Source organism: Eucalyptus grandis, chromosome 2 (genome assembly GCF_016545825.1).
Source record: "Eucalyptus grandis isolate ANBG69807.140 chromosome 2, ASM1654582v1, whole genome shotgun sequence".
Taxonomy (NCBI): Eukaryota; Viridiplantae; Streptophyta; class Magnoliopsida; order Myrtales; family Myrtaceae; genus Eucalyptus; species Eucalyptus grandis.
The window spans coordinates 25252593-25324681 of NC_052613.1; the positions used below are offsets into that span (position 1 = coordinate 25252593).

At 39.9% G+C, this 72089-nt stretch overlaps 4 protein-coding genes across 5 annotated transcripts; 3 read left to right on the forward strand and 1 right to left on the reverse strand.

The window, feature by feature from the left end:
- The first annotated feature begins 26006 nt into the window (after positions 1 to 26006).
- Positions 26007 to 30154, forward strand: LOC104427132 (putative metallophosphoesterase At3g03305). 2 transcript variants are annotated; one of them, XM_010040281.3, is made up of 5 exons: positions 26007 to 26400; positions 26497 to 26738; positions 27080 to 28648; positions 29347 to 29482; positions 29845 to 30154. In XM_010040281.3, the coding sequence occupies exons 1-4, from the start codon at positions 26133 to 26135 to the stop codon at positions 29476 to 29478; spliced, it is 2211 nt and encodes a 736-aa protein (XP_010038583.1). In that variant the 5' UTR covers positions 26007 to 26132; the 3' UTR covers positions 29479 to 29482; positions 29845 to 30154. The 2 variants fall into 2 exon arrangements, with proteins under 2 accessions (XP_010038583.1, XP_039163231.1); XM_039307297.1 differs by having other exon boundaries at positions 26012 to 26240.
- Positions 30155 to 40267: 10113 nt separating this feature from the next.
- Positions 40268 to 41763, forward strand: LOC104427117 (protein HEADING DATE 3A). The gene is made up of 4 exons (XM_039306462.1): positions 40268 to 40583; positions 40684 to 40745; positions 41180 to 41220; positions 41364 to 41763. The coding sequence occupies exons 1-4, from the start codon at positions 40380 to 40382 to the stop codon at positions 41585 to 41587; spliced, it is 531 nt and encodes a 176-aa protein (XP_039162396.1). The 5' UTR covers positions 40268 to 40379; the 3' UTR covers positions 41588 to 41763.
- Positions 41764 to 50862: 9099 nt separating this feature from the next.
- Positions 50863 to 57895, forward strand: LOC104427096 (chromatin assembly factor 1 subunit FAS1). The gene is made up of 12 exons (XM_010040239.3): positions 50863 to 51597; positions 52019 to 52118; positions 53146 to 53293; positions 53368 to 53491; positions 53740 to 54095; positions 54212 to 54541; positions 55545 to 55626; positions 55710 to 55844; positions 56528 to 56929; positions 57094 to 57231; positions 57336 to 57381; positions 57466 to 57895. The coding sequence occupies exons 1-12, from the start codon at positions 51121 to 51123 to the stop codon at positions 57561 to 57563; spliced, it is 2436 nt and encodes an 811-aa protein (XP_010038541.2). The 5' UTR covers positions 50863 to 51120; the 3' UTR covers positions 57564 to 57895.
- Positions 57896 to 58130: 235 nt separating this feature from the next.
- LOC104427107 lies at positions 58131 to 59032 on the reverse strand. Its single transcript, XM_010040249.3, has one exon. It carries the CDS (start codon positions 58905 to 58907, stop codon positions 58335 to 58337), a length of 573 nt encoding a protein of 190 aa, XP_010038551.2. The 5' UTR covers positions 58908 to 59032; the 3' UTR covers positions 58131 to 58334.
- Positions 59033 to 72089: the final 13057 nt, after the last annotated feature.

Sequence of the window (72089 nt, forward strand, 5' to 3'; positions counted from 1 at the left end):
AAAAATTTTGAATATTTTAAATTTAATTTAATTTAATTTTATATTATTATTTACACGTAGACACGAAACGGCGTCGTTTTTGCGTTTTCTCCGCCACGTCAGCGTGCAAAACGACGTTGTTTTGGACCAAGCTCGTCGGAAAGTCGCCACGTAAGCCATTTGGCCGGATCTTCGCTGGAGTGGCACTTAAGTGTCCCATTTAACTTCAAAACTGGCACTCAAGTGTACCATTTTAAAGTTATGGCACTTAAGTATCCATCGGTGCCAAGTTATGGCACTTGCGCTGTACTTCTGCCGGTTATTCTTCATGTAAATATTGCGTGTTAGTTGTTACCCTATAGTGTGGTCAATTTGTTGAACTTTGTTGGTCAAGTAGTGCTGGACACCTGGAGTGTCAAAACTTGGTACGAACAAATACTTAAGTGCAAAAAGTTTGGAAAATGACACTTAAGTACCAAAATCGAAACAAAATGGATCAGCTAAATGTCAACGGCGAGAAAATCTGACCAAATTGCATACGTAGCATTTTCCAGCGACACGCTTTACTAACGTGGCAAATATTTAAAAAAAAAAAAAAAACACACACACACACACACACGTGGATGAGGAAAACGACGTTGCCCCATCCACGTTGGCTTGGCCAAGCTAAACAACGTCGTTTTTCCTTAGTGTTAAATGACATCGTTTAGCTTATTTTGGGTTTAACCAGATTTGGCCGTCGCTCGCGTTCACACCAGATCTGACGTCTTCTCCATTGTCGTTCACAGGTCATCACTCGTCATCATCACTTGCCGTCATTGTTCACTGTCATTGCTCGCCGTCATCGCTCGCTCGGGTTTGTTCTCTTCTTCCTCTCCCCTTGGTGAAATTAGGGCTCTGACTCATCTATTAGGGTTTCAATTATTAGGGTTCCAACTTGAAATTTGGGGCTCGGCTGTGAAATGTAAGGCTTGGATGGTATTTTGATGTGAGATTTATGGCTCAGATGTGATGCTAGAACCCTATTGGGGGTTCGGATTGGCAATTTAGGACTCGGCCTCGTAATGTAGGGCTCGGTGGGGGGAAAATTATGGGTTCTATGCTACTCTGATGTGTGATTTAGGGCTTAGATGTGGTATTATGATGTGCGAGAGTAATTTTTAGAGGTCAGATGTGAAATGTGATGTGCAATGGTGATTATTAGGGTTCGGAGTAGTTGTCGTGGGGAACTCTGGGCATTTTTTTAAATTGAAGTGTTGAAATGGGTATCATGAAGACCCGTGCTTATCTTGGGGACCTTTTTTTGTTGGTCAATATATTAAGGGAATGCGACATAATCAAAGTAGCTATCGTATGGGACCTCTATCTGTCTTGAGTGCATTTTTCTAGTAAATCTTGTCTAACCTATACATCTCTTCCATTTTTCTTCTTTTATTTAATAAAGTCTATAAGAGTGTAGGGATATCCACATGCAATTGTCTGTTATCCTTTGTGGATGTGATCCCAAAAGTTAATTGTATTTTTTTTCTCCTTGGTTGCAGAAATGGCTTATGATAAGACTATATTGTTGTCATTGTTTGCTACAGTGGGGATTTTGTGATTAGGGAGGATGAGTGGGAGTATGAGGGGAGAAATAAGGATACTATCTTTGTAGATATAAAGAAGGCATCTTATATTGGATTTGTTAGAGATATAGTGACATATTTGCTTTATAAAGTACAAAAGTTAATATATTGTGTTCCTGAGAAAGGCTTGAGAGATGGTTTGAGAAATTTAAAAGATGATAATGATGATCTTCATAGCGAAAAGGCGAAAGTATACGTTGAATACAATAATGATAGTGAGGATGAAGATGATGACAAAGATAACACCCAAGTAGGAAAAGGAGGAGATGGTATTCAAGTTAGTACTGAGGTTAGGCAAAAGTATACGTTGAATACAATAGTGATGATGCGATTGGTTACCTTAGTTTGACTATCAGTTTGCGAATAACAAGTTGTACCAAATAAGAGTTTTGTGCCAATTGAAGAAAAATAATCTCCTCAGAGCACAACTCAACTACTGAGAAGTATCATCCGTCTAGTGACATAGTAGGAAATGTGCCATTTTCGAAAACCAATTAACAATAACCATGATGGCATCTTGGCCCCTTTAAGTTATGAGGAGTGCCATAATAAAATTCATGGTAGAAGAACAACGCAATTGTCAAAACTTAGCACAAGAGGACACTTAAATGCCAAAACTTTGAAAATGTACACTTAACTGTCACTTTCTTTGAAAAGTGGAACACTTAAGTGCCACCTCCGGTGAACCTTGCAAGAAATCCTACTTGGCAATATTTTATTATTTTTGCTTGCCTATGTGGCTCGCCGAAGAGCTGACTCGACTCAAACTCACCCGAAACGACGTCGTCTGCAAAATAAATATTAAATTACCAGCTAAAATATTCTAAAAAATAAAAATGTGTAAATAATTAATATAAAAATTAATTAAATTAAATTTAAACTTACATTTATTTAAAATATTCTAAAAAAATCAAAATTAAAAAAAAAAAAAAGAGGGGGCCGAAGGAGGCGGCGAGGGCTAAGCCCTCGCTGCCGCTGCCAGGAAAGGCCAGCGACGGAGGGAGGAGGGTCAGCCGGGGTGGCCGGCCTCGGGCGACCGGCGGCGGGGCCATGACCCTCGCCTCAAATCTAGGCAAGGGCCAAAGCCCTCACCGCCTCCCCACCGTCGCTAGGAAGGGCTGGCGACAGTGGGGGGAGCATCGGCCGGGGTTGCCCAGCCTTGGCCAGGGGCCAGTGACGCCGACCGACCGGCGGTGAGGCCCGCGAGCCCTCGCCGGATCCGGGGTGAGGGTCGTGGCCCTCGCCCAAATCGGCGAGGGCTTGCGAGCCCTCGCTGCCAATCTGCAAGGGCCGCAAGGGCTTGGCGGCCCTCACCGCCGATCGGCCGACATCGCCGACCCCTAGCCGGGGCCCGCGACCCCGGCCAATGCTCCCCACCGTCACCAGCCCTTCCCGGCGACAACGGGGGGCGGCGAGGGCTCGGGCCCTCGCCCAAATCTAAGGCAAGGTTCGCGGCCCTCGTCGCCGATCAGCTAGGGGCCGACCACCCCAGCCGACCCTTCCCCCTCCGTCACCAACCCTTCCCAGCGGCGGCAATAGCTCAACCCTCGGTCGCCTCCTTCATCCCCCCTTTCTTTTTGTTTTTATTTTTAGAATATTTAAATAAATTTAAGTTTAAATTTAATTAAATTAATTTTTATATTAATATTTACACATCGACACAAAACGACGTTGTTTTGCACTCACCTCGCCGGAAAATTGCCACGTTAGTAATTTGGCTAGATTTTGGCCGGAGTGGCACTTAAGGCTCTGTTTGTTTGTGTTTCTTTTTTTGTTTTTGAACACTTTTTCTATTTTTTTGTTCACCTGGGAACAAAAAGGAACAAAAATGCATTTGGGTGCGTTTGTTCCTTTTTGTTCTTTTGTTCCCAAGGAACAAAAAAGAAACATAAATAAGAAACAACAAATTTGTGTTTCTTATTTCCAAACACATTTGAGGAACACTTTTCTATTTTCTTCTTCTTTTTCTTCTTATTTTCTTTCTTCTTTCTTTCGCCGGTCGCCGGCCTCGACCATGGCCGGCGGCCGGCCGACGAGGCCGCCGGCCTCGCCCGGCTACGGCGAGGCTCGCCCGGCGAGGCGAGGCTCGGCCTCGCCGAGCCACCGCCTGGTTGGCGTCGCCAGCGGTGGCCCGGCGAGGCGAGCCTCGCCGGCCGCTTGGCGGCTCGGCGTCGTCGGATCTGGGCGAGCTCAAGCTCGCCCGCAGCCGGTGAGGCCGTGCTCGCCCAACCAAGGCGAGGCCGCGGCCAAAAGAAAAAAAGGAAAAAGAAAAAAGAAAAAAAAAGGAAAAAAAAAAAAAATAGAAAATAAATAAATAAAATAAAAAAAAAAAATAATACAAATTTACCAAACGTGTTTCTGTTTATTTTTATTCCCGAACAAGTTTACCAAACGCGTTTTTTTGTTCAAAAATTGTTCCCAGAACAGAAACATTTTTTCTATTTATGCTCTCTAGAACAATTTTTAAACAGAAACGCAAACAAACACACCCTAAGTGATCAATTTTACTCCAATTTTGGCACTTAAGTGTACCTTTTCAAAGTTTTGGCACTTAAGTGTCCCTTTGTGCCAAGTTTTGGCACTCCAGGTGTCCTTACCTCTAAAATTCATGCGTGTGTCTTCTTATGGCTATATTGGCACTAAAAGAGCAGTGTCGAGCCCTTGATGGAAATGACTCTTTGCCATTTGGCATGTCATGCATTTGGAAATGACAACATGCACATCTCCATACATCTTCAGCTAATAAAAGTGCTTTTGAAGGACTTCAAGAATTTCATTAATTTTGAAGTGGCTTGCTAATCCTCCGTCATGGGCTTCTTAAATTAACAACTCTTTGGCATATATAGTTAGTTTCCCTTAAAGAGAAATCCATCCTAGTTTAAATGCCTTGAACACTATGTTTACAGTTGCTGGTGATGGGAGAGAAATTGAGATCATCAACATTGTGTTCTTTTATAAAACGGAAACCAAGAATTCTCTATTTTCCAAACAACAAGCATTAAGCATCTTTTCAATAAGGCATTTGCTACAATATTAGTTTTGCCCGGTTTATACTTCCAAAAAAAAAATGAGGAAAAGACTTAAAGGAACTCTACCCATTTGGCGAGTCTCAAGTTAAATTTGTGATGGCCGCTTTCTTGTGATCATAATAAAGAATGAGTTATTTTGGCCACAAATATTGATTCCAACAATCAATGGCTCTTGTAATGGCATAAACTCTTTGTCATAAGTGGTATAATTCTTCTTTGACTTCGTCAACTTTTCACTAAAATACACCAAAGGTCTTTAGACTTGGATAAGAACGACATTGATGCTGACTCCACTCGCATTGCATTCTCCTTCAAATACTTTATCAAACTTTGGAAGAGCAAGGACACAAGACTCACAAAACTTTTGTTTGATGAGATTGAAGGCATTATGGGTAGTCTTGATCCATTAAAAGCATCTCTTCTTCATGCACTTAATAATGGGAGCTATTATGGTGATGAAGTTCTTCATAATCACTGATAGAAAGAAGTAACACCATGAAAGCTCCTTATCATCACTTCCACTTTGGATTGATATATAGAGATTCCATCTTTTGAAATCACATGCCCAAGGAATATAATGCTTGAGAGAAGCTAGTACTTTTCCATCTTAGTATAGAGTTTTTGCCTCCTTAAGACTTCGAACACTTTTTTTAAGTGAGGAATATGCTTTTATTTACTCCTACCATACATAAGAATATCATTAAGTATACAACGAGAAAGTTGCCAATATAAGGACAAAGGACTTTATTCATAAGCCTCGTAAAGGTGCTCGAAGCATTAGAAAGTCTGAATGGCATAACCAAGTCACTCATAAAGTGCCCTTTTTTTTCAAGGTCATCTTCCACTCATCCCCTTCTTTCATTCTAATCTAATGACAGCCAATTCTCAAATCTATCTTGGAAAATACATTAGCGTCATTTAATTCATCGAGTATGTCATCAAGTCTAGGTATGGGATATTTATACTTAATGGATATGTTGTTGATCACTCAACTATCCATGCACATTATGAAAGAACCATCATTCTTGGGCACGAGTAGGCTACAATTGAACATGGGTTCATGTTTTCTCTTACATATTGTTTGGCAATCAACTTTTCCACCTACTACCTTTGAAATTCTTTGGTTTCCTCCAAATTAACACAATATGTGCCTTTATTAGGGAGAGAAGCACCGAGAAGTAAGTCGATTTGATGCTCAATTCCACTTAAGAGAGGTAATCTAGGTTATAAATCCTCTAGAAATACATCTTCAAAGGCTTTCACCAAGGCATGCATTTTAGAGTATAGGGGTCTTTCTATCTCACCCTTTTTGTTCTTAACCATAAACAAGGCAAAAACAGTCTTGTACTTGCATATGGCCCTCATAACTCATGTTTCACTCAAGAAAATGCTTTTCTTACTTATATTTCCCATCCTAGGTTGATTATTATGGATCATGAAAGAGCTTAAAGATGCAAGGGTGGTGTATTTTTTATTATTTTAAAATGAGTAAGTGATTTTATGGCCATCAAGCACAACTATCCTATCAAGGGGCCAAGGCCTTCTCAACAGTAAATGACATGCATCCATAGAAATAACATCACATAAAACCCGGTCTTGGTAACTTTTACCAATTTAAATGAACATGAGAGATTGTTTAGTTACCTGAAGGTCACTCCCTTGTTAAGTCGTTGAAGCTTGTATGGTTCAAGATGCATAGAAATGGGTAGCTTCAGCTTCTCAATCTAAGTTGTGGACACCACATTGGTATAACTCCTTCCATCAGTAAACAACTTACACACTTTCCCATTAATGGTGTAACCGATTTGAAAGATATTCTCTCTCATCCACTTCTCAATCAACTGTTGTGTGTAGAGCCCTCCAAATAATCAACAACTCATCATTATCAACTTGTTCCACAAGCTCATCTTGCTTCTTTGATTTGAAATCAATTTAATTGGAATCTTGCTCAAGCTCTTAAAGTTCCAAGTCAATCTATTCAATTTCTTAATCGGCTTTAAAGTGTAACGACTCCGACTCTATCTCCAAGGTCACGAGCAATAAGGGATATAGTTTTCGCGACATCCCAGGCATGTCATCGTCCCATACTTCTTTCAATTTATAAATCTCTAAGTTAAACGCATGCAAAAGTGATTAACAACACCCGATCACCATAACATCAACAACATCAACAAGTAGTCAAAAATATACGTGCAACCATATATATATAAACACATGGCAAACTACATATGGTTACATATTTTCCCAATATTTACAAGCCCATCTACTTGGGCCAAGTTTCACCATAAAAGCAAATAGTCCCTCCAAAAAGAACACCAAACTTCAGGGTAACCTTATCTCCTCTAGTGAGACCCTAACAAAAAACGATACCCCTACAAAGACTAACTATCTAGTAGTCTTCTATGGCGCCATTGGGTGGAGCATCACTATCAGACCTTGGTAGTCCGTCAAAGCCGCAAAGTGGACTAAGAAAGTCCCCATTAAACCACTCGTACCATGCTTGGTACTTATGGAGAACGAGGTTATCCAACTCTTCATCAACCCAAATGGTCATAGTGACCATTCAATAGTGTTTATCTATACTAGCAAAGTAAAGCACCGTATCTATCACAGTCATCTCTGTGGGGACGCCGAATTTCATGGGCGACGTGGCCATCCTACAAGTCTGAAAAGGACAACGGATGAGTATAACTTAGTAATTAAAATCCACTAATTTCTGGGTAGGATGATGCTTTGCCTTTCAACCAGCATAAAACTTATCTAAAGCAATGGTCGATGGCAAATCAATTGCAAAACAAAAACCATGTCTTGGTTGGAATCATAAGCAACTCTCAAACAATAATATGCAAGCATAAGTCGAGATTCATCACATAACATGAGGAACTCACACCTGACTCCATCATGCATAAATATATACCAAGAATCCATATTATAATATGAGGAACTCATGCATACAAGATTCAATTATTAATAGCCAAAATCCATCAACCCTTTCGAAATCCACCAAGCATCCGAAATCCATCGGATATCATCACCAAAATCCATCGGTTCTTTTGAAATCCTTGGTGCATCATCACTAAAATCCATTGATTGATGGCTAGAATTTAGTCCATCATGTGTCCATGCATCAAACATCACAATCCGATTCTTATCTTCACTTTTAGTTCAAGGGCCCAGAAAGCATACCATGTATAAGTGTGTAAAATGTCTTACTGAATCTGAGTCACCGAACATGCTAGCGCAAATTAAGGATCGCGGCTTGATCCGACATTTGATACACCAATCGAGTACCAAACTTGGTTCAGAAAAGATATGCCTCAATACCACACTAAGACCAAGGAAGGATCGATCTGACATCATCTCATGTACGTTCAAGGCCGAAGAAACCCCTTTTTGAAGCTCAGGGCGTGAACTAGAACATGTGCTTGTAAAAATGGTTTGAAATGGTTTTGTAAAGAAATAACAAGCTTTTACCAAAAACACTTTTCAAATTGGTTTGAAACAAAGCAAAACCAAAGTATATCAAATAAGCACATGAACTAGACTTCTTTCAAAGTACTCAAACTCAAGCACTAGCCGAAGCCCAACATGCAAGGACCAAACACCATCAAGAACACAAAGTCACGACTGACCCAAATAAGCATAATCTGAACCTCAACTAAGCAAGAATAAGGTTCCAAACAATTCAAACACGGACTTGCTACACGCTTGGACTAGTGTATCACAATGCCCAAATCAAAGGTTAGTAGGTAAATTTACTACTTTTTAGACCAATAGCTTCAAATGGCCGTGGCGACAAGAACGATGGCAAGGATGGTAGCAACGACGCCTAGAGAAGGAGAGGGTCAAATGGAGGAGGAGAAAGGGAGGGCGGTCGGTTGAGGGAGAAGAGAAGAGGAGGAATGGTTTTGGATGAGTAAAACTTAGGAATAAAGGAACCTTTCTCTATTTATAGGGTTTACTCCAATAATTGTCTTAACAAGGCATTTAATGCCACAAGCTTAGGTGGAAAGTCTAAAGACAAGATAGCAAGCTTCTAATTGGTCCATTTAGACTTGTAATGATGACCCGCAATTAAAGAAGTGATTATCCTTATCTCCCCCTAAGTTGGCATCCAAAAGGCTCTTTGAAGGGCTCCATTATTGGCTTCTAATAATTCTAAGTCAATAAGCATTTAAGGAGGGCATCAAAGGCAAGATGACTTGGTCACCAAGTCTCAAAATAGGGTATGAATAATTCTAAGTGGCTAGGGACTCCTCATCTTAGCATTGAAGAGCTAGACTCCAAAGGAAATTAATGCACTTTTATCTTGAGCCAAGAAGGTTTGACTTGGCTTGCTCCTTTCTCAAATGGGTGTGTAGCCCTTTTATTGGGCTCCAAGATCTTCCTTTTCACACTAATTTTAGGGTTATGATTAGCCTAGGTCAATAGGGACACATGCCCTACTAGTCATTACTCTCATTTAATGCCTAGGTTCTTAATTTCCAAGACGATAGAATAGTCTAGGCTCAGTCATGATGCCTCTTAAGTAGGCTTGTGACTCACCTGTCATTTATGAGCAAAGATCCAAGCTTCATAATTATCTTCCAAGACAAGAGCTTATGGTGCCATGCGTACCCCTTAGTCAACAATGCATTAAATGGCTACCATCCAAAATCATTTAATGCATTAGGGAAAAATCTAAGTTTGAAGGCCTTATCATTGGGTAGGGATTAATCGAGCTTGACCGCAATCGACCATCTTATTTGGTCCGAGTTTCATGCCTAAACCATGATCAAACAAAGCCAAATGCAACCGAGCTTAATCAACAAAACCGAATTCAAAGTTCTCCTTTAACGTGTAAAGGGACTCGTGAATAGGTTCAAGGGCTAGTCCTTAGGCCAGTCAGCCGGTCCTATGGCTGATTCTCAAGCTAGTCCAAGGTCCTACACCACAACTTATGGCCAGTCCAAAACTGAGCCACGTTAAGTTTACTCGATCCATGGTCAATTCTCAATTATCATGTAACCATGTGGGATTGATCAATTCGCCTCAACTCACAGTCACATTGGATTGATTCACGATCATCCATGACCAGTTTAATGATTGAGCAGAATCAACCGTAACCAAAACAATGACCAAGCGAAATCAATCCATGATTGTCCATTGATCAATCTATGATAGTACGTGATCGTCTTACAATCGATGCTTATGATCAATTAACTAATCCATGGTCAAACACTCTATATGAGCATAACTAATTCTTTCGTCGCCTAATCCCAAACGGGCTAATCAACTCATAACCAACCATTGGGTCAACTCATGGCCTAGTCCCAATATCAGGATACTGGTCATTGGCCTACTAGTCAAAATCAAAATCAAAATCAAAATCAAAATCAAAATCAAAATCAAAATCAAAATCAAAATCGAGGATGTTACATAAAGTTGTCCATAACCATGGCACTTAAGGCACTTTTGAGCACAACCACCGTTGGTCTTTTTGGGGAGTTCCTTAACAAATTCCATGACTTTTTATTTACCCTATTAGAAGAAGTAATTTTAAAGAAAGATGTCCCCCTAGTCAATGATACAAATTCTTACCACACTTAATTGTTTCTCGACCTTCATGACCAATTTGCAAACATCTTCAATCAATATGGTTGAAGTTTAACTGAATCGATAATGTCTCTATTTAAGCCACCAAGGAAATGAGCAACAATCGCACCACATATCTTCAATGCTCGTTCCACGCTATTGGAGGAAATGCAATTTGACGAACAAGTCTTACTTGTAGTTGTTGAGTAAGAACTTATTCTTCATAAGTTTCTTGACCTTTTATGAAGATTTTTGATTTGATTCTTCCCTTCTCAAACTCTTTGTGTGACATCCTGATTTTATAGTTTTGTTTTCAATTTAATAAGTTGATCTTTTCATTGACACACCTATAGTTCTTTTCCCTGAGTTGGCCACTCACAGGATAACTAGTCTATCAGGTAAAACCGTTAAGAAATCTAAACACAATAGACTTGAGAATTCAACCAAGAATCGACTGCTCGACCATGCTAATCTACAAGAGTCATTACAGCACTGTCAAAATCGATTAAAGATCAGAGATAGATCATTTCGATAGAGGTATATGATTAATATGTTGGTGATTCCACCTAATTGCAAAAATTTTGTTGAACGGCACTAGACCGATTTTTCTGTCATTTCTGTACTTGTACTCGTATTTGAAATGTCGAGATTTTCACAACAACCGAGAGTCCTAATGTGTCAAAGATGCACAATGTGGCTCGAAAATAATCAATCACGGGTCAATTGCACCAAAAAATTCTTAAAAACTACCCGGTAGGTTATGTCACACTAAAATTACACCAAATTGAAATTAACCGCGAATTTGAAAGTTCTATCATGCCATGATTCATTTTAGGAACGTCAACTCACCTTCCGAAAAAAATTTAGCAAATCGAGATTTTTGACGAAAATTCAAAGTAGGGTCGTTTTGGATCGGAAAAATCATAGGACCGTTTTTTGTCATATTTTTGGGATTCAAGTTGAATAAATTGATGAGAAAAAATGTGAATTCAAGTGTGGGCATCTTGGTTGAATTTATAGGGACCGAATTGAGTTCAATGGGAGGAAAATTGAAGGGGAATTGAACCCAATTTGATGGCCAATGGTCCAAATTCGTTGGCCATGGGGGAGACAACATTTTGGACCCATTGGGAAGCTTGTTTGGGAAGCTTGAAAGCTGCAAATGGCTGAGGATGATAGCCAAGGGGTGGTAGGGCAAAAAAGTGTTTTGGATATTTGTGTGGTCCCCTCCATCTCCAGTAGCTTTTTCTTCCTTCAGCAGCCTGCTTTCGCCATTGTTACAGCATTTTGAAAGCTTAGAAAACTAGAGGAACTGAGCCAAGCCTCCCCCTTCACTATTGACTGCCTTCCGAGCCACCAGAACTACCGCACGCCCACCGGAGCCACTTGCCAGCGCCCGCGAGCCCACGCACGTTGTCCCACTCGCCCACGCCTCCTATCGCGCCTAGCCGCATCCTCCAAGCCTCCCTGGTCACCATCGTGGTCGCCTAAGCCGTCTCCACCACCGTCCAGCAGCCGTCGTCACCCGCCTAGCCCCGTAACAGCCTCCACCAACCATCTTGAGCCTTTCTAGCCGCTGTTGTCGCTCGGTTCAGCTTCTTTAGCCAACGAGTAGAGGCCGAAGCCAGCAAGGCCTGTGTGCCTTCTTGGGCTATTTCAGGCCTCTTCCAGATTTTTTTTGGTGTCGCCATGGGGTTGTTTATAGCCCTCTTTTGTGTCACCGTCGCCGTGAACTCATCGGAACGTTAAACTGATGAGTTTACTTGCTAAACTCTGCTTATGGAATTAATGATGCTTAAGGGATGATTAGTTTAGGCTAATTAGGGTTTAGGTGGTTAGTTATAATGGATTAGTGACTTAATTATTCGTTTATGCATGTTAGGTGATTAGAATAGATAGATTAGGGACTAAAGTAGTTGTACTATTTATCTAGATAGGTTTGGAAATTTTCTAGGCCCATTTCCGGCCTAAGTTGCTATTTATTGCATTTAAATTGAATTATTAATTAATTTTGGTATTTATTTAATTATTTAATATTTTTTAGAAATTATACCGGGATAGTCGATGACCGGAATTTCGTACTAATTGCAATGGTGTGCTTAGTTTCTGCAATTGAGTGTTAAATTGTGCACATTAAGTGGTGATTGTAATTTTGAGTATTTAATTCAAAATTTGAAATTTTGGTAATTATTTAGAAATTACTAAGTGTCGAGTTTTGACCTTGAAAATGGTTTTATATAATATATAAAATAGTGAGATTTTAAAATGAAAGATATCAATTTTTCCGGTTCGATTTAACCGTGTATCCACACACGATTATTTTTACCGTGTGTTTTTAATACGAAGAAAATGGACCAAGTACGTTATTTTAATTGGAACATTTGAGTGCAAAGCACGATTTCTTGGCCGAGAATTGAATGGGTGCATGAATGGTTATGAGAACCCGTCCCGAGCTGTTAAGTTAGACGTGCCCCTATATAGGATGCCCTACCAATGGATGTCGGTCGCAGTAGATTCTGGACCAATGCTCATTTATGGAATGCCGTCAACGTAGTGACATTGCTATGCTCGATGGGGCGAGACGACGCCTGGCTACACCAAAAGATCGCTAAACTTCGAGTAGGCCATGCCCATGTGTGGTCGTGATTAACAATTGGAACGCATTAGTGAAATTGACGAGCCAGATTATGGGACAAAATTGTGTGGCACAAAATGGGATGTGTCATAATGATTTTGCCCTATAATCGAGACCCATTGTGTTTGTGAAGATGAACGTGTTGGCGTTCCAATTGTTTGAGCATGAATACTGTTATGTCTGTGATATGAACTGTGTTGACATGCAGAAAGAATATGAGATGAGGTAAGTCTCTGTGATTGTGTGGCTGTGTGATTAGGATGCCCGTTGGCGTATTTTCTTTCTAGTCGGAGTTTAGGGGGTGAACTTGCTGAGACATTGTCTCACCCCGTCGTGGGCTCAATATTTTCAAGTCTTTAGATGGTAGTTAATCCGGAACGTTTTGGACAGCCGTGGGCTATTTCTGAGCGGGGATAGATGTTCGATTCCTTGGTAGTCATTGGGTTTATGAGTTGATCGTGACCACCATCTAGGTTGATGAGAGCCTACCTAAGAGGATACCTCATCAATTCAGGAAGTGGTTCCGCCATGGACTCAATGGATACAGGGTGGGTCCCCTCCAAGGTTTTGAGATCCCTGCAGTGGCTGTCGATGCTGCTTTTGGTGAGGGTGCAGCTAACCCTCTTGATAAAGCTGTAGAGGACCTGGTGCCCCCAAAGCCGGTGGAGTCCAAAGGATCGGTGAACGTGTCCGACTAGTAGATCATAGGACAGTTCTTTTTTGAAAACCGATCTTTTGTAGACCTTGTATATAAACTCGATTTGTTTATGAAGGTTTGGTTTGATATGATTGTCCTGCTCTCCTATCCCATGATGTTTGTTGTCAGGGGTGTTTAATTCACTTCCGCACGTGCATTAAAATGAATGGGTCGGCAATGCGTCCTAGGACATCGCAAATTTTATCAACCACCGAGAGATGGGCATGCGCTCGAGGATCGAGGCGTGACACTTTAAATCTTCAAGTTTTCCACATTCTTAAACTTGAAAACAACAACTCTACATTTCTTTTCATCTAAGTATGAGTGGTACTCAAAAACTCATCCGATGTCATAAAGCTAGTTAATAAACTCATCGAGATTAAGGTTTTCTTCAAATTCTAGTACTTCTACTTTGATTTCTTGTTCATACTCCACACACCTTCTTCTTCCCTTCAATTCTTGTTGCAATCCGATCTCTCTACCACCTAGCCCTCGAGAAAGCAAATTTAGAAAAGGTCGGATTTAAACGTACTTGATCACAAAAGCTCCCTCACGGTTCTCATTCACAAAGATGTCATCACTTTGCCTTCCGAGCGAACCTCTTAATTGTAGTCACGAGCTCTCCCAAACTCGTAACTTGCATGATAGCTAAAAGTATTGTGACCCTACCCTGACATCGTGGCACATCTTAATCAATGGTTTTCAGGTCGAAAAAAAACCGAACATAAATGTGAGTTTAAGGGTACTTTTATGATTATGATAGCTCACTCAAGATGTATATCCATCAAAGATAGCATCGCTTCATCTTTATTAGCTTCACCATCTTGAGTATACTAAATCACAACTATGAACCTACCCTTCATGACGAGTAAATTTATACGGTCTAATTCAACTTAGAAATAATATGGGAGTCGTCATTAACCTTGTTTTTGGGGGTCAGCTAGAGAACCCAATCAACAATTGAGAGTAGTATCTCAATTTCTATGCAAATAAATATCTAATTTCAAGGATTTAGATTACGCTAACATTTCTATTAGTGCATTTTCGGTACCTAACAGTATGTCGTGTTACCTAAAGTGTTCATGCATTTCTTTTTTACCTTTTCGAGATCATTTATCCTAAATTAGGTGATCATGCGTGAGTAATTATTTTTGTGTCATTCTTTTTTCTAAAAAAAATGAAAAGAAAGTAATCAATTAAATTGAGAGTACGAGATGATAAGTAAACAACCAAAGAAATCAATAAATCTATCATGCAATCCTAGGAAAGATAAAAAGGGAAATGAAATGAAAAGACAGTAAATGAAAGAACTTGCAACTCGTGAGGTTTTTATACAAATAAGGAAAACCTAAGACATATGTCAATGATGAATGGTATAAGATTATGGTCGGAATGGATATCGACCTTCCACCGTCTTCATGTCCTTTCTGTCTTCGAGATCCTATTCTAAACCTAGCCTAAGAACTATAACTAGGTCTATAAATAGTAAAAGACAATCACACACATCAAAACAACCAAAATCACAACATAAGACCAAATCAAACAATCCAACAAAACAAGGTTTAAAATCAACCAAATTTGAGCATCGGGGTTGGTTTTTGCAATTCATGTGTAGGTCCCTCTAACACCTACCCAATTCATTTTTCGTGACTTATAGCTATTATTGGCATTTTGTATTCTCATATGGCCAATAATGCTTGTAAGTCTCTAACAAAATGTTAGATATGATCCCCAAGATTTTCCCTTAGTATCATGCATCCCCCCTTATATACAGAATTCACATATGTTGTAGGAATTAAACACATGTGCAGGCCTTTTGGACCTTATTTCTCAATCAATCAACCAAGTGAATGAACCGTCAATGGGTCACTTATTAAAAAGTATGCATCAATCACGAGCACAAGCATTTCTAATGAATGACGTGCATATACATGAGGGGTACGTGTAATGTTTCAAAAATGGATTCAAAATCATTAGTAAGTTTTTTGAGACAAAATGATGTCTCGATTGTGGAACTCATTAAATTGCCAAGGCTAGCCCAAGGCTCACATAAATACATTCACAGGCGTCACAAACATTTTGAATACGGTCCAAACCATAACTCTCACAATGTCGAATCAAAATTTAAAATGATTTAAAGACATTTTAGATTAAGAAATATCTAGGCTATGGAATGTATTTAATTGTCAAGTTAGCATGGGCTCACGTAAATGTATCCACAGGCATCACAGACATTTTAAATACAATCCAAACCATGATTCTTCCTAAGTCAAATCAAATATTGAAAAAGAATTTCTAACGATTTGCTTTCGGAAACATCACATGTACTAAAGCAATTTCAAGATACAATTTAAAAAGTTCAATCATTGAGAACATTTGAAAACAAAGATTAAAATATTTGAAGCAATTTTCATGAAGATGGCATGTCCTAATATGACACACAAACTAGCCTAAAAATGTCTAACTAAGCAATCATAATCAAAGGCTTATAACAAGAATTTCCAAACCAAGCACAGCAATTCAGCAAAATTAGATGGTACCCATTGATGATCTAGCGATGAAAAAATTATCTAATATGTATAACATGATATGAAACAACCTTCATGAAGAAAAAATCTTAAAAGAGCTAAGAATGATTTTATAAAAATCAAATAATGAGCAACAATGCATCGGAAAATTACTAAATCAACAGGTCATCAACTAAATGCAACCAGAATTACCCTACCAAATGAAGTCTAAAACTCATGAAATTTTACCACAACACAGAAAAAAGGGTAACAAGAAAACTTCATTAAGGGTCCAACTCCAAAATCTCTACCGAAAAATTAATATAAAAATGGCAAAGGTCTATCTCAATAAGGGTAAAAACAAGATTCCGAATTTAATCCTAAGTCAGAATTATAATCTAATTTAGGAAAAATGGAAAATTGACCTAATGACAAGCAATTTGGATGAAATCAGCATTCGAAAGGTCTAAATGTGCTTTACGACTTTCTCGAAGGGCCCGAGTTAATCAAGGTCAACTTGGTGCTCTAAGATTGAGGTTTGTGAAAGTGTGCACGTCAACCATTAAAGATCATAATATAAACATGCATTTATAAGTCCTAAAATCATTTCATACAACGCTTAAATGACATAAAAATCACACATGACCTAGGATTGGATGTGATAAATGATTTGGGTAATCGTCAAATCATAAGTGGGGCATGCGAAAATATCATGCAATTCAATGTCAACAAGATGATGTAAGACTAGTACAATTGTGACATGACTTTCACATGTGAAATGGCATTCAATTATGATGAACAACATATGCACACGAAGCTTGCAATACGTAGTTCAAAAATCAAGAAGGCGCTAACATGAGGTTTAATCTCTAAGAGACCCAAACAAGCATGTGAAAGCATACACATGAAAAGCCTTCAATCTTATATCAAGATCTGAAAGCACACTTAATTTTACTCACTTAAGAATGTACACAAATCCAACCAAAATTTTGACATATAGAATGAATAATGACAACATTTTTTGCTAGAGCTCAAAACCTAATTGTGATCATACGAACGGTGACAAAAATGACAAGATAGACACACATTACTAACCATTCTAACTGCAGCAGCACCCATATGTGTTTGCACATGTAATTGACATATCGAATGGCGATGAAATCATACAAATCATGCATCGATGGAAAGCAGACATCATATATTTCATATTACATGAAGGTGCTGAGGTTAAACAAGCTCATTTATATGCTTAATTTTGCCTAAATATGCCTCGGATTAATGTAGGGCAAACAAACACATAACTCAAATTTAAGAGATTTTGACCTAACAAAACATGTCCAAAAAATCTATTAAAAAAATACATGATATTCTTAAGACAATGTGGAACAAGTTTCATGAAGACAACTTTATTAAAAAAATCATCACATAAGCCAAGACAAAATAGAAAAATACTAAGGCGGACGAAGAACAAAACCTAAAGAACACCAAGAATTTGCAGAAATCGAGCAAATAGTAACATGTTTTTCGATGGTCAAATGTTGGCCGTTCAGGCCATGCGACTTATCGATTCAAAGGTCTCAAAACGCACTTTCTAAGTTTAAAAGGTCTTGAGTTGAAATAAGTCATCTAAAGCCTCATTTTAGGCTAATTAGCAAACATGTCACAAAGATCCAAAAATTGCAAATCTAAATCCAAAACCACATAATCAACCACAAATCATCATCCACCTCCATTCAATCTCAGTAAATCAATTATCTAAATTATCGATCATATATCTAAGCATTTATGTAGTCCTTAAGTGTGAATCCTAACCCCAATTAGCTATTCTAACCTTGCCTCATCGAACTCGAGTCAAGGAGGTTTTACCTTTGTGCGATTTCGTCGATTTTGATGTACTTAAATGAAACGACCTCGCCAAAACACTATTGGAGCTCCAAGATCATGATCGAATTGCTATAAACACCACTAGACCAACTGGACTGCCGATTTGTAACCTACAGCAAAACCGATCCAAGACTGGATGAGTCTTTGACCGACAGTGAGAAAATGATCACTGAAGACTCTCTGGCAAAACCAATCCAAACCCTTACCATAGCGAGGTTGGGGTTATTCCAAAGGGCCAATTGATGGTGATTAAGGCATTGGAATCACATCGGATGGTGCTAGTCTAGGCGTAGATTAGAAACAGCTCAAATCGAGCTGATTTTGGATGCTGGTAATATATTGGACCACCAAAGTAAATTCGGTGGCTATTCCACCAATCCCTATCCAAAGTGAGGTCGAGGATGCACCTGAGGAATGATCAACGAGCTCTACTCTGCCAATCACAATTGTCAAATCGGTGATCAAGCCGATAAGCTCAAAACCGGCTTGGTGGCCGGTTCTTTGAACCGAACCGGAATAGATTAGCTTTGGCCGATCAATTAGCCACTGGAGCTTATGGCTATCACCGAGGGATTGGGGAGGAGCGTGAGAGAGACCACTGGGGGTTGGGTGATGTCCGATTGGCTACCAAAGTGTGGCTGGCAAGCGGTTGATTCGGTTATAGAGAGAAAAAAAGCGAGAAACTAGAGAAGAGAAAGATATCTCTAGTGAGAGAATTAAAAATATAGAAATGAGCCCTCCCCCATTTTGGAAGGAAAAAGGTTATTTATAATACCCCAAATCAATTGATCTTGGCCATCGATTCAATCCGATAGTCGAAATCCTAATCTAATAGCCAAATCACGATTTTAAAAGCATAATCATCATTAGGAGGTATCGAGTAATCAATCAAATGGGTCCAATTTGCGAAAATCCGAGCTTAAAATGAGAATTACGCTAAAAGACCCCTTTGTGGGTCAAATTGTAAATTCATGAAATACGATGACCAATTTGCAAATTCATGGAAAATTGAGGGTGTAGAAGTGAAATTTGCACGATGAGGGTCTTGGAACTAGTTATCGAAGGTCCAGAACCGACCAATAGTGGGCCGAACCGACTTGCCCCCCGGACGACCGATCAAACCAATCAAACCAGTTCATGCTAGTTTGACCTATTCTTGACCAGTCAATCCGATTCTTGCTAGTTTACCCATTTGTGGCCCTTGGGATTCAAAATTTATGCAATTGAAGAGAAAGCCTCCATAGTTTGAATAGAAATTGATCGATTTCAATTCAATTAATCCAATTAAACTTCATAGATGTGATCTATGTACCCTTTATTAACTTAATTGAACAATTATCACGAAAAACAACCGACTAAAACCATGGGTACTTAAGATTGAGCCTAAATGGCTAAAATAAGCAATTTTGCAAATCATTGACCAAAATTGCAAATTAATTGAAATTGAATTTCAATTAATATTACCCCTATTTAACTAATTACCCATGTATAGGACTATCTAATATATTCAAATTGACTTTGAATTAAAGTGTCAAAACTTAGGCCAAAAATGAATCGAGGTCTAATATTAAAATTTAACTTAGATTCGCGCAATTGAACCCTATTCTTGAATGAGTCAACTCAAATTTCCTTGATTGAAGCTCGATGGTTCGGTTTTCTTACCTTCAAGAGAGTGAAATCCCTCAAATTAGGAAGCTCTAATGCAAATTTCTCAAAACCAACCCTGAATTTGGACTTATCTTAAGAAAATAAGTGAAAAATAATTATCCATTTGCCAGTCATGAAGAATCAATTTTAACCTCCTAATTAGAGCTTAAAAATGGCAATTTGACTTTCAATGTAGCAATTTGCGAAATTGAATGCACAACCGAATTCAAAATAGTCCCTAGACCAAATGTGGTAAAAAGACTTATACCGATTATGGATAAAATAAAAGTAATTATTATTTTTGGTCAATTTAGAACCTAAAACCGAAAAATTCCGAAAACAAGATTCTTAATCGAATTTTACGGAATTTTCAACACACAAGTCAAATTGGCATTAAAAAGAAGTGTTTTTGTGGATTTTTTATTTTCCAATTTTTTTATCAAAGGTTTAATCAAAAGTCAACCATTTAATTGATTTTTTTCTAAAATGTTGATTTTTTGATCAAATCTTTGGATTTTTGAAAAATAGAGTTGAGAAAAGTGAAATTGAAGCTAATTGGCATCTTTTTGGGTAAAAAGCAATTTTTTTACATAGGGTTGACTTTCGGTCAAAGGGTTAACCAAAAAGTAACTAAAAGTTAACCAATTGACTGTTTTTTTCGAAAATGAATTGAAAATTGCTTAAAAGCCACAATGCAAAAGAAATAAATGAAATATAACACTTTTTTTTTTATCAAGAAATGAGCCCCATCACGATTGGAAACCTAAGTCTCAATTTTTTTTTATTTGTCGACTAAAAATCAGGTATCAACAGTTATAATAATTTGAATCATTAGAGTTACTTCCAGTATTGTAGGATTTATCTCTATAGTTCTGACAACTAGCTCATAGAATCAACATCTTCAACTTGAACCCTTCCAATCAAATTGTAGCCAAAATTGATCTTTTTTCTGTAGGAATAAGGAATGGGTTGATTCAATTGGTGAAACATGGGTAGAGCTTGAGAATTGACCTGATGCTTCACATCTAGGTACTTCTTGTGTCACGACCTGAACTTCGAGCGCATACACATCCCTTAGTGGTCGATACAAACTTGCAACATCCTAAGAATTGTTGCCGACCCATTCAGTTTATCAAGCATGCAGAAGCGTAATCATAAACTCTAGACAACACAAAAATGGGATAGAAAACATAGAATTATATTTTCATCTACCACAAATAATTTACAGTGGTGACTATATACAAAAGAGTCTAACATAACATGGTCTATTTCAAAAAGAAGAGCTTCTAGGCTATCTACGCTTTGAGCTCCTCGTCCATGAGACCAAGTCCCTTCCTACAACCCTGCCAAACTTTTCGATAGTCCTGGGTGAGTGGTCACCCATAATCTAGATCAGACAGAAGACCCGTCAGCATCTAGCAGAAGCTACAAAGACACCCGTACTCCATTTCTTGTAACCCTTTGCTACTTGCCTGACAACCTCCCATCTAAGGACTTGAAAATTTTAGCCCACGATGGGGTGAGACAACATCTCAACAAGTCCATCCCCTAAATCTTGATTATGAGAAAAGTATACCCACATGCATCCTAACCATGTTTCTCATAATTCTCTTAACATTAACATTTTTCTGTAGGTCAGTATCAATCAAATTGTACATAATTGTATTGAAATCACATATCATAGAAACATTTCAACATGTGTATATGCATGGGCCGACATCGCATCACAGTCACATGGGCCTCCAATTATCAAACTAAATTATTATGATATGTCCCATATTGCACCATAAAAATCCGTCTCCTAATTAGATTCCTTAATTTCGAACGTTCATATGCCTCAACCAACTTCGACCCACCGGTCACAGCCAACTCGATAGTTAGCGGTCTTTCGGCCTGGCCGGGCATCGCCTTGCACCATCAAGCACGGTAATGTCTACATTTAGATGATATTCCAGTTAGGAGCATCGGCCCAACATCCACTGCAACTGGCATCCGTTGACTTGGAGCATTCCTGAAGGAGTATCGTTCGGTTCTAAAGGCTCGTGACGGACATTCATATCATTTATGCATTTATCAAATTTTATAATTCATCAATTGGTTGCATAATTCAATCACATCACTAAATATGAAAATTCAAGCAAGCAAAGCATTATGATAATTACAAACTCTACCGGCCTAACCGACAAAAATAGTCAACTTGCACGTCTCCGGTTTTCACTCTAGAAATATAATCAATTGACTTCATAACATTCTAAAATTTGAACATGTTGTAAAGGATACATAAACAAATATTTTCCATGAAGACATCTAAATCCAGATCTTTCTAGATTCGGCCCAGTAAATCACTCAATCTAGTGCCAAAACCGGGTCTATTTCTAGAAAGTTAGTTTTCCAAAATCAGTTTGGTTCGAGATCCGAAACATGTTCGTTTAATCTGAAATTTGAGTATGTTAAACTAGAAGAAGTGATAAACAACTTTTGTGAGAAACCATTTTAAAATTCGAATTCCAAGAGTCGATGAAAACCTCTAAAATCCTAAAAGGTCATCAGTTCCAACGAAAATTGAAGTTATGTTTGAAAATGACGAAACTGATATCTCCCACTTTTGAGTCCCTAAAAATCTTGAGAAAAATATATATTGTAGCTTAGGATGTCTAAAACATTTCTCTAGAAGATGTCAGCTTCCAATTCGCAACCAATCTCAATCTACAAAATTTACAAATGGCAAGCATCCAGGAACCAGTTCTGAAGAACAACCCCTATTTTCGAGCAACCCATTCTCAATTATGCTAATCTCCCTCATTAAACTAATATTAACCCATTCTAAGATAAATATAACTATTATAAATGATCACTAACCTCTATTTAAGTTAACCTAAACCAATCTTAAACCAAACCAATCTCCTAAACAAGTGTAGTTAGCCCATAATCAAAATTTAGGGAAATTAACTCACCTAACTAGAAGTCCAAGGCCACCGGTGTTGGTTAAGCAACAGCGGCCAAGCCACGACCTCCAAGGACGCTGGAGTGGCTGCGGTCAGCCTGGAATAGGGTTGTGAAGCCCTCGATTCACGATTGGGAGAGGGTGCTCTTGGCCAGAGGAGGCCGAACATCGGTTGTGCTGTAACCGCGAAGGCACGACTACGACACGGCAGCGCTGGCTTGTCGGCTGGTGGGCTAGTTCAAAGCTGCTTGTGCTCCAGCAGCTGGATGGCAACACAAGCGCGGGGTATAGGTTTTTCAGTGGTGGGAATGAGCTGCAACAGAGAATGGGTGAATTGAGATGTGGTGACAACACCAATGGATAGAGCTGCAAAGCTTCCAACACAAGGAAGTTGGAGTGACGCCGGTCTTGGTGAGTCGTGGGCTTGCTGGTGGGGTCGATTGATCAACAAACAAGGGCTAGAGCAGTGAGAAGCGAAACATGAAAGGCAGTTCAAGTCATAGATGGCTGCTACTCCAGCTCTAGCGACCCCAAAACAGAGCTTCCTCTGTTTTTTTAATTGTTATTTTGTCGTTTAAGGTGAAGCCAAAATAAGGGACCGAAGCAAGGGATTGAAGCGTGCGAAGAAGAAGAAGACAAGGCTTTCACGATTGGAAAAGAAAAAAGAGGAGAAGAAGGAAAAGAAGAAAGAGAGAGGCAGACACACGGCAGCAAAAGGGGGAGTACGCACGGAAAAAGGGAGAGAGGAGCAAAAGGACCATGGAGGGTCCCTTCTCTAATTTCCACAACCCTTTTACTATTTTCTTTTCCATGGGATTTGTGTTCCCAACACTCTAAGGGACCTACCATCCTTGGGTGAGCTTATCCCCTTCAAACTAAGCCCAAATTAAAGTGAAATGGTGGTGGAATCTCTCATGGTATGTAAGCATCCGAATTTGCAGCCATTTCAAGTAACTTTTCCCTTTTTTCCTTTCATCTTTTCATAGTCTTAATTAATAGGAATGAAGTCTTATTTAAATCCTCATAATTCCCTCTCCAAAAGGTTCTACATTAAAGGCTAAAAATCTATTTAAAATATTGCCTTTCTCTTATTCCTTTAATTTGCTGCTTTTGCATTTTTCACTAAAATTCCCATCATTAATAAATCTTGAAAAGATGCAACAATATTCCCATGATTAATTGTGACACATAAAAGTTCTCAATTTCTGAAATCAACATTATTTCTTCGATTAATTTCAGTCAAACGTGATTTTAGCGCTACCTAAACTATTAGGTAGTTTTTGGGGATTTTTGGTGCAATGGACTCGTAGCCGATTGTCTTCGAGCCACAATGTACATCTTCAACTCATTGATGACTCTCGGTTGTCGTGAAAATCTTGAGATTTCAATTACAGACACAAGATACCAAAATTACAGAAAAATCGGTTTAGTGCTAATTAACGAGAATTTTATAATTAGATGGAATCACCCATGTCTAATTATGTACTTCAGTTGAATTGACCTATTTCTAGCCTTTGATAAATTTTCGACTATGCCGCAATGACCCTTGCAAACTAACACGGTCAAGCAGTCGATTCCTAATTGAATTCTTAAGTATGTTGCATTAAATCCCTTAAGGACTCCCCCAACTAGTTTAGTTATCTTGTGAGTGATCGGCTTAGAGAATAGTACTATAGACACATCAATGAAAAGCCCGATTTATTCAATTAAAAGCAGAAGTAGAAAATCAGACTGTCACATCTTGTATCAAATATTATACATAAAAGTAAAGCTAGATCTAGTATAAGAAATGGACCTCCCATCCCAAGTTAGGTTTAGGCCATGCCCTTTGGAATTCAATGCATTAATTTTGCTTTTTGTTTAGACAGGTGTACTAGAAGTCATAAAACTTATCATGAGAGTACAATTGAATTTTAAAACTATTAAAAAGTATAATCAAGTCCTAAAACTTATCGAGAAATTGCAATCGGATTCTAAAATTTTTAAAAAGTGCAATCAAGTTTTAAAATTTTCAAAAAGTGCAATCAACGAAAGTATTTAATTAAATCAATTTGACAAATTTTGGACTTTATTGCATTTTTGAAAATTTTAAGATTTAATCACAGCTCATAACAAATTTTAGGGTTTAATTACATAATTTGAAAATTTTATAACTTAATTGCAATATCAAATTAAATTTTAAAACTTCAATCCACTATTTTTTTTTGGAAAAATTTCAAATAAGGACCCAAACATCATTTTCTCAAAAAATGACCTGAAATGAATTTTGTCTCGAATAAAGATCTAAAGTGCCATCATTTTCTCAAAAGATGACCTAAAGTGAAGTTTGTATCAAAGAATGACCCAAAATAGTCATTTAATCTCAAAAAATGACCTCACTCACCAGAGTGAATAGATGCATCTTCAATGTATATTCTGGTGGCCTGATTATGATATTTTCGTCCATTTTTTTTTTCCATTTTTAGTTGCCCTGTTCATCATCTTCTTCATCTCTTGTTCACTTCTTCTTGCCCAAATCAAGAATACTGGACTTGGGAAAGGCCAGCGAGTGTCAGCCACTGGTAAGGGCCGGCGAGGGCTCGACGCCCATCGCCAGCAATAAGCAAGGGCTCCATGCCCATCGCTAATAACGGGCAAGGGCCATCGAGCCCTCGCTAGCCATGGGGAGGGGGGCCGTCTAAATTGAGGCCCTACAAGAAGGTCCTCGAGGGCAAAAGAAGTAGCCGAAGAAGTCGTCGTCGATCTAGGAGCGGTGGTGAAAGGAAGGGATGAAGAAAGCGATGTGAACATCCCAATCGTAGTTTTAGCAGAAGACGAGATTGTTGGTGGAACAGCGAGCGGAGGTGGGGGAGGTCGCCCCTCACGGCCATTAGCGAGGTCACCCCTCGCTAGCCCTAGGCGAGGGCTCACCCACCTTGCCAGCCACTAATAAAGGCCGACGAGGGCTTGCAAGCCCTCACCCGCAACCAACGAGGGCTCGATGACCCTCACCAACCGCAACTAAGGCCACCCTCGCCAGATCTGGCGAGGGTCAGCCTACAAGCTCTTGCCCACGGTCAGCGAGGGCCTAGTGGCCCTCGCCACTGCCGACAATGGGCGTCCAACCCTCACTAACGGCCAGCGCTCGCTAGCCCTTCCCAAGTCCAATGTTCTGAGAAGAAGACAAACAGAGGACGAAAAAGATGATGAATAGTGCCACCATTGACCCAAAAAAGTAATAATAATAATAAAGACAAGACAACTGAAAATTTAAAAAAAAAAATTGGACAAAAATATCCCTAATCATGCTACCGGAATATACATCAGAGATGTATTTATTCACCGGCTAGCAAATGAAGTCTTTATTTAAGACAAACTCCACTTCAAATCCTCTTTTGAGAAAATGTAGGCAGTTTAAATTCTTATTTATAACAAACTTTACGTTTAAGTCATCTTTTAAGAAAATGATACAGATCTTTATTTGAAATTTTCTCTTTTTTCTTTGAGAGGGTTTGTTTCCTTACCATCAGAGCAAGGTACAGGAGGTGTGGAATTCAGCCACCACCGTGACATGAGGGGCATTTGAGAGCCGCCGCAGCAATCGATCGGTCGTCTCTCCGCAGGCGGTGGAGATGGTGATTTTCTCCTCGATATGGCGATGCAACGTCGCTCTCCTTCTCCTTCTCCCTCCTCTGGTTCTTCGTCTATCAGAAGCTGCGAGCGGCCGGAGAGTGATAGAGGTAAAGGGCGCTCCGGAGTCGGTGGTGTGGGTAGTCCAGCTCTCCGATCTCCATTTCAGCGTCCACCACCCTCTCCGGGCGGCCCACTTCAAGACCCACGTCGCCTCTGCCCTCTCCCTCATCAACCCCTCTCTCGTCCTCATCACCGGCGACCTCACCGGTGGTTCCCCTGATTCACCGCCGCCGGTGCTCCCTTCTTCTTTCTTTCGAGCGCGTTCGGCTCGCGGCCGCTGACCGGTTCTGGGTTTTCTGGCAGATGGGAAGAGCGAGGATTTGCTCACGATGAAGCTGAACGAGGAGGAGTGGGTGGAGTACCGGGACGTGATGGAGGACGTGGTGAGGCGGAGCGGCCTCGATAAGAGCCGCTTCTACGATCTTAGAGGGAACCACGACAACTTCGGCGTCAACGTTGAGGGCGGTTCGGTCGACTTCTTCTCCAAGTACAGCATCAACGCCCAACTGGGAAGAACTGGTAACATCAACAGCGTCACTCTTCAGGTCTGCTTCAGCTCGACATTTCTCCCGTCGCTAAGATTTTGGTATTAAGACAGCGTCGCCGCCTGTTGTTCCTGTGTTCTTTTTTCTTTTGCGAGTTCATACATGCGAAGTTCCTTCCTTTTCTTTTGATTCGTTAGGATTAGCTCAATTTTGAATTTAGCATCGGCCCCTTTTGTGCCTCCCAAAGGTGACTCCTGTTTGATGAGTTTCTCTGCTTTAGTTCCAGAGTGAGGTGTCTTCTTAATTATTCTTAATTTGTTATCATGTAGTAATTCCAACAGTTGTGTTCTTCCAAATGAAAATTCTTTTGTCTACCCTGTTTACGGATCGATTTGTTCAAGGCAGGGGAGCGGAAACACTTGTTTGTGGGATTGGATAGCACAATGTCTGTGGGTACGCGAGGCCCGACTAATCTCTTTGGACATCCCACTGATCAACTCTTAGCCGAATTGGATTCCGAGCTTTCGCAGTGGGATTCACTGACTACTAGACCAGTAACCAAGATATCATTCGGGCATTTCCCACTTTCATTCTCAGCTGCCTCATCTTCGGGGAAGAGCTTGAGAGATATTTTTCTCAAACATTCACTATCTGCTTATCTCTGCGGACATCTCCACACAAAATTCGGCAAGAATTTGAAGCGTCATCACCAGCCAGGTGATGACCTTTCTTTTCTGCACAATTTGTTCCAGCCTAACATTCACCAAATGCCTACTTTACGGGATCCGAATTGTTCTTCTGGAGCTTTCCCATCCAAAGAATTCTGGGAATGGGAGATGGGTGACTGGAGGGAGAGTCGAGTTATGCGTATTCTGGCCATTGATAGTGGTCATGTTTCCTACCTGGATCTCCACTTCAAGACAGGAGTCAAAAAAACTATCATTATGCCCACATTTCCACTAGATTCGCGATTTATGTCAACATCTTTGTCCCATCACAGGTATGAATGCCAATATATGGTTCCTTCATCTTACGAAACAGTTAGAGCTCTGGTGTTTTCAGTGTCCCCAATCATGTCAGTTGTGGCTAGAGTGTATGACTCCAGAGATGGAGATCTACACATTGTCATGGAAGCAGATATGACTAAGCATGAGGGTAACACTCCTAGGGGGAACTTTTACAGTGCTCCCTGGAATTACAGGGCCTTTGAGGACCCATCGCCCAATAGATATTGGCTTCAGATTGAAGCTGTGGACATGGCTGGTAAATCAAGTTCGACAGAACTAAGGCCATTTTCCATTAATGGTCTCAATGCTCAAGTCCCGTGGACATGGAAGGAGTTTTTTGTCATGGGTTGTCAATGGGCTAGCTTATATGTCCCTTTACTCTGGTCTGTCCTGTGCTTTATGTTTTCTATTCTCCTTATCCCAAAAGCACTCCAAACATTCCTAAAGAAGCAGTGCTCATTCATGAGATTTGCCACTGGTAAAGGCATTGTGGGTGGTATGGCATGGTTTTTGCAGGAGCTCTGCAATTTTCCTGGGTTATGGTTTGGCATTTTGGGGTACCTGTTCTTCCTTCTTTGTTTCCCTTGGTTAAGTGGCCGAATATTTAACAACGGTGGAATGGGATATATGACTTACAAGGGTTGGTTTGTTAAGGACATCCATTCTGGTAAAAATCATGAGCTTGTGGGATTTCCAGATGTCATGGTAATTGTTCTTCCTCATCTTGTCACTGTGGTATTGCCGATGATACTGGTTTGTGCAGCTTTGGCTGCTGAAAGAGGCTTACATCAGCATATATGCTCCACTGCTGGGAAAAAGGAAGATGATTATGGTCAGGAGAAAAAGAGATCACTAAATCATGATACGCCAGGAATTAAGAGACCAGTTCCCGCGATTAGAGATCGTTGGTTGCGGAAACTTCTTGTGGTGATTTGCATAGCAGTTTGTTGCAAGCATTTTATGGTAAGTTTTGCCAAATGACCTACTTGAAATTGAATGAAATGAACGGCTTATGTGATTCCATGAAATATTCTGGAGTGAGATCGCTTGCAATTGCTTCATGCATTTAGCATGGTGAGGTCTAGAATGAAAAATGTAGCATAGAGGGTTTTTAGAGTCTATGAAATTGGATGAAGAGATTAGCTTAGAGAGTTACATGAGAAGTTAATGTGAGTAGAAGTTGAATGGAGGGTTTCTAAATCTACATGCACTGTTCTTCCTGAGATGGCGGTTTATCCTCAACATTGGTCATGCTTTGGCTTGGTTTATTAGTGGGCTATCGCTCAGTTTGGTCATTACTCCTGCCTTTCATTGTATTCGGAATTTTCTTAAAGAAGTTATTGACATAATATGTGGTCTTACCTCAAACTTCCATGTACATCACATCATTCACATTACCTGGTCATCAAAAGATGATGCAGGATATTTGCTTGGTTGATTTGTTTTTGTTTGGAGTTTGTATGATGTGAGACCCTCTAATGTGTGCTTTGAATGTCTATAAAATACTCCTTTGCTTCTCGATTGCCCAAGCTTCTGAAAAAGGTGTGAATTGATAATGCAGTAGTACAATCCGGAAGCATACTTTTCACTTACAGTCAATGATTCCACCACAATCTTGGTGTTGATTGTTGATTCTCCATTTTTATCATTGCTCATTACAGAATTGCAGAGCTCTTATAAAAGCTTACGAGATGAATCCATTCATACATTTTCCGGGGTACAGCCTTTCAGTTCCTGTATTAGTGGCTTACGCAGTCTACAAAACAAGGAGCAACAACCGACCCAGGCATTGAAGAGGTAAACTCTTGCTTGCATGGCTTGAACCGGTCTGTTCACTCCTAAAGAAAAATTCCAACTTCAACTACCAAATACTTTGTCAAGAAATCTGACAACTGATTTCCCAAACCAAACATGGGCAATTGTAATTCTCCACCTTGTAGCACTTGTAAAGGACATGCTTGACGCTTCATGCGTGGTTCTGAATTGCAGCAGTTCCTTGTCTTGTGTTTTCCGAAGTGCCATCTTGATCCGTGTATATCTACTATCCGTGTACTATCGTCTTGTGTTTACCAAGTGTATGAATGTCCACTGAGTATGATAACGAGTCTTGATAATACTATTCGAAGTACACCCAACATTTCTCTATTGATATCACGCAGGTGATACCATTCTTGCAATTAAAGGAGAGAAAGCTACTGAGATAATGAATCAGGTGCCTATTTTCAAACCAAACATGGGCAATTGTAATTCTCCACCTTGTAGCACTTCTAAAGGACATGCATATGACGCTTCATGCGTGGTTCTGAATTGCACCAGTTCCTTGTCTTGCGTTTTCTGAAGTGCCATCTTGATCCGTGTAAATCTACTATCGTCATGAATGAGAAGATACATGACCAAGTGTACGAATGTCCACTGAGTATGATAAGGAGTCTTGATAATACTATTCAAAGTACACCCGACATTTCTCTATCGATATCACGCAGGTGATACCATGCTTGCAATTACAGGAGAGAAAGCTACTGAGATCCTGAATAAGGTGCCTATTTTCAGACCATACTTATTGCCTTTGCGCTGTTCTGTGGCCAGTTCTTCGAAAGCCAATTCATATACACGGAGCTTAGCAAATAATCTTACCCATGATATAATAAATAGGCATACGGATCTTGGTGTCTATTAAGAATCTAATTATTTGTATTAAGACTAGTTTGTAAAACCAATTTACAGATTAATATGTGTTGGAGTCTTATTAGGCATTAGATATGGGCTCCTCGTTTAAATTCACTTGCTATTTGTGAACTAGTCTTAATAAGATGCACTTCTTTGAGAAACTAGCCACTGCTTATTTAGATCTTCCTTCTACTTTAAGACATGAGGAATTTCCGATCATCATGGTTCATCATAGCTCGTCCTTGCCATCTATAATGTAAGCGACAGGGAGCCTCTAAGGAGTCGACATGTGGCCCTCTCTTTAATCGGACACCCACCCCAAATCAATATTTTCTTTCACTTATTGTATTGACGCCATTTCAATTTTTTGCATTACTTGCTTCCTTTAAAAATGTAAAAATTAATAAAAGCAAAGGACAACATTTGGTAAAATAAATAGTCTCAAGTGACTCATGAGAGCCCATGAGTAATTGTGTTGGTTGTTGCACTAGGTTGCCTCCTTTCCAAAAATAAAGAAGAAGGTAAAGCCAACAATACTAACAACTTAGGAAGTATCGATATTTTTCGAGAGTTTTCGTGTTGTGTCGAACATTTCTCAACAAATATCGGAAAATTCAAAATCTAGTCAATTCTTTCAAACCTTGAGTCCAGAATTTCAATATACAAGTTCAAAATTCCAACACATGATTTTAATATGTACAGAGTCGATTTTAAAAATTTTCAATAAATGATGGGTCAAAATGTACATGTAAAAATAATAAAAATAATAAATGAGGAAAGAAGAAAAAATCTATTCTTCTATTATCTTTTTCTCTTTTGACCCTCATTTTCCGTGACACACAATTTACCTCCAAGTTTTTGTTTTCTTTTCTTTCGAAACGCTTTAACACGCGAGTCTAGAATATGGATTACTTATTTTTTTTCTCAAAGTTTTATGGATTATTGGGATAAAGTTAAATTTGTCAAATTTAAATAATGAATGATATTAATTAATAGTGGATTAATATTTTTATTGTAAATTTATTTTAAGATCTTTTTTATTATTTATTTATTTGTGAATTTGAATCAAATTAATAATGATAATTTATCACGTATTTATAAAAATATACATTTAATATATAATGTGTCCTAATTGATCGAAATTCTCTATTTTTTAAGAAATATTGTGTCGACGTGTCGTGTCATATATCGCGTGTCAATGTCGATGTTACTTAGCTAATAACGTGAGTCTCCCATAATTACACTTTTTATTCATTTGACAAATAACTCATTAAAACAATTATCTACATATGAAATAGTAGAAATCAATTACTAGGTAAAGAACCATATTAGCCTAAGTGTTTTACTAGAGAACTTAGGTAACCCCATTCAAAGATTTCAAATAGCCTCTGATAACTCTCATGAATTAGGTAGTTTAAAGATGAGAGGAGTCTTACCCTTTTGTGTATACTGATAATTACAACTGTCATACCATTTTTTGGATAGTCACACTTTACAATACTCAATGTTTGATTTGATCATTAACTTTCCTACCCAATAATGATTCATTTATTCATGCTTTTAATAATCCCAATTAAGTCTCTTCTTCAATTTACTTGGAACTACATCAAAAATGGAAGCTAAACCCGGTAATACAAATGTGCCTTTTGATCGATAATCTCATTTAATCAAAATACGGCCATATTATTAGAAAATGCTAATGAGTATTGCAAGAACTTTTCGATGACTTTTGCTACTTCTGTGTATTCGGAGAACACAATAGAAGTCCATTGAGAAGTTGACAAGTGGTGCGTCTCATTGTGTGACACATCTCCCACCTTTTCACAAATCTTTAAAGCAATAAAACTCCGGAAATTAGAAAAATTCTTGACACCTGTCTTCCACCTTCTTCCTTTTCATTTCTTTCTCTATCGTAATCTATTTTGAAAATCCCTTTTTTTTTTTGCTAAAGATTTTGAATATATATAGATGATCTAGGCAGAAAAGAAAATTGAAAGCCACATCTAAATAATTGGTGGAGAATTCACCTTGTAGAGAACTTTGAAATTTAGAATTGCATAGGGTAGTGAAAAGAAAATCTCAAAAATGAAGTTATTCGAATAGTTAAATAATTTGTCATTTGTTTAAATTTGAGGAAGTTGAAACTTATATGCGAAAAACCAAAGCAACTCATTTGAGTAATTTTGTCCAAATAAATACTTTCAAGATTTTCAACTCTTTGCATTTGCACCATCCATCCAATTAATTTTGGCTAGAAATCGTTAACGTTGACATCAGTTGTCTTATGTGATATAATTTTTTACATATTTTTCTGAATTTTTTTATTTTTTTATTTTTTTTTTTTTTTCATTGTGGCCAGCGAGGGCTGCCAAGCCCTCGCTAGATTCAACAAGGGCAACCCTTGCCCAAGCGATGTTTCAAGGTCCTTTGCATCTCAATACCTTAAGAAAACCATTCGATTCTCTTTGCCTCTTGGCTTGTCCTATAAATTCTTGAGGCTTATCAATGGCAAACTTTATCGCATCACTTTGACAAGCTCAAGCCCTCACAACCTAGGTGAGGGCCACCCTCTCGGCCTCTAGTTAGACCCACCCTCATCGAATCTGGCAAGCTTGCTCATAGCCAACAAGGGCCTAGGCGAGAGATCCTCGCTAGCCACAATTAAAAAATAATAATAATAACAATAAAAAATAATTTAAAATTTCTAAAAAAATCTAAAATTTGTAAAATTTGTCAATGTTAGCACGCATGTCAGTGATTCTAACAAAAATTGATCAAATAAACTCAATTGGCACAAATACAAAAGGTTTAAGAATATATTCATCCAATTAAAATATTTATAACTGTATTGGCACCAATGCCATAAGTTTATGACTTTTTTGGTACTTTTCTCAAAGAACAAAGGTAAAGCACGTGAAGTGGAGAAATTAATATTGAGAATGAGATGAAAGAGTCATAAACTAGAAATGACAAGAAGGAAGATTAAATAGCTGACCAAAAAGATCGTATGGTGAACCTCCTAACATGTATTGCATCTCTAGAATGCTTCGGCTACCAATGGCTTAAGCTCAATAGAATTATATTGTGAAGTGATTTTATGAAGCATCAAGTATTTGAATAGGCCGATTTTGCAAAATATCACAATAGTAAATACACAATCCTTTGAATGAACAGAAGTACTCAAAATAATCGCCTTTGGTATTTTTTTCAAGTAACATTTCATTCATTTTCACAAAAAAATAAGAGAGAAACATCGCAATCCAATAACAAATCAAAATAAATCCCAAACAGCTTCAAAATCAAAATAGGTAGTTGATCACCAAATCCATCTTCAGTAATGGGCACTCGCTGAGATCTCCATCTATTGTTATAGTTTTTCCTTTTGACATTGCACGCCTGGGTTTGGCATCCCCAACACCATCATCATTCAAGAAACTAGATTGAACGAGTATAGATCTGGCAATTGTGACAGTTAAACCTTCACGAAACTCTTCCAATTTCCTTTGGAAATAGGACTTGTACACCAACTAAATGGAGGAAAACAAAAATTAAAATCATACACACAAAATTCCCAAATGTAATTAGGGTAAAAATCTCCCCGAAATGGGAAAGAAAAGCTGCCAAATTTAACTAGATCATAAGAGAAAAACTCCACAAAACAGGAGGAAAATAAGAAAAAGGAAATAGAGAGCCAAATAAGCCAAAAAAATGAAAAATTTAAGGGGAGGGAAAGATCTAGCTCAAACCTTCCCCTCCATGGATATTGAAGAAGAAAGTTATGGTGAAAATTAAAAAGAGAGGAGAAAACCCTAAGACTTGGTCTTATTATCAAAACACAAAAGATCTAAGTGAATCGCTCGCGCTTAGCATAGGCTAAAAATTAAGTTAAGTTCTCTAATTATGCGGGAAAAGTACCAAAATAATTTTAAATATGTTGCATTGATACCAATTCAGTCTTACACATTTTAATTAGACCAATTTAGTTTTAAACATTTTGCATTTGTATCAACTGAGTTCATTGGACTAATTTTGATTGAAAAATCACTAACGCGAATGCCTATTATCCTACATGATATGAATGGCACTAACATAGACATTTTTAAATAATATTGTAAATTTTCATGTTTTTTTTCTTCTTTTTTTCTTACTTCTCTTTACTTTCTTTGTTGGGAGGGGCAGTTAAGGGTCGCAGCCATAGCGACCACAACGAGAGCATCGCGGCCCTCACCTAGATATGAGCCAAGCGAGGGCGTTGTGGTCCTTGCCCGGTGTCAGCAAGGGTCGTCAGCCCTCAGCCCAAAAAAATAATAATAATAAAGAAAAGTTGAGGGTCACGGCCATAGTGACCACAGCAACAGCATCATGGCCCTGACCTAGATCTAAGCCAAGCAAGGGCATTGTGGGCCTTGCCTAGTGTCGACAAGGTTCGTCAGCCCTCAACCCAAAAAATAATAATAATAAATAAAGGTCAATACTCTAAAAAATCTCAAACTGGTACACCTGTGACAAATTTACCTCAAACTATTTTTTTAACTACCAAAAACCCCAAACTGGTATGCCTTTAACAAATTTACCCCAAACTAGTACACTTATAACAAATTTACCCTCTATTAACTTTCGTTAAATTTTACTGTGAAATTGTTAAGTTAAATGACACGTGACAGTTGACTAATATACTAATTTGGGATTTTACGCTCCGTTTGTCACAGTTTACAATTTTTGTGATTTTTTAAGGTATTAATCCAATTTAGCATAGAGTATATTTGTCAAAAATTTACAAGTTTGGGATTTTCTGTGATCGAATAAACTAGTTTTGGGTAAATTTATCACGGGTGTACCAGTTTGCGGTTTTTCATGATAAAAAAAATAGTTTAAGGTAAATTTGTCATAGATATACCGGTTTGGAGTTTTTTTAGGATATCAACTCAAATAATAATAATAATAATAATAATAATAATAATAATAACAATAATAATAAAGAAAAGAAACGAAACGAAAAAGGCAAAATATCATAAAAATTCAAAATATAATTAAAAATATCTACGTTAGCATCGACCACGCCACAAACACAGCTAGCGTCTACGTTTGCATATTCCGGCAAGAATTGGCCAGATTGACTCAATTCGTATAAATGCAAAAAGTTTAGGATTGATTTTGTCTAACTAAAAGGTTTAAAAATGAATTGATACCGATGTATAAGTTTAGAACTTTTCAGTACTTTTCTCTCAATTATGTCGGTGCAACTATGATATGTGCCACCACCCTCGCTTGCTATCAGAAGGCTTTATAGCTCTTGCTAGGTTTGAGCAAAGGCTTTGTAGCCCACCCCAAATTTGGGCGAGGGCCTGGCCCTCATTGAACTTAGAAGAAATAAAAAGGAAAAATAAAATTAAATTAATTTTTAAAAAATCAATTTTTAATTATAAAAATTGTTAATTAGATTTGCATTGCATGGAACTGTTTAAGCAATATAATATTTTTTTTTTGAAAATCATAAAAATAATTTTTTCTAAATTTAGTTAAATATTGAAGTATTTTAGTAATATGGGTAGGGTCAGGTCGCTAGATTTGTATTGAATGAAAATGAGTCAAAATAGGTTAAATGGGTTAGACCATTTTCAACCTATTTGACTTACCCATTTGACAAACATACGATTTAGTCATAAATTTTTCAATTTAATCAATTTAGTCATAAACCTTTTTACATTTATGTCAATTGAGTCATCTAGCCAATTTTGATCGGAATTCGTTAACGTGGACTTTGACCATCCTATGTGGTATGACAGGCGCTAATATAGACATTTTTTTAATAATAGTTAGAATTTTTTTATAATTTTATGTTTTTTTTCTTTTTTCTTTATTGAGGGCAAGCAAGGGCATGGTGTCCCTTGCTTGATGCCTTCGCCAGCCACAGCAAGGGCATTACGGCCCTCGCCCAACTTTGAGCCAAGAGAGGTTGTCGTGGCTCTCACCTAGTGTCAGTGAAGGTTGCCAACCCTCAACCCAAAAAAATAAAAAGAAGAACAGAAAAAAGACAGTCATAAAAAATTATAAAAATTCAAAATATCATCAAAAATGTCCATGTCAACTAGGGGTAAACAATTCCAAATTTCTTATTTGTTCCAAATAAAACCTCAAATCTATTTGCTAGTGCAGATTCCTCATTTTTTGGAACCTCATAACCCAAAACCTACCCATATGAAAATGATTCTACTATGTCATAGGTTTTAAAAGTCTAACAAGCTCCTTTTTCTGTTTCATTTTTAATTAAGCAAAATGAAAATGAATGCAATAACATAAATGAAAGCTTATCATTTGTTAACGGCGACAATTCATAGAAGATAAACATGTAAAATAAAACCGAAATTATAGAACTCTAGTCCTTAATTATTTGTGAAAAATTGTTCCAAATTCTAACCACCTAAAATCAAAAGAAACAACAATCATAGTTAATCACCTAATTATAGTTTTAAATTTAAAATTACTATTAACTAAACTAAAATAATTATCACAAAGTTTGACCACATATATTCATTCTGCTACTAATAATAATCTCCTTATTAAGACAATTATATCTAAAAAAAGAAAAAAATTAAATATAGCATTCACTCATTAGATATATAAAATTGATTACAATATATAAAGATAGAGATGAGAAGTGGAAAGGAAACACACCACAGAAAACAAAAGTGAGTTGGTGAAGATAATTAGGGATCTTAGGGTTCTCGGTCTGGTTCCCGATTTGGTTTCTAGAGGAGCCGAGGACCAGTGTTTTCAAAAGAAGTGAAACCATTACAAGTGTGTGGGCAAGTGATTTCGGAATGGGGGAATTTTTTGGTTAAGTATATGGAAATGGTGTGTATGGGGAATGGTTGTCAATGGATGAAATGCAAATGCAATATAGAATACGATCACCACCAAGGTCTAAAGAACACATCACCAACCAAGAATGAAGATCGGGATTGGCAAAGTTTATCAACAAGACTTAAAGAGCAAGTCACCTGCCAAGGATACGAGATTTTAGGATAAGCTCACCACTAAGGCTTAAAGGAAAATAACCAGTTGAGGATAAATTGCTTCTTGGCTCATCACCGAGGAGCAATCCAATCTCCAAGGAAAAAAAAATCAAAATAAGAGTTATCTACTCTCCAAAGATATTCATCAAAATCATCTACTTACAATTAAGAACTCTCCTCAAATTTATAGGAGGACTACACCATAAGAAATAGACAAATAATAAATAGACATAAGAACTACCTGAACACTATAGAACACAAGAACTAGAAAGCATAATAAAGACCAAGGAACTGAGAGTTTTAACTCTTTAAACTTACATAACAATAAGAACTCCTAGGAACCTAGAGATGCAATTAATAGCATGGGAACTTGTATTCTTGACTCTTCAGCCTTGTGCTTTATCTTCAAAATTCACTCACGAGCTTTGATGAGCAAATAACCATCTCAACAATTCTTCAAATATCCATGGAAATAGACGAGAATAGCCTCTCATCTATATGTTGTTTGGCTTTGAAACCGATAATTAATAAGGTGAACCAACAACTCCTCAATCAGTATCATGATCGATAGTCTTCTCCACTGATGATTTCAATTTTGGACCCATTGAATCACGTTGTGCCCAAATTCTGTCTTGGCTTGTATGAGCATATTGCTAAGCTCATCGATGGAACTAATTCAAATACTCCCGCATCAAACTGGGAATCAGACCATCTCTCCCTAGAATCTAGAACCAGACCAGTTTCCATCGATCCAATTCTCCAGTTTTTAATTCTATCCTGAAACCATGCTCACCTTTAATGTCAACACCAGCGACACAACATAACATAACTAGAATCCACATCAGCAATCTCCAATCAAAATTGATCAATTGAACTCAATTGGCACAAACACAAAATATTTAGAACTGACTTAGTTTAATTAAAAGGTTTAGGAGTAAAAACGATACTGAGGTTATAAGTTTAGAACTATATTGATACCGATATAATAAATGTAAGATTGAACCGGTACCGACGCAATAAGTTTAGGACTCTTTCGATATTTTTTCCTTAAATATGCCGGTACGACTACGATATGTGACAAGAAGGCCTCGCGATCACATAATACGTGAGGACATAAGGTTGCTATACACACACACCACATGCAATGTATGCCTGCATGGAATCAAATGGGTGCGACGCAACGTAGCGTTTCGCAAATAGGAAAATGTCTGGTGGAGCCCTTTTTTGCCATCGATAACCACCGAGAGAGGTGGGAGATCATTCGACGTTTGAATGCGCAAAGGAATAATGAGCCTTTTTAGCTTGTTTTTCCATTCGATTCTCCACGCGTCGAAGACACATGGTATCGCGGGTTCACGCCCCGAATACTTTCCCCTCCGGAAAAGAAATGGCGATCGATATTTATCTCATCCGTGACATGGAGAGAAAAGGGCCATCATCTTTTTCATGGCCTTTTTGGGTACTGGATGCATCCAACCCATTAATGCCGGTCCACTTTGGAAAAAAAAGAAAACTATGTAGTGTTTGGATAGAACAACGTCGATTTCACGAGGCGTATATGAAAAAGGAGCGCCTGTTTCTGGCGCAAAGGGGCAATCCCTCTTTTTCTTTGCTTTGCTTTTGGAGGGAGTGGCTGTGCGACACCCAACTCGCGAAGGCGACGAAGGGGCGCGTGTTAGCAATGTTTGATTTGTCCAGCACGAATCGAGAATGGCATCTATTCATATGATGAAGATTGTAATGTGGTCCGTGTCTTCCCCGTCGGCACGCGGGCGATTCATCGAAAATCCTAGTCCAATCATACCTCGAGCATGCGGTCGTGCATTCGAAACCCAAAACACACGGGTACTTAGGTGATGAGCCTGAAAGCCTCGAAAGGATTCGCTTAAGGATGGTGTGATTGGACGTGACGTAATTCCAAAATTCATATTTTTCCACAAGGGCTAGGTTCTCTCTCGCCCTTTTGTGGCCTTCTCACCTCTCCTTTTTAGCTTTGCAATTCGAAAGTGACCCACCTTTTTCCAATCCTAGGACCGAACAGGGAAAAGCCTGTGGTGCTCTTTTGTTGCACCAGGTACTTACGCAAAAATGCTCAGTTCGCAGACCTGCCTTTAAATGTTATTCTTTATTTTTTCAAACGACCGAAAGGGCAAGATTCAGACCTGATGCAGAGGGAGTTATGCTTGGAAAGGATTCCAAAAGATAGTATTTATTTTGAATAAAGAAGTACAGATTACAATATCTTAGGCGCATATTTATAAGAATGTCGTCATCTAGAAAATAACTAAATAACTAAATAACTGAAATCGAATAATAAAATTAAGAAAAAAATATCAATAAAATGAAAAATTATCAAAACACAACTCGAAATTTGTGACATCTCGAAAATCAAGAAAAACAAGTGAATCATATATTGTAACTCATTTGTATCGTGACATCTCGAAAATCAAGAAAAACACGTGAATCATATATTGTAACTCATTTGTATAGTGACATCTCGAAAATCAAGAAAAACACGTGAATCATATATTGTAACTCATTTGTAATCTCGAATATAACGCAATCCTCTTTGATTTGTGAGACTGCCCACTCTTATGACGCTCTAATATTTCATATTGTTCTACATCAAGACACTAGGGTGGAATGATGGGATGCCCTTTGATGAGTCCTGGACGGTGTCCTGTTCAAACATTCTGGTCATCGTCTCGGGAATATTAGCGCGAGGGACTGACCAATAAGGTCCCCTCAACCTTTTTACCAGCAACGGTTTCCGAAGACTGAAAATAACAGCAGGGTTAGCGATAGCATCTGTACCCAATGAGATAAAAGGAAAAGATTCCGCGCAGTTTCTATATATACGCTTGGAAGATGCATCTTGGTTTCATTATACATCGGAGGAGGGAGAGAGAGACACTATCGTACGAATACCTCACCACCCCCCGACGGTTTGCAAGCTGTTGTCCCGTTTATACATACAAATCAGAAAGAGGGAGGGAGAGAGAGAGAGAGAGATGCCGAGGGACAGAGATAGAGATCCATTGGTAGTGGGGAGGGTGATAGGGGATGTGTTGGATGCATTCACCAGGTCCATCTCTCTCCGTGTCATCTACAACAACCGGGAGGTCAGCAACAGCTGCGAGCTCAAGCCGTCGCAGGTCGTCAACCAGCCTCGCATCGAGATCGGGGGAGATGATCTCCGGACCTTCTACACCCTGGTGGGTCAGCAACCTCGGCTCTCATCGTTTGATTTGTTCGAAAACCTTTTGATCTCACGATTCAATGTCCCTCTCTCATGCTCGGTCCCCGGTGTCACAGGTCATGGTAGACCCTGATGCACCCAGCCCTAGTGATCCTAATCTCAGAGAATATTTGCACTGGTGAGAAAAGCACTCTCTCTCTCTCTCTCTCTCGCGCGCGCACACATTTTCCGCTGCATATAGGTAACTATATCCATCAAGAGACCGCATCGAGGCGAGCGAGAGAGAGTTCAACGAAAGAACCCGGGTTGCATTCACTCTTTACCTCTGTTCCTTATCTTTCGATTTCACTCATTTGAGAAAATAAAAAGGAAATCCGGGAGTAGTCATCCGCCCGATATTTAGGTGAGATACATATACACGCTCATGCGCTGGAACATCTCAGGCCATAGTACTACCTGCATGGAAGGAAAGAAACATACGAAAGCATCCCTCCTTTTGATTCCTTTCTCATCAAGTCTTTTCCTTTACCTTCTTCAATGGATATACCAGAATCTTTTTGTCTTATGTATACATAGTCCCGATTCATCTCATGACGATATTGCCTCTCATAGGTTGGTGACTGATATTCCAGCAACGACAGGAGCGAGCTTCGGTGAGTGCATAAAATTGCACCAACCTTTCATTTCATCTATAGTTCATTATCCGCAAGCGACTATGTTTCCTACATATTATCCACCAGTTGAGGAAAAAAAGACCAACTAGAGAAGGGATGCTGAAATGATTTGAGCCTTGCAGGGCAGGAGATTGTGTGCTACGAAAGTCCGCGTCCATCGATGGGAATCCACCGGTTCGTCTTCGTGCTGTTCAGGCAACTGGGGCGGCAGACCGTGTACGCTCCGGGGTGGCGCCAGAACTTCAACACCAGGGACTTTGCTGAACTCTACAACCTGGGGTCCCCGGTCGCCGCTCTTTACTTCAACTGTCAGAGGGAGAGCGGCTCTGGTGGTCGACGACGATGATCATCCATCATCTTCCGACGTATCTCTCGAACCGTATTGCTAGAAGCCCTATATATGTAACTGGACGACCCACCTACGTGGTTATGAAGGCAGATTCAATCCTCCATGCATGTATAAATGCAGATCTATATGTACTATTATCCATATAATCAATGCCAGTCTTCGTATTATCATCTGATCTGTGCGCACTGCTCTGCGATGGGACTTACACCGTTTCGCACTATAAGACGAAACGAACATAGAAACACATGGTTCGTCCCGCCATTGCAGGAGGGAAGGAAAACGATGCTTTTCTACCTTCTATATATAACCATGCATAAACATGTGCGGTCCAGCCAGTGCTTCACTCCAGATGGGCCCGTGATGCGACATGTCGCCCTAAGATATTTCCAGCACGGCACGAATCATGATGCTAGGGCATGCTAGGGCTACGGAAAAAACGTTGCGGAGCTAACGCGCATTGCTTTGTCCTCGTGCTTTATTCGGCACTAAGATCTGCGCACCAAATCATTCTTTCAAGAAATAATGACATGAGCTTGCGTTTCTCATCGTAACGCACGTAACCCATCAGTCTCGCAGAAGAATAAAGAGATTGGCTTTTCAAGAACTCGATAGTCAAGTTACGTGTGCCATTATGCACCATCTGAGTAATGGTAAACAAAATCGCTCATGAGAAATTCATAAAGGATTGGCTAAGCTGGACATAACAAAATTTACCAGGTCCCAAAGAAGGAAAGAGGTATGTTCATGGTCGATATCGATCATGTGACTTGGTGAGAATTTGATTATGTAAAACTAAATATATGCACTTCAAGCATATAGATGCCACCTACCGGTCCAATACTATGTATAATCGGTTGACTAAAAGTTATCTAATCACGCATATGTGCTACTTTATGACAGGGTCACCTCTTGAGTCTAGTCGTGTTTTGGAATTAGCAGTGCGACAACAGCGAATGATTTTAGGGAAAATGATACGGTTGTAATAGTAAAGTGGTGATATTCGGCTGATTTGACCATTTGACTGGTCAAAAAGTGGAACAAAAAAGAGAAAAAAGAGGCCACCGAGAGTTATTTAAATGAAAGTGACTTTTGTTTGTTGAATAGAGAGAAGAAACCGTAGAGAGAGGAGAGAGGGGAGAGGAAAAATTATTGCGTACAAGTTTCGGACACCGGCGATTGGTCAAGATTTTAAGCTCTTTGTTCACATCTAATGGGAGTGATTTCCAGAGTTGAGGATTAAATCGAAATTATGTAAATTCCGAACCACCAAATTCGATTTAGAAGATGTTAAGCTGTTAAATTTTCTAAAAATAATAGTTTGGGATGTTCTGAAATCATGAAATTTGACAAAAATTGATTCGGAGTTACAGTTTAGGCTACGTTCCTTTCACATAAAATAATTTTCGGGAAAATGTTTTCTAAATTTTCCAGCGTTCATTTCACAAAAATGAATTCTTTGGAGAAAATGTTTTCCATCAAAGGAAAAAAAAAAAAAAAAAAAGCCTTCTAAAGTAGGAGAAAATGTTTTATATTTTTGAAAAGTGGAAAAACATTTTCCTCACTTATCTCTCTTATCTCACACTTCTACAAATCCTCACTTCTTCCTCACATTTCTTCTTTTTCTTTTCTTTTTTGTTTGAATTATTATTTTTCTTTTTTAATTCGAATTATTTTAAATTTCATTTTCTTTTTATCTTTGTTTCCCAACTTCTTCTTTATTGACTAGTTGTTGAACTAGGTGAATTTTAAGCTTGTCGATCTCAAACTCACACTCGTTGATCTGGTAAGCCTCAAGCTTGATGCTCACGCTCGCCAATCTAGGGAGCAAAAAATATTTTTCTTATCAAACACCGGAAAATATTTTCCGAAATATTTTTAGATTTTAGCCGAACACTAAAAAATATTGTCATTTTCTTAGAAAATGACTTCTGGAAAAATATTTTCTAGAAATTGTTTATTTCCGCGAAACGAATGAACCCTTAATTGCAATAAATTTTTAAAGTTTCTTGTGAAAGCTTCACATAGTGAATGACAATGAATATTTGCTTTAGGCGTGCGTTTTGTTAGCGCATATGACTTGTTTTGTTAGCAAACAAGCTTAGTTAGTTTATTCGTAATTGAAGTAGCATTTAACTTCATTTTTATATTGTTTTCTGCTAAATTGCTAGGATTCGAGTTCATCGGCCTGAGATAACATGAGCATTACTCAATTGGGAAAGTTTAAACCAAAGTTTCTACCATCCATAATTCAAAGATTTGATAAGCACAACTCAGTTGGGAAAATTTAAACCAAACCACGAAAGTTACGTATATCAAGTTTATGTTGGTTTTTGTCTAAGGCCGTGTCCTTTGGATGAGAGGATGGTTGTGTCATTCTGATGTACTTGTTGGAGTAGAGGTACGACACTAATAGTCCATAAACTTTGACTTAGAGTGTAATATTTTCCTTGGATTTTTAATTCTTTTAACGTGATGCTTGACCTAGTCTTAAATGTTTAATCTAATTTTTAAATTTTTAATTTGTTCAATTTAGTCGCTCAACTTTCTACACCAAGCTGATCAATCATTTGGTACTATATAGAGTTTTCATAATTTGCACCATTGCCGAAATAATGTTTTCTGGATTTTTTTGGCATTCGGTACACGAAAAATAAACTAGTCGATGTAAAAATTTACCATAAATAACAAAAACACTTTCAAAGGTGGGGAAGAAAAGAAACCGTTTTCACTCCTCTTTCTTTCACCCAAACCAAGCTCGATATCCTCAATGCACTCATTTAATTTATTTTTAATTTTTTAAATTAAATATTTAATTATTTTTCTTTTTTCTTTTTTATTTTTCCTTCTCCCTAAGCTAATTGCTAGCCACAATGATGACCGATGACGGGCCCAAGCAAGGGATGAGCTCTCAAACTTGTGGCGATGCTCGAGCACCTAGCCTCAAGTGACCTTGAGCTCAAGGACCTTAGGTGTCCTCACCCTTGCCAAATCTAGCAAAGGCTCGTCAAAATCAAGCAAGCTCAAGCCTTGCAAGGGCTCGAGCTCACTTGGGGTGGTTATCGGTGATCACCTAATCTGCTATGTATTGACACGAGTTATTAATCTTTTCACTTTACAGCACAAGTGAAAGTCGAAATTAAAACATTAAACTAACAATACAATAATGGATTAGCGTAAGAGAGCAACCATCATCTTTCATTTCTTATCTTATTTATAAACACGGTAATTTTCATTAGGCTACATTGGGAGGTCAAAAATAATATTACTCCCTCGCGGCATCAACACTGCCACCATGGCAATGCCCGACGTGCTATCTACACCATCCATCACCCCACTGCAACGGTCCTATCTCAAAAAGTATCAAGATTGTGCCTCAAAAAATGTATCCCTATTAGGGTGAGCGCGGTTCCTAGGTAAAACCGGGAACCGGGAACCGGAACCGGAGAACATTTGGTTCGGTTCCCGTTCTTAAAAGACCGGTTCCAATTCCCAGTTCCTTTTTTGCGGGAACCAGCAATTCTGGTTTTGGTTTCGATTCCAACCGGAACCGGTTAGGGCTCCAAAAGGAGCCCTGAATACAATTTCCCTTCATTCAAACCTGGAACTTTCACCTGCCGGACGCTGCTCTGAGTCTCACCGCCGGACGCCGCTCGCCCTCAAGGCTGCCGCCATCGAACCCCGCTGGACGCCAGTCACTACCCTAGATCTCTGAGTCTCTCCCGTGCTCAGCCTCTGCCCGTCGCCGATGCCGCTCGCCCTCAACGCCGCCACCGGACGCCACAGGCCACGCCACACAAGTTTCTTAAGCTTCCTTTGAAGTTCGATCTATCTGGATAACTTCATCTTTGAGCTGAAACCTTCACAAGTTTTCTCTCTAGAGCGAAACTGATGGAGTGGTCAGGTAGTTTGGCAGAAAATTACTCAAGAAAGTTGGGAAGTAGCTTAGGTAGAGATGTTTGAGGGCGCTTGCTTATGACCAGTAATCAGTGTCCCTTCTCATATTTTGTCTTTCTTCTTGTTTATATGTGGTTGGACCATTCTCCATGTGCAGGTATGAGCCATTAGCCTATTTGCTGGGGAAAGAATACTTCTTCCATGCTTACGGTCCAATCTATGCCCTTTCAGCGGAAGTAGTTGCAAGTTTGGTGGCTCTCAGAAACAACAGGCATGTTTTCTGATCAATGTCTTCTGACTAGCTTACATGGCCTTATAGAAATATCGGCATATGGCTTTTTCATTTCTGGGCAAAAGAACGCTTCAAGTGCCATAACTTTGGCCAAAGGGACACTTAAGTGCCATAACTTACGAAAGGTACACTTAAGTGCCAAATTCGAAAAAAAACGGATCACTTGAGTGCCACTCCGCCAAAGTCCGGCCAAAACGCCAATGTGGCGTTTTTCCGGCGACGTGCCCAAAACGACGCCGTTTTGCACGGACGTGGCCAAAACGGCGTCGTTTTGAGCCGACGTGGCAAAAAGAAAATTAAAAAATTAATTAAATTAATTTTAAAATTAAATTTAGTTAAAATATTTAAAAATAATAATTTTAAAATTAAATTTATTTAAAATATTTTAAAAAATAATAATTTAAAAAACTTTAAAAACCTTTAAAAATATTTTTAAAAAATTAAAAAAAAAAAAAAAAAGGGAATGGGGGAGGCGGGCGAGGAGCGGCCCTCGGCCCCGCCGCCCGCCGGAAGGGCCGGCGACGGCGGGGAGGGTCGGCCGGGGTCGCCGGGCCTTGGCCGGGGGGCGACGACCCCGGCCGACCCGGCGGCGAGGGCTCGCGGCCCTCGCCCGGATCCAGGGGCGAGGGCTCGCGGCCCTCGCCCGATCCCGCGGCGAGGGCTCGTGAGCCCGCCGCCGCCGGCCGGGCGCCGGCCCCGGCCCCCGACCCCCGGCCGACCCTCCCCGGCGGCGGCTCTTCTGGCGGCGGCGAGGACCGATCCCTCAACCGCCTCCCCCTGTTCCTTTTTTTTTTTTTATTTTTAATTTTTTAATTTTTTAAAGTTTTTTAAATTTTTAAATATTATTTTTTAAAATATTTTAACTAAATTTAATTTAATTATTTATTTATTTATTTTGTTCCACGTCGTCGAAACGACGCCGTTTTGGCCACGTCAACGTGCAAAACGGCGCCGTTTTGGCCGCTGCCGGAAAACGCCACATTGGCGTTTTGGCCGGATTTTGGCCGGATTGGCACTCAAGTGATCTCTTTTACTCCGATTTTGACACTTAAGTGTACCTTTCGTAAGTTATGGCACTTAAGTGTCCCTTTGGGCAAAGTTAATGCACTTGAGAGGTCCGCACCTCTTCATTTCTGGGTGTCATTAAGGAAGTTTCCAACTTTTTCTCAATGCTGTGAGTGCTTATCCTTTGTCACATCAGACTTCTACAGGAATTCATGATTACAAAGATCTGATTCAGTTGGATCAATCTAATTTGCTTAGCTACACCAAATTATGCTTTAGTTCTTATATTGCTTAATCATGCGGTTCCTATTTAAGAAGATAGAACAGACTAGCTAAGCAAATTGCGTTCTGCATATATGGATTCCTCGTCAATAGCCAACATTCACATCCAACAATTTGACCCGTAGTGGCTGCTGCACTCACGCAGTGTGGCACGTGCTTGTGTTCATTTCATCATAGGATAGATACTTGGGGTGAAAAATCATGCTCTCGTGGTAGATTCAGCCAATGATATCTTGCTCCTTGGGTGGCCTTTGACTGAGACCTTTGCTTGAAGAGCTATACATTTATTAAAATAGCGTATCTTATATAATTACATGCAAATTAAGGTGAGATGTGGAGCATTTAGACCTTATAGAAGACTTCATACAGAATTTGGCGCAATGGTCTAAAAGAATTCATATAGCCGGACCTGGCTAGTGGCATGAGGCTTAATTTATTGTTGTGTATATTGCTTTGAACCTTCCATGTCTAATTCATTGTTGAGAAGTCGATTGAGTCTAATGCAATGCTCATGCACTAGCACAACTTCAACACTTTGTTTTAGGTCATCCAAAAGCCTAATAATTTACATTTGCCATTGAATGCTGGACCAGTCGTATCTTCTGCTGATCTACGGTTTGTATCGTGATGCAATCTTGCAAACCTAGACTGTTCTTTATGTGATTTAACCCGAGTTATGAAAGGACAATGCAATCAAGTGAGCCAACACTTCTCTCAATCAGTCATTTTATCAGATGTTTATTCTGTTTGAATGACAGTGTCCGGATGTTCAGCAATGAGGACGTCACAATTGGTGCATGGATGCTTGCAATGAATGTCCACCATGAGAATAACAAAGAGCTATGTCAACCAGAGTGTACGTCCTCATCCATAGCTGTGTGGGATATACCGAAATGTTTAGGTTGGTCTCAGTACTAAAAAAAGATTTGTTTTTGATAGACAAGACTCTATAAAGACCCAATCATCATTACGCACAAAAAATTGGTAACGGCATGATTGAATTTTCCAGTGGTTTGGCACAGTTATTTGTCAAAAGTAGTTGATCTTTCTGTTTGGTGCTCATCAAAGTATCTGGTCGGTCCAGAATGACATTCTAAAGCTTCATCAAACTTCTTATTGGTTTTGATTATGTATGTCAAAATTCTTGGCACTGGTATGTTTGCTAAGATGTGGTAAGTTATTGTATAATATACGCATACGTTATAGTTCGAGTTTGAAAAAAAAGAAAAAAGAAAAAGAAAAGAATATGTTGGAACTTGGAACTGACCCTGAAATCTGTGACAGGGTAGGTTTTAGATTCTTGGTTCTGACGGGTAGGTTTTAGGTTCCAAAAAATAAGAAATCTGTATCCAATGGTAGATTTTAGGTTCAAGACGGAACTAAACCAAAACCTAAAACTGTTCACTCCTAATTCCTGCCACCATCAGCTCCCCCTGCCTACAGCTCCTTACTGCTGCCACCCTCCTCCGAGAATGGTGGAGGACCTATCAGAAGTCCTTTGATCGTGGCATAGATCACCACAAAGTTGTAGGCGACACAGCCAGTGGGGGAGCCTATGTCTACCTTAAGCTTGGAAGTATACCGCATAAAAACCGCGGAAGGAAAGGCCAAATTAAGTGTACTCGTACAGCCGCCCCGAATCGGTTCGCTGTTTAATCTACCGTAGCGCACACTGGTTGCTTGTTTGGCCCCCACAAGCCTCTAGGGTTTGCTTTCCCTAGACATTTCTGCCCAATGCATCTAGTGTTGGCTATCTCCAGGCATCTCGTGTTCACTCTAGCCTCCCACGGGGCATCGCCAGTTCGCTATTTGATGGCTTCTAAGGTTTGCTATTCCCAAGCATCCCGAACTCCCTCTAGGCTCCCACGAGGCATCGCGAATTTGTTGTTTAACAGTATTCATTACAGCTATCTTAATCACATAAGGACATTTGAAATTGACACTTAAGTCATCGATTTTTCTCCAATGTGACACTCAAGTGAGCGAAAAAAAAATTGGCGCTCAAGTGAGGGCCATAGAAAGTTTTGACACTCATATTGTTCTTACGCCTGATTTTTTTTTACTTCTTAATTCTGTTCTAAATTATTTTCTAGAACCAAAAAGTTACTAAACAAATTTATATATATATATATATATATATATATATATATATATATATATTAGGTTCTGGTGAACACAAAAAAAATAAAATTAGAATCAAGTAGATAGGCACTATTCGGCCATTTATCAAATAGGCCCAAACAGGCCCTAATCAAATGGGTAAAAAATCCGGATGCCATAGAGTGCACGGAGGATAATCAAATTTGTTTTTCCATTCCGAATGACATAAGTTTTTTTCTAGTTTATTTTTAGGTTTTAGCCTACCATTGGAAAATATTGTCATTTTTTTAGAAAATGACTCTCAAAAAAACATTTTCTAGAAATACCACATTCTTCGCAAAACGAACGAAGATTTAATTTCAATCCATTTCTCAAGTAAAAAAAAAATTCTCTATCTCTTTACTACTCTTTAAACTTTTTCATTCGTTTAAATATTATGATGGTTCCAGTTAAATGTATTTTAGCATATAATTTCCATAATAGTAAAAATGGAAACTCATTCAGAGTTATCGAGTTATTATTCATATTATTTTAATTTCTTTATTTACATATATGATTAAATTTAATTAAGAAAACGTGAAACACATGAACTTGAAAATTTTATCTATCTAAGAATTATGGACAAGATTAGATAATATTCGTACGATTATCTATATACCGATTAACACCGTTTTTATACATTCTCACGACAACACTTGCCTCATAATAGCAATACTATCAATCCGACATGACTCCAAACAAAATTTTACTTTTATCATTATAAAGATCGTAAGTTAAAATGTACTTACACAGAACTATCATGATATTTATATAGACCAAAAAGTAAAAAAAAATTCTGACTTATGAAGTAGAGGAAACGAAAAGATATTACAAAATCCGAGCAAAGGCATAAATACAGAAATTTATCAATAGTTCCTAAGGAATGGATATCACTTTGTTATGGAAGTAGAGGGACTAAACTAACAAATAGAAAATTCAAGGACTAGATTGAACAGTCGAAAATAGTTTGAGGGTCACAGTGGGTGAATCAAAAGTTCAAGAACATATTACATATTATATCAAGGTTTATGCTAAGTGTCATTCTTTCGTGATTTTATCTTATTCATTCTCCTTTCAAGAATGGAGGGTAAAAAAGAAATGGAATAAGTATATTTGAAGTCTTGAAACTTGTCACGAAAATATAATTAAATTCAGAAACTTTCTATTAATCTAATCAAGTTTTAAAATTTGTCAGACTCGTACAGTCAAGTTCTTTCATTAACTCCGGTGAAAGACACTAATAACTATTCATGACTCGATTACACTAACGTGACAAGTTGTAGCACTTGATTATACTTTTCGAAAGCTTTGGAATTCGATCGTATTTTGCAACGAGTGCTTTTAAGACTTACTCGCGTTTTTCGAAAATTTCATGGCTCAATTTTAAAGCTGAGAAAAAAAAAAAAAAAAGACCAGAAAAACAAGGAGTACACAAATCCCATGGTTATTGGGCCTGTGGCCGGATCTCGCGTCGGGCCTGGGCCTAGGCCTTGTGGGCCTCCGCGGACGGCGCTGGCGAGAGAAAAAAAGGGCGCGAAGCCGACGCCCCGACCCCGAAAATTTTCGACCGTGCCCGCGCGCCACCTGGCGGGAACTGCGAAAAAACCCGAATCGCCCCACGCCCCCTCCTTTCGAAAAAGAAATTCCCCCGAAATTACGAAAAGAAAAAACGTAGAACAAAGGCGATAATGACGACGCGATTTCTCTCTCTCCCTCCTTCGCTTTTCGCGCTGCAGTGAACCAGTGGATCCCGTCGCGGTTTCTCTCCCCAACCGCCGCCGCCGCCGCCGCCGCAGATCGGCGCCTCCGAGCCCTAGATTCTCGCCGCCGACCGCCCCCTCTCCTTCCTCCTGCATCTCCGATCTGCGGGCTCCTCGGGGTTTTTTTTGGTGGGGGCGAAGGAAGTGGGAGATGGCGGATGCCGGGCCGACGGTGGAAATGGACGGCGGCGACGGCGGGAGCGAGCGGCCGGCGCCGCACTCGCGGGAGAGGCGGAAGCGCAAGCGGGGGCTCTTCCGGCTCCCTGCTCAAGGACCTCAGCGCCCAGGAGCGGCGCGACCGGATCGCCTCCCTCGGCGCCGAAATCCAGGGCCTCTTCGCTTACTACCGCGAGGTGACGGATCGGCGGGGGCTCGACCTGGACTCCGGGTCGGCGGAGTGCGGGTCCGCCAACGGGGCGATCGCGTGCTGCCTGGAGGAGAGCGCCTCGCCGCTCTCCAAGCTGGTGGAGGAGGTGCATGGCAAGCTGAAGGAGGGCAATGCAGGAGGCGGCCTCACGGTGGCGTCGGTGAAGAGTGGAGTGTTGTTCGTCGGGCAGAGAGTGATGTATGGCGTCCCCAACCCCGACGCCGACGTTCTGGAAGACGATACTCCTTCCTCTCTCTGGTGTTGGGAGGTCCTCGCTTCCTTCCCCCTTTCGCTTATTCATTGATTTCCTTATCTGGTTTTTTTAAGCTCGTTAGATAGGTTAGGTCTTCGATTGGATCTCCCTCTCTCTTGATGTAATATCCCAATGTTTGTGCAAATTTAGTTCCAACATCTGCTATGGTAGTTATGTTTCATGATCTTGCGCATGACCCAGTTGCGTCGACTGGGTTTGAATGGTGTAAAAGCACAAACATGGTGCGACGCAAAGTCCCTCATTGGAATGAAGTCCACACGATCTTTGTTAGTCAATTCAATGGGTATTGGCATGGTTTGAGACGCAATCATGTCACGCTAATGCGAACCACCACGACTTTTATCCTTTTACACCCTTCCAATTATCCAGCCCTTTCTTCGACTGACGATCTTACTTCTTTTTTTGATCTTTACAGACTAGAGAGCTGAAGTTGTTGCCCAAGTCCGTGCATGGTCTTATCAAGATTCGCCGCACGTGTCGGAGAAAGATTCACGAGAGATTGTGTGCTGTTTCTGGTGATTGAATTACCTCCTTTTTCTTTATTTGGCACAGCTATTAATTCTTCTACTTAATTTGCTAGATTTGCAGTTCACAAGTATTTGGCAATTTAATGCCTTTGACGAAGCCAATGTTCTCTGTTTTGTTTTATTAATGATAGTTGCTAAGCTTTCGCCTTTAGGAATGGGAGTGGCATCAACAAACATGTCTTGCATTACAAACTTATAATTTGGCCATATAGAGTTAACTTCCTGTCGGTTCTTGTCATTACACTCTTTAGTTAGTAAAAACAGAGAAATGCCAGGTCACTCATTAAAAAGGAACAGAGGAACGCTAGGCGATCTTTAGGCAACTCTTTCTACTATTCATCTGGTTCCGTAGTATGTGCCATTTCTTTGTACATCTACGGGGATCCATTAATTTCTCCATCTTTCGAAGGTAACGTTTGTATAGTGATTTCATGTGCTGTGGTTAGCAAGTGGCAACAGCCATTTTTACTGGGTGCACATCTTTACCAGTATTCGTTTAAATAACTCTTTATAGAATAAGGTGCTCATGGTTATCTATTGCAATCCACTGTAGCAAATTTATTATATTCATGAGTTCCATTTAAGTGGACTTGGCTGCTGCTCAGAATCATTTGCCCTTATGCTTCATTATCTCTCTTTATTTCCAACAGACCCTGTGAGACTATATCTCAGAATCCATTCCCTCTCTTTTCTCCATGCTTTTGGAGTTTTATCTAGACTCCAGAGTAGTGAATCAGACTTATTATTAAAATTTCTCCTCAGTTAACTGTATTAGCTATGCAGAACTATCAGTGCGTCAATTAAGATAGTTCAGTCAAAAACCGAATTCTATAAATTATGGAGTTTGTCTTTTCTTCCCCTGCACTGTACATGAAGGAAAATTGTTTCTCAAATTGTGGTTAGCTATCGATCAAACAATTATGGAGGCAGTGTTATGGAGGTGCAGCTTTGGGATTGTGTCTCTTGTTTGATGACATTTCTTAGGCTGATTATGGTACATGTCTTCTTGTTTCAGCAATGGTAAATGCATTACAGAAGTCAGAACATGATCCAGATAGCGAGCTTGATTGGTTGAAAGCCTCAGAAAAGCTTCGTAAAGTGCTAAATGAGACAGATATACGCTTGTTAGTGGATAGCATGCTGCAGAAGACTCGTGCTGACATGTATGCAGCTAAAGATGGTCTATAAGATTCACTGCAGATTATAAATGTTAATTAAAGCATTTATATTATTTCAGGTCTGAGAAGGAGGCAAAACTAGATCATAAAGCGTATATAAAGCAATTGGAGAGGAATAAACGAGAAGTTGAGAGAGAGAAAAAGAGAATGGACCGTGAACTTCAGAAGGAAAAGTTGAAAGCTGTAAGTTCCAATATCTTTCTAATTTCTGGCTTGTCTTTATGATTGCATTGTTTCACTAAGGTCTATGTTATTTGAATGGATGCATCACGTTTAAAGAGTTGCAACATGATGAACTATTGGTTACCTGTTTGGGAAACTTGTCCTCCCTAGATTTTTGTTAATTTTGTAGACATAGACAATGGATGAGTTCATTTGCACCTCAATGGCCATGTTGCTTTTCTGAGCCATGAGCAATGGTTTGACTATAGGAAAAGGAATTGAAGCGCTTACAAGAGGAGGCAGAGAAGGAAGAGAAGCGTTCTGAGAAAGAAGAGCTTGAGTTGAAGAAACAGCTTAAAAAGCAGGAAGAAGCTAAGAAAGATCAGCGTCGGAGAGAGAAAGAGGAAGCTGAATTGAAGAAGCAACTTGCTCTACAGAAGCAAGCTTCAGTGATGGAGCGGTTCCTTAAAAGAAGCAAGACTACTTCACCTATTCTGGATGACAAATCCTCACCTGTTTTGCCTTTGTCCAGTAAGGCAAGAGAATGCATCCATGAATCAATTGCCTGCTTGATGGATTCTGCTCTTTCCTCAAATCAAGAAATTACCGTTGGCCAAATCTGGAAGTAGGTTTGGATGTCCTATTTTTTCCTTTTTATCCTCTTCACATGCTTGTTATTGTTGTTTCTTTCTTCACCATGTCATACGAGTGTGTCGAGATTAATGCTTCTGTGGTTGTCAGGTCTCATTTATCATCTTGGCATTGTCTGGGTCAGTTTATCCGCTCAAATCAAGAACAGCATTGGGGCAGACGCAGGAAGCCCAAAACCGAAGTCTTCAAGGAACTTAAGCTCACTACCCCTAACTCCGTGAAAGGGGCAGTGCAGGATGATGACTTGAACCTTGAAAAGCTAGTGAGTGGATGGAATGAGAGGATTTCTGATGACGCATCAATATGTAAAGCTGGAGATAAGCCTCATCTGGGTATGAGGAAATGTGTCAGAAGGAAGCAATTACTACAATTTGATAAGAGTCATAGGCCTGCATTTTATGGTATATGGCCTGTGAAAAGGTAATTCTCTTTTGTTGTTTGAGACTTAGTCCTCTTTCTGTCATCCAATTTAGCTGGCAGGTTATCAGATGTTATTAGCTTTCTGTGACGGTTTCATAATTTTCAATCAGGAGACATTCATTAATTTTCCTTAGGACCTCATTCTCTAAAGATAAAGGGGGTGGGGGGAAGAAATTATTTATATATCATGAGTAGAAAAAATGCAGTTGTTATTAGTGCAACTCTGATGTACTTTATGTCTTTATAAGTTATCCTGTTTTCTTGGAGTTTTATAAGATTAAAAGGAGTGGAGATGGCAATAAGCAATTTCTGGCTTTTCTTCTGTTCGAGCTTAGTTTCCCTCCAATATTTGATTATTTTTAGTATTTATGTTGACAAGACACCAAGAAGCTCCTATTGCTTCAGGGGCTGTATTCCATGAAGTTCTAGCCTGAAAGGAATACAGAATAAGATTGGCTTATTCTCTGGCTAGTAACCTTTAGATGTAGCATCTGTCTTCAAAACACATCTCGGTTCACTTCCTCCTTTTCCTTGATGAAATTAGTGAAAAAAAGAGTTACTTTCATAGAATTCCTGCTCAAAGCTCTGTTTGTTCTCCTTTTTCCATTTATTTGTGGATGGGGTATTTTCCAGGTGTCTATGAGCAGCAGAATAGTAACATGACTGTTCAGCAATATTTGGTTTAAATTTAGGCAGTTGGTGAACTAGACTGAACATCAATGTTGTATCAGACACACGACATTTACAAGTTGATCTCATAGTGACATGTAAGTCTTGAAACATGATAGGTAGTAGCTGACGTTCCTATTGCAAGAAAAATCAGGTTCCTTCTAGAGAGTAGGATTGATTTGCTCTCCCAATTTTTAGAGTATGTTTTGAAACTGTCTGAACTTCAAGCAAGTATTGAGCTTTCTGCAAATTGTGTTAAGGTCTTTTCTGTTGCAACCCTGCTATGTCTTGTCTTGTTGTATATTAACAATTTGTGCTTTATTGATCATGTCAGTGAAACTGTTGGGCCACGCCACCCATTTAGGAAGGATCCAGAGCTTGATTATGATGTTGATAGTGATGAGGAATGGGAAGAGGTATATCTTCACAAAATCCTCGACTTCTGTGATATCATGATTGCAGCTGCTTTTGTGATATAGATGCCATGGTTGTTGTGCAGGAGGATCCTGGAGAAAGCCTATCTGATTGTGATAAAGATGATGAAGAAAGCTTAGATGAGGGTTGTTCCAAAGCTGATGAAGATGAAAGTGAGGATGAGTTTTTCGTACCCGATGGTTATCTCTCGGAAAATGAGGTAGCACTTCAAACCCTAATTTTTAGCCTTGTTTTTTTTTCTTTTTTTCTTGCAATTATTTCATTTGCCAAAGTTATATCTTCATGAATGGTGCTCGGGGATCAATAAAGTTACACTTTGCCTGGTTAATGATTATCGATACTTCACCATGTTGTGTGCTTTCCTTTTTTAACAAGATCTTTTTGTTGCTGAATCTCTTTATCTGTAAGAATGGTCAAGGCTGAAAAATTTACCATTGCAAAGCGCCTTCATTGGGGAAAAACTTTTTGTGAAGTTGGGAATTGGGATGCATTTTATTTTCGGGTAGCGATGCCAGGCCTTGATGGGTGCCTTTTCTGTAGGAACTTAGGCTGTTAGGTGTAAGTTTTCAGGTGAGACTGCATCTGCTACTGGGGGTTCCTATTTCTGGTTTATTATGTCATATCGCCAATGCCATTAGCTGAATTTTATGAACGGCAGTATAATTAAAGTCTTTTTGATCATTTTTATCTGAACTCTTGATTCTTATAGAGTAGAGCTTTAGTTTCCAAATTTGGTTTGATGCTTGACTATTTTTGGGCATGTGAGGTCGATAACAAATAACATAAAGTTCCTTAATATGCTGGTTGGTGACACACAGCATAAGGAAACCAAACATTCTTTTCATTCTATAGCCACTGTCTAAAGAATCAGTTTGATGGCAGGGTGTACAAGTTGACAAGATGGAAACTGACATTTCAGTCGAGGGCATGACTTCATTTTCTGAGCAAGACTCAGAGCATGTGGCCTTCTCTGCGCTTCTTCAACAGCAGAAGCATCTGCATAATGTGACAGAGCATGCACTTCGGAAAAATCAGCCTTTTATAATTAATAATCTATCCCATGAGAAGTCCACTAAAAAAATGGCTGGAGAAGTAAGTGCTGCTCAAAAGCTGGAACAGACATGCTTGGAGGCGTTAAGCATGCTTGGCTTTCCGGGGGCCAAACTTCCAGAATGTCTAACTGACAACAGCTTGAATGAAGATGAGGATTGCCCAGCTAACAGCAAGAGCTGCTCAACACCAGCAATGCCTGCAGATGTACCCGATTCTGAGTTGCCCACCATTGTATGCCATGTTCTTACTCTTAGATTATTTTAGTTTCCTTGTTTTCAGGGAGCTGCTCGACCTGAACTGATCTTGGTTTCCTAGTTAGTCATTCGTGTGCACTATTCAAGTGATTTTTTTTTTGTTTCCTTTCAGTTTGATGGTATAGCTTGTTGATATTTCAGGTATCCACGATTCAATCATGTCCACAAGGTATTAACAAGGTGGTCGACTCTTTGCAACAGAAGCTTCCTGCTGTATCTAAAACACTGTTGAGGAATAAAGTTCGTGAGATATCAGATTTTGTGGACAACCGCTGGCAGGTATCTTTGCTGAAATTTCCCGTGTTGACTGTGGTTTCCGTTTATGTTGCCTTCTTTTTTTTTGCCTTTGCTTAGACATTTATTTGTTGCCTTTGTTTTGGCAGGTCAAGAAAGAAATCTTGGACAAACTTGGTTTGTCTGTTTCGCCAGGTATATAAATCAGTCTGGACTTGTTACACGCTGTATAGTCTCTTTATTGAAGCTTATACTGTTTTTTTATGCTCAAATTGGTAGAGAGGAGCAACGGAAGGGCCAAAAGTATAGCTGCTTTTTTCTCGAAGAGGTGCTTGCCGCCTTCTGGTGGGAGTGTGAATGCAGATGAGATTTTGTAGTCATCCTGAAGTTCTTCTACTGTCTGTGTGAAGCAGATTTTGCACATTAATCGAATCATCTCACTAGGATGTCCCATTTTTGAGCTGTGTTGTTGAAATGGTCAGAAGTCAAGACTGGCCAAATCGTCTCTCGCTAGGATGTCCACTTTTGAGCTGTTTTGTTGAAATGGTCAGAAGTCAAAGATTGGCCATGCCAGATCATCATGTGTGTTACAATTTTGAGCTATGTGAATACTGGTCAGTAGGCTGGCCAAGTCCCTAATGTATTCCTCGACTTATATGAAGCAGGTTGCACATAAATCAAATCAACTCTTGCTAAGATTTTCCATAAATCATGTTTTCTTGTTCCAATTTTGAGCTATGTGATGTGTATACTGGTTGGGAAAATGGTCAAAAGTCAAGAATGTCCAAGCCTAAAAGTGGTGTATGAATACCAAATTTACCAAGGGGTGCGCTTTTGAGCTGGTGTGGTTCATTACTTGTGCGATTGAGCTGCTTTTGGGTTCCTGCTCAACAGCATTTGTTTGTCTCGATGCTAAAAGAAAACTCATTCGGCGAGTTGATGACATCAACGAAAGTGGAACGGATTTCACATTGACATGGATGCTATGAACAAGATCGAATAGCAAAATCAATATGGTATTACACCGGTCACAATCACGACATTACTGATATAAGGGGAATGAATAGAAAGCCGATATACGGATCATATATGCGAAAACAAATAAATGAATTGAGGGCAGGGAGCAGATCGGATCCCCCAACTTCTTTTTAGACCTGGAAGGGCCAGGGCCAGTCGCTCATGCTCTCCTCCTGCACCTTGGCGCTCCTCCTGAGAGGGTTGCAGCTGCTGTTGTGGTCGCCTTCGACGTAGGCATAGTACTTGAGGAAGAAGGCGAGCGTGAGCACCACCCACTCGAGGCAGAACATCAGGATGCACAGCCCGCCGGCCAGCTTCAGGATGATGGCGCCGTCCTCCTCCCTCACGTAGGACTTGAGGTTGCCGAGGAAGTCGCCGGTCCTGGTGAAGATGAGCACGGACACGGATCCTTGGAAGATGGCGGTGAGGACGGTGGCCACCATGTGGGCGGCGTACCACCTGCCGCTGGCGGACCCGGCGGAGGCGGCAGCGCAGCCGGAGACGGCCCCGGCGATGGTGAAGACATGGAGGAGGATGAGGAAGAAGCCGCAGAGGGAGGGGAGCAGGCGGAGGGAGAGGGTGAGGAAGATGCAGCTGGAGGCGGCCCCGAGGAGGACGTAGTTGCACAGGAGGAACACCTTGTGGGTATGGTAGTAGTGGGCCGACGCCGACATCGACGGCGAGGTGGTCGAAAGCACACCCATATTTCTTTTTCTTCCCTTGATTTCGCTTGGCCAAAATCTGAGTAATTCAAGGAAAGCTCTTTCGAAGCTGGCTAGATGATGATGCTGAAGAAGAGAGGAGTTTGAGGAGTGAATTGGGATGGAAAGACGGAGAGATGGTTCTTATATCCGGCCGAATGAGATGCTCAAACGGTCACATTCGGCACTGTGGAGCAAAAATCTGACCGTTGGAAAAACAAAAAAAATATAATAATGACAATTTATAATGATAAAAAAGGGGTCCAGCACACCCGTCGTGCTCGCGAGGGTCCCACCGTCCGCTTTTGCTTTAATTTTAATTGGATTCGCTGCGGGACTGGAACGGCTAGTTTGTCCTCCTTTGTCTTTTTCTATTTTTCTTTTTTGTTTTTCTTTTGCCCAATCATCATAATCTATAATAATTATCTCAACCCTAATGACCATCATTATTCAGCCTGTTCACCTCACCCTCTCGCTATCGTCTTATCATCGACTTTCTAACCTCCCATGTTATTATAACAACTAATTACCACTGAAAATTTCAAGTTGATATCATTTAAGCATATTTATCTTAAGGTAAATATAACAAAAAACTCAAATTAAGTTTACCATGACATAAATACCTTAATTTTTTTATCACAAAAAATATAAACCTATATATGTGTGACATATATATCTTCTATTTTTAGTTTCATTTAAGATATATTTGTTATATTAATATGGGTTTTGGGTTTTTTATAACTCAAAAAAAGCTTGGAAATTGTGTTACAATGAATAAGTTTGAGGTTTTTTTAGTGATAAGAAAAAGTTTTTCGTTATTTGTGTTACAATTGGTATAGTTTTAGATTTTTTGAGGTATTAAACCTCTAACTCAATTCAATTTTCATCTAATTTTTTGTTAATGAACTACTTCTCGTTCAACAAAAATTCCCCAACTAGCACTCCTCAACCCGAATTTGCTATTCGTTAGCATTTTATATGTCGATCTATCTTATAGTTGTCATTTCTAATGGGATATTGTGCGCAATGCTATTGGAAGGCAGACTTGGTTAGGGTCTCGGTTTGATATTTTCAATGAGATGAAAATTATTAATACAAGTGAATGTGACATTAAATACCAGTTTGGAAATTTCTGTGATATGAGAATCAATTCGAAATAAACATGCCATGGAAGCACTGATTTAGGATCGTTTATGAGGTGAAAATTAGTTTGGAATTAAGGTATCATGTAATAATAATTTAAGATTTTTAAAGATATTAACCCTCATTATAAATCATTATACGACGAAATTTAACTTCTGGTTCACGTCCGGTGCTCGACGCCATTAAGCTCAATAATTTTTTCCTCCTCTCGAAAGCTCGATGGTTCAAAGGTTGACTTTTTTACCGCAGTATTACTCTAGAGCTGACACGTGTGGATCTCGCGCTTGAAATCACTTGGCCTAGATGTCCCACGCATGCGAATTTCTGAATATTTAATATAATAAATCGTTCGCGTAGATTCCATAATCAGCTCCCAATCCACCGTCCATTATTAAAAATCCCCAATTTTTCTTTTTTCTCTTTTTTAATCTTTTTTCGTTTAAATTCTATTTTTTTCCAGAGAATAACAAATCGCAACTGCAATTTTTCTTTTAAAAATCTCCAATTTTTTCTCTTTTCTCTTTTGAACTTTTTTCTTTTAAATTCTATTATCCTTTTAAATGGCTAACCAATCGCAGTCGCATAAAGGTTGAAAAAAGTTGACAATTCTACCGTTTCAGTCCCGAGAAAATATTAGATGGTCCCGGCGCACCAGCTCAGCGTGGTCCCGGACCAATCATGGAGCGCCACATTGGTCCACGTGGCGCTGTGGGTCGGCTCCCCAAGATGGAATTTCTGCAGGTAAAGGTCCCTCCCCAACCCCGACTGCGAATCGGAGGAGCTCGAAGCCGAACGCAAATCCACTCACCTCCACCTTCGTCTCCGGCGTCGCCACCTCTGCTCATCAAGCACACACCGTCTCTCTCTCTCTCTCTCTCTCTGAGGTTGCGTGGAGCTTGCTTCGTCTCTCCCTCCTTGATTCTTGGCGTCTTACCCACGTCGAAGGAGCGCTTCCGACGAGGGTGGGTGGCAGAGGGTGGCGAGCATCTGCTCCTTCATGCTTTTTTCGAGGAAGAATTGTGGATGGAAGTGAGTGGCTCTGGTCTTTTGTCTTCCCTCGTCGGAGGGTCTGGGAGGCTCGTCGGAGGAATGGTCTCACGTTCCCGACTTCTTCGTCCCGGTCCTAGTCGACCCGGGCTCGGATTGCATAACCGCCGTCGAGCTGCAACTCCTTGAAGGAGTGTGAGCTGCTAGACCTTGCCGAACCCGACGGCAAACGCGTGGTCCGATGAGTCTCTGCCGAGTCCGCGTCAAAGAGCCTGATGCAGCTGACCCAAGAGGCTGCCGAGAAATCGGGGACGGCGGCATCACAAAAGCACCTGCAATCATGGGTGGATCGTGTGACGGCAGTACAAGAATAAGAGACTTGCCAAACAAGAGGTTTAGTGATATTTGAGATATTCAGGAGATTCTGGATATCTTCCTAAATCAGAATAGGTTATGCCCTCCATCCACCCGGCTGGTCAAATTTTTCGTATCACTCCTAACCTGACTTGTACGGGAGAATAAGCTATGAAATATCCCACGTCACTTGACATAAACATGTAGTCTGCTTCCATGGTTAGATTTTCTGATAACAAGAGAGCTGCATGTGTTGGGATGGACATTAATAGCTTGAGGTCTGTCGCGTCGGGGATGGCCTTCTGTTGTGCTTAGCTCGTTCGAGAGGTGCAACTCATTTATGGACCCATTTATAGTTAAATGAGTCAAGCTTTATTTTATAAAGCACCCATAATAAGTTTTAATGGGTAAACATTAAAATATATGAGTTTTAAACGGGTCAGAGTTATGACTCATTTATCAACCCATTTTTCACTCAAAACCTCATTATCTCTCTCTCTTTTTCTTTAATTTTACAATTTTTTTAAAAAAATCAAAATCAAAATTATTTTTCTTTCCTTTTTTTTTTTTTTTTTTTTTTTTTTTCTTCTAACTCCGGTCGCCGGCACGGCGATGGCCGGCGACCGGCCAAGCGAGCCTCGAGCTCGCCGGATCCGGCCAGGCGGAGGCCTCGCCGACGCCCGGCGAGGCTCGAGCCTCGCCGATCCGGCGAGACGCGAACTCGCCGGCGTCGGGCGAGGCTCGAGCTCGCCGATCCGCGAGGTGAAGGCCTCGCCGATGTCCGCCGAGGCCCGAGCCTCGCCAGATCCGGCGAGGGGCGAGGCTCGAGCTCGCTGACGCCGGCGAGCCTCGAGCTCGCCAGGTCCGGCGGCGAGGCCTTCGCCTCGCCGACGTTCGGCGAGGCCCGAGCCTCGCCGACGGGCGAGACTCGAACTCACCGGCGTCGGGCGAGGCTCCAACCTCGCCGGACGAGGGGCGAGCTCGAGCTCGCGGCGTCGGCAGCGGGCGAGCGGCTCGCTTGTGGCCGGCGCCACGGCCGTCGTCGTGGCCGGCGGCCGGCCAAAGAAGAGGAAGAAAAAAAAAAAAAAAAAAGAAAAGAAAATTAAAAATAATTAAAATTTTAATTTTTTAAAATAAAAAAATAATTTAAAATTTAATTTTTTAAAATAAAAAGTAATTAAAATTCGATTTTTTAAATAATTATTTTTAAATTTGTATTATATAAAATCATGTTAGCAATATCATTTTAATATATATATATATATATATATAAAGCTTTTTATGTTTTGTTAAATGGGTCGGGTATGGGTTGGGTATAGATCGGGTCGGGTATGAATCAAAAAATTTACACTGCAATAAATGAGTTATAAATGAGTTAAATGGGTCGCTTTGAGTCGGACCATTTATGACCCGACCCAAACCCGACCCGACCCACCCATTTAACGGGTCTATTCGAGAGTGACGATGTCAGTGGTGAGTTTCATGTAAAGTAACGTGTTTGGTTTGGAGTTCGATCATAACTTGACATGAAGTATGTACTCCGCTCGTTTTATAATTATTTTTGGAACAATATTGAGACTCGGAACATATACTATACCTGTTTCGTGTTCGGCTCGTGTTCTGATTGGGTCGGGTTGGATTTTTGGACACCTCTAATGGTGACCATCATCTCCGACAAGCCTCCCAGAGTTGAGAATGTCGTTCTTGTCCGAAGCTCGAAGAGTCCATGTTCGGACTACATGTTGGATTGGAGCTTCAAGTGGACCGGACTCAAAATCAACGCTGGAACACAGCAAAAAGAGTCTTGAAGGAACATAGGCCGAAAACCTATTATGTACAGTGAAAATTAATAACTGAGTTAGAAGTAGCACGAAAAATTGAACTTGAGATTTCTAGCTCCAGCCTTAATTTGAAATTAAGTACACAATCAATATGCTCTAAAACGTAAAGCTCTTAAGAGTGCAACCCGAGATATGTTTATATCTTAATAATCTATCTATCCATTGCATTTCTTTGCTGTAGATGTGGCATTTGAGCTGTACCGAACCTCTCGTCAAGTTTACAAAGAGGAGTTTAGAAAGCCTCTTTTTTTGGTCAAAATATTTGAAAATCTCCAAATTCAACCAGAACTATTAAAGACCATCTCGTGCTGAATTCATTTTGCAAAAAGATAAATTTCGTATATTCAGATTTGACTTTCAATAAAGATGAAAGACGACATCAAATGCTCAACTCCAAGTTGCATGAGGCTCTTGCTCGTGACCGGGCCAACTTGGTGCTTTCGGCAAACGAGTCAAGCATGGAAACTCGACCGTGCAGCCGCCTTCCACATTGTCCTCTGCACCAATGGATGACCTCGCATTCTGTCTCGGAAGGAAGGTTTTACCGCTCGTCCTCGCTCTCGCCATGGCCATTCTCGTGCTCCGTAGTCGACGATCGAGGTCCTTCTCCTTTGCCGTCTCCCGCTCTGGTCGCTCGTGTCTTTCTGTTGAAACTTTTCCTTCTTCACTTAGCTTGTTACAGTCAGATGGAAAATGTCTCGTTTCGGTGACTCTGATCTTTCTCCGGGCCACGCTTCTGTCTCGCCATATGTTTCATCTTCGCTTTCAGCAGTTACTTGTCAAGCGTGGTGCGGCTGGAATCCGACTTTCGACCTTCTGCTTCTCGAGACTTTAGTTTCCTCAATTCTGTTATGTTAGAAGTGAGGAAGGAATGATCCTCTGCTGGAACATTAGTAGCTGGGGACATTTTGGATAGCTCTTGTTTCGGCGTTGGATTTCCATTGCCATTTCCGTGCGACGATTCTGTGTTGGCTTTAAGCAACTGTTGATAACTTAAAGCAGTAAAAGGTTTGATGACCGTCAAGGCACATCATTTGGTAATGTGGCTAATGTGTTGCTCCACTGGGACAATGTGCGTGATGACGGTTTCTGTTCTGGCGAGGAGTGTTCTGCGACAATGATGGCCTATCCGTCGTGTCTCTGTGAGCTACTCCTCTCCCTTGCGCGGTGCATTGTATGACATTCTTTGTGTTTTAAATGAAGAATGATGCTGATGATGATTTTATATTATAACAGATAATCCGATAAATCGACTATGGTTATGGTTTCGTTGCAGAACAGATCTGTCTTATCTAATTCTATGAGGCGAAATTTACGAGCCATTATGGATTTGAGAAACTTGCAGTCAATGTATGTGGCACGTTCTTTTGAGTAAATTTAGTTAGGTCTGGGCTTGTGTGTGCATCGGACGGTGTCGCTATCTTCTCCTTTTGTGGCTTCTCTCTATTCTTCTTTTAATCAATGGCGGCAACTTGCAGGGTAACAAGTCGATAGGGCAAATGTCTGATGAATACGGAGATTGTCATCTCATGCGTCATGCTCATGAATTGCACTTGAATTGCAGCGATCTGTCTGATAATTTGCTTTATGGAGACATTCCATACTCCATCTTTGAGCTTATGCAACTCGAGTTTCTGTGAGTAATGACTGTTACAATGCCATTTGGTACATCCACTGTGGTGTTTAGATGAAGTCGTGCTGATCAGTGTGTATCCACTGTTTTCAAGCAGAAATTTGAAGAAAAATCAGCTGACTGGTCCCATTCCCTCCACCCTTAACGCAAATTCCTAACCTGAAAACATTGTCAGTTCGATCTGTACTATATTTGTATAATGCATGGGCTATATCCCTTGCTACCGGCCTCTGTTATTCATCAATACATATCTTTTGTTTCTGTGCGTCAGAGACCTTGCTCGGAACCAATTTACAGGGGAGGTGCCAAGGCTAATTTATTGGAATGGAGATTGCAATATCTGTGGTTGAAAATTTGACGAATTTAAACTGTCCAATTTCGTCACATTCTGTTAATCATTCAGCTGATTGAGTGTTGGACGGTCATTTGGTGCCATTAACAAGCCAAACTGATTTTTTACTAACGTTGCTTTTGCTTTGAAACTCCACTGGCGGTTGTGTAAAGCTATTTTAGTGGGATGCTGTCCCCTGATATGTGTCAACTGACTGGTCTTTTGTATTTGTAAGTGAGTACTGTTGCTGCTGATATTCGTTGCTATTCTGTGCTTTCTGTTTAGAATTGTTTCCATTATTGATCTCTTTCTCCCTATCCTTTTGCTGTTTGTAGTGATGTAAGGGGCAACATCTTAACTGGCACCATTCCAGATACGATGGGTAACTGTACTAGTTTTGAGATCTTGTAAGTCACTGTCTCTTGGCTTGTAATTTGTTGTTTGTTTGTATATGTTATTAAGGATGGTGTTTGCCTATATGGATAATTCATATAATCAGATCACTATAGAAATCCCATACAATGTTGGTTTTCTGCAACTGGCTACCCTGTAAGCTTTCTCTCTTGCACATTATAACTTCACCGTTTGCCTTATCAGTCGTCATTGTCAAATGTAGTTGTAGACTGTCATGTCTAGGGATTGATAATATGTTGTGTCTCAGGTCTCTGCAGGGGAATAGGCTAACTGGACTTATTCCTGAAGATATTGGTTTGATGCAGGCCCTTGCTGTTCTGCATGTATCACATTATTTGATACATAATCTGTTTTCATCAGGAGTGAGAGGATATCCCGACAAACTTCATCTTTTTCTATTGGTAGGGATTAGTTCCATGTCCTTATTGCAGAGATCTGAGTGAGAATGAGTCAATTGGACAATTCCCCCAATAAATTGTAGGAAAAATAAAGATACTCATGATAGAGATGCATGTCAGAATTTAGTCGATGATGAAGCATTGAGATAAAGATACGCCTTGGAATTTAATCAACAACACAAATCGGAAAGCTATAACTAAGTAAAAATAAATTGTAGGAAAGTAAAGATAATAAAAGATTACATTTTTGATTGTCGAGGGGGCCTTTCTAGTCGATGAGAACTTGATATTTATAGGCATTTTATTATAACTGTTTGGGAGTAGTTTCTTCCAAAATTTCAGTCTCATGTTCCCACGTCGGCAAGTCTTGAGAACTCGACTTACCTGTATGTCTGATGAAATACTCATGTAAGTACTTCAATTATTCGGATTAAACTCAAAGAAAAGTTGACAAAAATGACTCAATTTACAGCAATCTTTGAGCGAACAATTTTAATAGCAGCATGCCTTTTGACTCATTTTGTGCAAACGAATTGAAGAAGCAACTTGCCCTACAAAAGCAACCTTCCATGATGGGAAGGTTCCTTCAAAGAAGCAAGATTACTTCACCTGTTCCTGGACGACAATCTTCACCTTGTTTGCCTTTGTCCAGTGAGGCAAGAGAATGGATGCATGAGTCAGTTGCATAGTCGATGGATACTCTTCTTTTCTCAATTCAAGAGAATACCATTGGCCAAGTCTGAAAGTAGGTTTCTACGTCTTGTTTTTTTTCCTTTCTATCTTTCCACATGCTTGTTATTGTTGTTTCATTCTTCACTATGTCATCTAAATGTGTTGAGATTTGGTTTCTGTGGTTAGCAGGTCTCATTTATCATCTTGGCATCGTCTGGGTCAATCTATTCGCTCAAATCAAGAACAGACCGCGGCATACGCAGGAAGCCCAAAACTGAAATCTTCAAGGAACATAAGCTCGCTACGGCTAATAGGGGTAGCACAAGATGATGACTTGAACCTTGAAAAGCTAGTGAGTCGATGGAAGGAGAGGATTTCTGATGACATGTCAATATGTAAAGCTGGAGATATGTCTCATCAGGGTATGCGAAAATGTGTCGGAAGAAAGCAATTGTCACGCTTTGATAAGAGTTATAGGCCTGCATTTTACGGTGTATGGCCTGCAAAATGGTAATTCTCTTTTATTGTTGTTTGCTTTCTTTGATGGTTCGTGTTAGCTTTCTTTGAAGAATGATAGCTAGGGGTTGAAGATTGGTTCATGGTTGCAATAAGTTGAAGTTCTCTTTCTGAATCCTGATTTTTCCACTCATAATTGCAGAGAACTTAATAGATGTCCAACTTGTTCTCCATTTCTGTATACTATCATTTATTAGCCAGACGTGGGCATGAGTGCCGGTGGGTTGATGATGTTCGATCTGTTCTGGACCGGCACATCAAATTGTCGGAAGATGATTCTGAGGAATAATGGATGCGACGGTTCCTAAAACGGACCAGCAGTTAAAAATTGCAAATCAACTTGTCCCTCCACAAATGGCTGTGAACAGAATGTTACCTTGCAGCGAGATAATATGAAGAAAGAGGATGGAAGCTAGGGAACTGTTTGTATTATAAACATTCTTGGTTAGAATGCTCATACCTTTATGCGTTTGGGAACACTTTTGGGGAAAGTCATTGAGAAAATATAAAGACCCTTGAGCTAAAAGAGTTTTTCAAAATGTAAATTGTGTTTGGTAAATTGTATTTGTGAAAGTAAATTGTGAAGTATCTTTGAACAAAACAGTGTTTGGACAAATTAACTGTACAAAAGACTTTTGTTATTAAAACAAGGAAAAAAAAAAGAGTTGGCTAGTTACCGCCGGCGAGGGGCAGGCGGTCCGGCGAGGGGCAAGAGTTCGGCGAGGGTCGCCGCAACCAGATCGAGCGGCCCCGGCGACCTTAGCACGGAGGTCGCGGCGCGGCGGGTCGCGGCCACCGTATGTGGGAGGTCGCCGGGCAGCTCGATCTAGTTGCGGCGACCCCGATCGTGACCCGCATCGCGCGATCTCGGTCGCGGCGACCCTCGCCGAACGGTGCGCGACTCACCGCGCCGCGACCTCCGTTCGCAAGGTGGCTAGGGCTCGCGATCTACTCGCCGCAAACCAGATTGCGCGACCAGATCTGCACATGATTTGGGTCGCCGAAGGTCACGCGGTCCAGATTTGGGACGTCGCGACCTCCGGTGACCTAGATCTGTCGGGGTCGCAGCGTCGTCGGGAGTTGCAGCAGTCACGCGACCTTGCTGCGACCCAGATTGGTCGCCGAGGGTTGCAGTGGTCGCGACGACGCGACTCACGAGGGGTCACCGAGGTCACATGATTGGCCGCCGACGGTCGCTGTGACCACATCGGCCTCATGCCGACCTCCATCTAGCTCGTCGCCGGCCCCTCGCAGCTCTGCGCAACTTCGCCGGCCAATCTCAACGAAGAAGAAGGTGAATAGTCACGAGGACAAAACCGAAAAAACGAAATGTTAATGAGGGTATTTGTGGAAGAAATTTTTTTGTCTTCTCTTCCCTCAGCATTGCGAGAAGGCCGAATGCCCAAGGCAGCCTCATGCTGTCTTGGGCTTTCAGCCTTCCAAAGGCTTACTTTTCTCCAAGTATGTTTACAAAATAAGTTCCCAAACACCATTTTTTAGCCCAAAGGGCTTTGGATGCCCAAAGTGGCTTGGCAAAGTCACTCCCAAACGCACCCTATGTTTCCTTCATCCTTCATAGATCGTCCATGACTAATTGTCACAGGTCCGCAACCTCTCCCGACTAAACTGCGTACAAAGTCCGGGTTTTACTTCGAATCTTTCTGGACTGCTTGACTGGGGAATGATGGCGCTGCTCTTGTTTCTTCCTTCTTCTTTGCAAGAGCGGCCATTAGGCCAGCTATCTGCATCCAGACGTGGGACATTAGATTCGATTTTCTAAAGAAGAAATAACCAATCCTACAATTCCTAGTAAGACAGAACATTTGAGATTCATTTTTCCAAAATAAGCAAGGCAGTGCAAGAAGCAAAGGGCAAAGAAAACGGGAGAATAGTCCACAAAGTTCTAATCCTATTGTGCTTTTGCCAATTCAATTCTAAACCTTCAATTTTACTAATTAAGTCCTAAATATGTTCACCATTTGTCAATTGAGTCTATTTGGTCAATTTTAGCCGGAAATTGTTAAGATCGATAGGCGACGATGAAGTGGCACTTGCTAAAATAATATTTTAATGATATTTTAATAATTTTTGCATTTTTATGTTTTTTTCTTCTTTTTACTTTTCTTTGTTCTTTTAGGGTTTTGGAGAGAGGGTTGACAAGAGTCCGGCGCCGGCTATCCACATTAGCAAATTCTAGCCAAAATTGGTCGATTGATTTAATTGGCAAAAGGTAAAAATATTTAAGACTCAATTGATAAAATTGAAAGATTTATAACTAAATTGACAAAAATGCAATAAGTTTAGGATTTTGTGGATAATTTTTCAAAAGAAAACATAAATGACTAGTTGCTAGATTAATTCCTAAATAGTCTATCTTTAGCTAATCTATCAAGTAACAATGGAAGTCTGCTTTTGGGAAAAAAGAAAAAAGAAAAACCGGCTTTCCTAGGTCTTTTGCATCCGTGCTTTCAAGTGTACTCATAGTTTCTCTTGAAGCATCAAGCTCTAGACTCATGAGCACAAACATGAGTATCTTTGGCTTGCCCCGTCCTGGCAAACATGACTCGATTAGAATGTTAAAAGGCATCGGACTAGTCTTCATCGGCCGAGGAGGCAAAGTAACTCCTACCAAGTGAATCTTGGAGCAATTTGTGTCACCTTACAGTTCCTGTAAGGAGCATGTGAGCACTTCTGAGCAAGTGCAAAAATCACATATCCTATCATAAAGAGATGTTTGTTAATATATAGTGCCTCCTTCAGCCTATCCCCTATCACCACGGTTTAAGATTTGGAACATATTTGTGGCAGGAATAATTATAATCTTCTCGATAAAAATATATATCAAGTTTGAGCCCATTAAATAATACTCTGTCCAAATAAATTAGGCCAGCCAATCTTGTGATTCTGTGGGACTTCTTGGGTCCAACTGCACATTTTTGCACTTATGATGTTCAGCCACAATTGTCAAAAGAAGATTGCGCATGGATTTAATTTTGTATTTATTTCTGTGCAGAAGACAAAGAAAGCAGCAGAGATAACATGCGTGTTTTATTATCTCTATCTTTCCTTATGCGATGTTGTATCAGAAGAGAGATTCGCCTAACTAGCAAATAACGAAATGCAAGCCTAGGTCGTAAGGTGGCACACCTATTTGGAAAGGTGGCACACCTAATTTTATAAGGTGGAGATCTAATGGTTTAGTGCAATTATTTGAAGGTTTGTCTGTCTCCTTTTTATTGGGCCACATGAGCGTTTAGGTCATTATAAAGGGATAAGTCATTATGGATATGTGGCACCCTAAAAAGATAAGGTAACACCAAGGCTATAGGATGGCCATAATTTGCTCCAAGGTGTCTTATTTTTATTGAGACATTTGGCCTATTTTCTTTGCTTAATCTCCAAGGTGAATCCTTGATAATCATGGCAAAATCTAGAAAGATCTAGGTGAAATGGTGAGTCACCCTCATTCATAAAGAAGCTAGAGTGTTCTAGAGATTTCTATTTTGTCCATTTCCAAGCAACCTGGCAACCATGGAAAAAAAAGGCCATTGGAAATAAAATCGGGACCAGGCAATGGCATTTTGTGTACATCCCCTTACAACCATTCCGACACACCCAAGGTTCGTGGCTAAGCTTCCCTCGGTGTGGCTGTTGTAGGCAAAATTTGCCCTTCTTGGCTAGATTGGTGGCCTAGGGCATGGGCTTAATGACCGGCCCTTAGTCTGGCTGATTGGATTGGATCCTAGATTAGCCATAGGCTTCATCCAAACCGACTCCCTATTGTCATGTGGCCGTTTGAGATCGGTCAGATTCGTGCACAACATATGGTCGTATTGAGTTGAATCATGGTCGTCCATGTTCAGTACATGACCGAGCAGAATCACTAGTGATTGGAACATGACTGTTTGGATCGATTCATGATCATTGTAGATTCGTGGTGGGCGTGACCATCCCTTGATCAACCTCGACGATCGGTTAGTCATCCATTGATTGAGTTGCTCGGGTCCATGATAGTGGTCATGGGATTGGTCCACGACCATTCCCTTGATCGATCCATGATCATTATATGGCTGAATCTTGGAATGATCCATGACCTATCCCTACCAATAGCACACCAGATTCACAACCATTTCTTGGAGGTCGAAAATCGAGATGTTACATAACCTAACCCAAAAGCTACGTGCTAAGAAAAGGCAACTTTGAGATTTTCTCTTAATTGATTGAAATTGTAAAAATTGGAAATTTAAAAGGGGCCACATAGATGTTTATATAGCACAAAGTGCTTCTAATAGGTCAACAAGATTGAAAGTGCCTCTTTTGCTTTCTATTATTATTTAGCATTCGGAAGACTTAATAAATGAAACAATATATAAAATAAGATTCTTTTGTCTCATTTTTAGGTGTTCAGTTTAGCCCTTATACACTCATTGCTCTAATTGTAGAGCGAATTGGACAAAGAAGAAGGACCTAGGTGTAGAAAAAAATGTAAGTACTCACTTCCCAATTAGAAAATTATATTTGGTGAAATTTGTTAATTGTCCTTAATGAATCAAACTATCATGAGCATATATGGTGCATAGATTTAAACACCAGATGTGCGATACCAAACTTGATTGCAACAATAAGATTCATCTGTCTCCAAAAATTTCTTTCTTGACAATTAGTATGATATTTGGCAATCATCTTTTTCTAAATCCAAAATAAGATAAGATACTCCGTCATATCATTTTCTCTGAATCATTTTGGAATTTCATATTTCTCTTTGATTCAAATGAAATTCGCCATTTATGAATTTCTTTGTGTTCTAGTACGTTATGGAGGATGACACACAACATGCAAACAGAGGCAAATCCATGCTGTTATAAAACCATTTGATATTGCTCGTAAATGCTAGCA

Coding starts and splice junctions, on each gene's coding strand:
- LOC104427117 (XM_039306462.1), top strand. CDS start 40,380: ATGCCGAGGGACAGAGATAGAGATCCATTGGTAGTGGGGAGGGTGATA. Junction 40,746..41,179: donor CTCAGAGAATATTTGCACTG/GTGAGAAAAGCA, acceptor TGCCTCTCATAG/GTTGGTGACTGATATTCCAG. Junction 41,221..41,363: donor AACGACAGGAGCGAGCTTCG/GTGAGTGCATAA, acceptor TGAGCCTTGCAG/GGCAGGAGATTGTGTGCTAC.
- LOC104427107 (XM_010040249.3), bottom strand. CDS start 58,907: ATGGGTGTGCTTTCGACCACCTCGCCGTCGATGTCGGCGTCGGCCCAC.
- LOC104427132 (XM_010040281.3), top strand. CDS start 26,133: ATGGTGATTTTCTCCTCGATATGGCGATGCAACGTCGCTCTCCTTCTC. Junction 26,401..26,496: donor CATCACCGGCGACCTCACCG/GTGGTTCCCCTG, acceptor GTTTTCTGGCAG/ATGGGAAGAGCGAGGATTTG. Junction 28,649..29,346: donor TTTGTTGCAAGCATTTTATG/GTAAGTTTTGCC, acceptor TGCTCATTACAG/AATTGCAGAGCTCTTATAAA.
- LOC104427096 (XM_010040239.3), top strand. CDS start 51,121: ATGCCGGGCCGACGGTGGAAATGGACGGCGGCGACGGCGGGAGCGAGC. Junction 51,598..52,018: donor CCTCTCTCTGGTGTTGGGAG/GTCCTCGCTTCC, acceptor TGATCTTTACAG/ACTAGAGAGCTGAAGTTGTT. Junction 57,232..57,335: donor TTGTGGACAACCGCTGGCAG/GTATCTTTGCTG, acceptor TTGTTTTGGCAG/GTCAAGAAAGAAATCTTGGA.